Raw genomic sequence first — 72,089 nt, 5'->3', positions numbered from 1 at the left:
TCGTGGAGCATGTGGGAGCCAACATGGGTATCCAGATCCCGCTGTTGGTTATTGACCGGAGAACGTCTCGGTCATGTCTGCATGGTTCCCGAACCCGTAGGGTCTACACACTTAAGGTTCGGTGACGCTAGGGTTATAGAGATATTAGTATGCGGTAACCCGAAAGTTGTTCGGAGTCCCGGATGAGATCCCGAACGTCACGAGGAGTTCCGGAATGGTCCGGAGGTAAAGATTTATATATGGGAAGTCTTTTTTTGGTCGCCGGAAAAGTTTCGCGCATTATCGGTATTGTACCGGGAGTGCCGAAAGGGGTCCGGGGGTCCACCTGCCCCGGGGGGCCACATGGGCTGTAGGGGTGTGCGCCTTGGCCTATATGGGCCAAGGGCACCAGCCCCAAGAGGCCCATGCGCCAAGAGATAAGGGAAGGGAAGAGTCCTAAAAGGGGAAGGCCCTCCTAGGTGCCTTGGGGAGGATGGACTCCTCCCTGGCCGCACCCTTCCTTGGAGGAAGGGCCAAGGCTGCGCCCCCCCTCTCCCTTGGCCCTATATATAGTGGGGGAAGGGAGGGCAGCTAAATCTAAGCCCTGGCGCCTCCCTCTCCCTCCCATGACACATCTCCCTCCTCCCGCAGCGCTTGGCGAAGCCCTGTTGGAATCCCGCTACTTCCACCACCACGCCGTCGTGCTGCTGGATCTCCATCAACCTCTCCTTCCCCCTTTCTGGATCAAGAAGGAGGAGACGTCGCTGCTCCGTACGTGTGTTGAACGCGGAGGTGCCGTCCGTTCGGCGCTAGGATCATCGGTAATTTGGATCACGACGAGTACGACTCCATCAACCCCGTTCTCTTGAACGCTTCCGCGCGCGATCTACAAGGGTATGTAGATCCACTCCTCCCTCGTTGCTATATGACTCCATAGATTGATCTTGGTGACACGTAGGAAAATTTTGAATTATTGCTACGTTCCCCAATAGTGGCATCATGAGCTAGGTCTATGCGTAGTTTCTATGCACGAGTAGAACACAAAGTAGTTGTGGGCATTGATTTTGTTCAATATGCTTACCGTTACTAGTCCAATCTTGATTCGGCGGCATTGTGGGATGAAGCGGCCCGGACCGACCTTACACGTACTCTTACGTGAGACTGGTTCCACCGACTGACATGCACTAGTTGCATAAGGTGGCTAGCGGGTGTCTGTCTCTCCCACTTTAGTCGGATCGGATTCGATGAAAAGGGTCCTTATGAAGGGTAAATAGCAATTGGCATATCACGTTGTGGTTCTTGCGTAGATAAGAAACGTTCTTGCTAGAAACCCATAGCAGCCATGTAAAACATGCAAACAACAATTAGAGGACGTCTAACTTGTTTTTGCAGGGTATGCTATGTGATGTGATATGGCCAAGAAGAATGTGATGAATGATATGTGATGTATGAGATTGATCATGTTCTTGTAATAGGAATCACGACTTGCATGTCGATGAGTATGACAACCGGCAGGAGCCATAGGAGTTGTCTTAATTTATTTATGACCTGCGTGTCAACATAAACGTCATGTAATTACTTTACTTTATTGCTAACCGTTAGTTGTGGAAGTAGAAGTAATAGTTGGCGAGACAACTTCATGAAGACACGATGATGGAGATCATGGTGTCATGCCGGTGACGATGATGATCATGGAGCCCCGAAGATGGAGATCAAAAGGAGCAATATGATATTGGCCATATCATGTCACTATTTGATTGCATGTGATGTTTATCATGTTTATACATCTTATTTGCTTAGAACGACGGTAGTAAATAAGATGATCCCTCATTAAAATTTCAATAAAGTGTTCCCCCTAACGGTGCACCGTTGCGAAAGTTCGTCGTTCTGAAGCACCACGTGATGATCGGGTGTGATAGATTCTTACGTTCACATACAACGGGTGTAAGCCAGATTTACACACGCAAAACACTTAGGTTGACTTGACGAGCCTAGCATGTACAGACATGGCCTCGGAACACAAGAGACCGAAAGGTCGAGCATGAATCGTATGGTAGATGCGATCAACATGAAGATGTTCACCGATGATGACTAGTCCGTCTCACGTGATGACCGGACACGGCCTAGTTGACTCGGATCATGTAATCACTTAGATGACTAGAGGGATGTCTATCTGAGTGGGAGTTCATAAGATGAACTTAATTATCCTGAAAATAGTCAAAAGGTCTTCGCAAATTATGTCGTAGCTCGCGCTTCAGTTCTACTGTTTAGTTATGTTCCTAGAGAAAATTTAGTTGAAAGTTGATAGTAGCAATTATGCGGACTAGGTCTGTAAACTGAGGATTGTCCTCATTGCTTCATAGAAGGCTTATGTCCTTAATGCGCCGCTCAGTGTGCTGAACCTCGAACGTCGTCTGTGGATGTTGCGAACATCTGACATACACGTTTTGATGACTACATGATAGTTCAGTGCGTAATGCTAAATGGTTTGGAATTGAGGCACCAAAGACGTTTTTGAAACATCGCAGAACATATGAGATGTTCCAAGGACTGAAATTGGGATTTCAGGCTCGTGCCCACGTCAAGAGGTATGAGACCTCCGATGATTTTCTTAGCCTGCAAACTAAGGAGAAAAGCTCAATTGTTGAGCTTGTGCTCAGATTATCTGAGTACAACAATCATTTGAATCAAGTGGGAGTTGATCTTCCAAATAAGATAGTGATGTTTCTCCGAAGTCATTACCACCAAGCTGCTAGAGCTTCGTGATGAACTATAATATATCAGGGACATATATGATGATCCTTGAGATATTCGCGATGTTTGACACCACAAAAGTAGAAATCAAGAAGGAGCATCAATTGTTGATGGTTGGTGAAACCACTAGTTTCAAGAAGGGCAAGGGCAAGAAGGGATACTTCATGAAACGGCAAATCAGCTGCTGCTCTAGTGAAGAAACCCAAGGTTGAACCCAAACCCGAGACTAAGTGCTTCCGTAATGAGGGGAACGGTCACTGAAGCAGAACTACCCTAGATACTTGGTAGATGAGAAGGCTGGCAAAGTCGATAGAAGTATATTGGATATACATTGTGTTAATGTGTACTTCACTAGTACTCCTAGTAGCACCAGGGTATTAGATACCGGTTCGGTTGCTAAGTGTTAGTAACTCGAAATAAAAGCTACGGAATAAACGGAGACTAGCTAAAGGTGAGATGACGATATGTGTTGGAAGTATTTCCAAGGTTGATCAAATATCGTACGCTCCCTCTACCATCGAGATTGGTGTTTGCGTTGAGCAAAGACATGATTGGATTATGTCTATCGCAATACGGTTATTCTTTTAAGGAGAATAATGGTTACTCTGTTTATTTGAATAATACCTTCAATGGTCTTACACCTAAAATGAATGGTTTATTGAATCTCGATCGTAGTGATACACATGTTCATGCCAAAAGATAGTAATGATAGTACCACCTACTTGTGGCACTACCACGTAAGTCATATCAGTATAAAACACATGAAGAAGCTCCATGTTGATGGATCTTTGGGCTCACTCGTTTTTGAAAAGTTTGAGGCATGCGAACCATGTCTATTGGTGTATATGCATGAAGAAACTCCATGCAAATGGACCGTTTGGACTCACTTGATTTTGAATCACTTGAGACATGCAAATCATACCACATGGGCAAGATGACTGAAAGCCTCGTTTTCAGTAAAATGGAACTAGAAAGCAACTTGTTGGAAGTAATACATTTTGATGTGTGCAGTCCAATGAGTGCTGAGGCATGTAGTGGATATCGTTATGTTCTTACTTCACAGATGACTTGAGTAGATGTTGAGTATATTTACTTGATGAATCATGAGTCTGAATTATTGAAAGGTTCAAGTAATTTCAGGGTGAAGTTGAAAGATCGTCGTGACAAGAGGATAAAATATCTATGATATGATCATAGAGATGAATATCTGAATTACGAGTTTGGCATAGAATTAAGACATTGTGGAAATTGTTTCACAACTAATACAGCCTAGAACACCATAGTGTGATGGTGTGTCCGAACATCATAACTGCACCCTATTGGATATGATGCATACCATGATGTCTCTTATCGAATTACCACGATAGTTTATGGGTTAGGCATTAGAGACAACCACATTCACTTTGAATAGCGCACCACGTAATTCCGATGAGATGACACTGTATGAACTATGGTTTAGAGAAACCTAAGCTGTCATTTCTTAAAAGTTTGGGGCTGCGACGCTTATGCGAAAAAGTTTCAGGCTGATAAGCTCGAACCCAAAGCGGATAAATGCATCTTCATAGGACACCCAAAATAGTTGGGCATACCTCCTGTCTCAGATCCGAAAGCAATAAGGGATTGTTTCTAGAATCAGGTCCTTTTTCGAGGAAAAGTTTCTCTCGAAAGAATTGAGTGGGAGGATGGTGGAGACTTGATGAGGTTATTGAACCGTCTCTTCAACTAGTGTGTCGCAGGGCACAGGAAGTTGTTCCTGTGGCACCTACACCAATTGAAGTGGAAGCTTATGATAGTGATCATGAAACTTCAGATCAAGTCACTACCAAACCTCGTGGGATGACAAGAATGCGTACTACTTCAGAGTGGTACGTGATCCTGTCTTGGAAGTCATGTTGCTAGACAACAATGAACCTACGAGCCATGGAGAAGCGATGGTGGGCCCGGATTCCGATAAATGGCTCGAGGCCATAAAATCCGAGATAGGATCCATGTATGAAAACAAAGTGTAGACTTTGGAAGAACTACTTGATGGTCGTAAGGCTGTTAGGTACATATGGATTTTAAAAGGAAGACGGACAATGATGGTAAGTATCACCATTAAGAAAGCTCGACTTGTCGTTAAGATTTTTTCCGACAAGTTCAAGGAGTTGACTATGATGAGACTTTCTCACTCGTAGCGATGCTAAGAGTCTGTTGGAATTATATTAGCGATTACTGCATTATTTATGAAATCTTGCAGATAGGATGTCAAAACATTGTTTCCTCGACGATTTTCTTGAGGAAAGGTTGTATGTGATACAACCGGAAGGTTTTGTCAATCCTGAAAGATGCTAATAAGTATGCAAAGCTCCAGCAATCCTTCTAAGGACTGGAGTAAGCATCTCGGAGTTGGAATGTACGCTTTGATGAGATGATCAAAGATTTTGGGTTTATACAAAGTTTATGAGAAACTTGTATTTCCAAAGAAGTGAGTGGGAGCACTATAGAATTTCTGAGAAGTATATGTTGTTGACATATTATGGATCATAAATGATGTAGAATTTCTGGAAAGCATATAGGGTTATCTGGAAAGTGTTTTTCAATGGAAAGCCTGGATTAAGCTACTTGAACATTGAGCATCAAGATCTATAAGGATAGATCAAAACGCTTAATGGTACTTTCAAATGAGCACATACCTTGACATGATCTGGAAGGGGTTCAAGATGGATCAGTCAAAGAAGGAGTACTTCCCTGAGTTGTAAGGTATGAAGTTAAGACTTAAAGCTCGACCACGGCAGAAGAAAGAGAAAGGACGAATGTCGTCCCCTATGCTTTAGTCATAGGCTCTACAGTATGCTATGCTGTGTACTGCACCTGAAGTGTGCCTTGCCATGAGTCAGTCAAGGGGTACAAGAGTGATCCAAGAATGGATCACAGGGCAGCGGTCAAAGTTATCCTTAGTAACTAGTGGAGTAAGGAATTTTCTCGATTATGGAGGTGGTAAAAGAGTTTGTCGTAAAGGGTTACGCCGATGCAAACTTTGACACTAATCCAGATTATTCTGAGTAGTAAACTGGATTCGTATAGTAGAACAGTTATTTGGAATAGCTCCAAATAGAATGTGGTAGCTGCATCTAGGAGATGACAAAGAGATTTGTAAAGCACACATGGATCTGAAAGATTCAGACCCGTTGACTATAACATCTCTCACAAGCATAACATGATCAAACCCAGAACTCATCGAGTGTTAATCACATGGTAATGTGAACTAGATTATTGACTCTAGTAAACTCTTTGGGTGTTAGTCACATGGGGATATGACCTTGAGTGTTAATTACATATCGATGTGAACTGGATTATTGAATCTAGTGCAAGTGGGAGACTGTTGGAAATATGCCCTAGAGGCAATAATAAATTAGTTATTATTATATTTCCTTGTTCATGATAATCGTTTATTATCCATGCTGGAATTGTATTGATAGGAAACTCAGATACATGTGTGGATACATAGACAACACCATGTCCCTAGTAAGCCTCTAGTTGACTAGCTCGTTGATCAATAGATGGTTACGGTTTCCTGACCATGGACATTGGATGTCATTGATAACGGGATCACATCATTAGGGGAATGATGTGATGGACAAAGACCCAATCCTAAGCCTAGCACAAGATCATGTAGTCGTATGCTAAAGCTTTTCTAATGTCAAGTATCATTTCCTTAGACCATGAGATTGTGCAACTCCCGGATACCGTAGGAGTGCTTTGGGTGTGCCAAACGTCACAACGTAACTGGGTGGCTATAAAGGTACACTACAGGTATCTCCGAAAGTGTCTGTTGGGTTGGCACGAATCGAGACTGGGATTTGTCACTCCGTGTAAACGGAGAGGTATCTCTGGGCCCACTCGGTAGGACATCATCATAATGTGCACAATGTGATCAAGGATTTGATCACGGGATGATGTGTTACGGAACGAGTAAAGAGACTTGTCGGTAACGAGATTGAACAAGGTGTCGGGATACCAACGATCGAATCTCGGGCAAGTATCGTACCGATAGACAAAGGGAATTGTATACGGGATTGATTAAGTCCTTGACATCGTGGTTCATCCGATGAGATCATCGTGGAGCATGTGGGAGCCAACATGGGTATCCAGATCCCGCTGTTGGTTATTGACCAGAGAACGTCTCGGTCATGTCTGCATGGTTCCCGAACCCGTAGGGTCTACACACTTAAGGTTCGGTGACGCTAGGGTTATAGAGATATTAGTATGCGGTAACCCGAAAGTTGTTCGGAGTCCCGGATGAGATCCCGGACGTCACGAGGAGTTCCGGAATGGTCCGGAGGTAAAGATTTATATATGGGAAGTCTTTTTTTGGTCGCCGAAAAAGTTTCGCGCATTATCGGTATTGTACCGGGAGTGCCGAAAGGGGTCCGGGGGTCCACCTGCCCCGGGGGGCCACATGGGCTGTAGGGGTGTGCGCCTTGGCCTATATGGGCCAAGGGCACCAGTCCCAAGAGGCCCATGCGCCAAGAGATAAGGGAAGGGAAGAGTCCTAAAAGGGGAAGGCACCTCCTAGGTGCCTTGGGGAGGATGGACTCCTCCCTGGCCGCACCCTTCCTTGGAGGAAGGGCCAAGGCTGCGCCCCCCTCTCCCTACTTCCACCACCACGCCGTCGTGCTGCTGGATCTCCATCAACCTCTCCTTCCCCCTTTCTGGATCAAGAAGGAGGAGACGTCGCTGCTCCATACGTGTGTTGAACGCGGAGGTGCCGTCCGTTCGGCGCTAGGATCATCGGTAATTTGGATCACGACGAGTACGACTCCATCAACCCCGTTCTCTTGAACGCTTCCGCGCGCGATCTACAAGGGTATGTAGATCCACTCCTCCCTCGTTGCTAGATGACTCCATAGATTGATTTTGGTGACACGTAGGAAAATTTTGAATTATTGCTACGTTCCCCAACAGTGGCATCATGAGCTAGGTCTATGCGTAGTTTCTATGCACGAGTAGAACACAAAGTAGTTGTGGGCGTTGATTTTCTTCAATATGCTTACCGTTACTAGTCCAATCTTGATTCGGCGGCATTGTGGGATGAAGCGGCCCGGACCGACCATACACGTACTCTTACGTGAGACTGGTTCCACCGACTGACATGCACTAGTTGCATAAGGTGGCTAGCGGGTGTCTGTCTCTCCCACTTTAGTCGAATCGGATTCGATGAAAAGGGTCCTTATGAAGGGTAAATAGCAATTGGCATATCACGTTGTGGTTCTTGCGTAGGTAAGAAACGTTCTTGCTAGAAACCCATAGCAGCCACATAAAACATGCAAACTACAATTAGAGGACATCTAACTTGTTTTTGCAGGGTATGCTATGTGATGTGATATGGCCAAGAAGAATGTGATGAATGATATGTGATGTATGAGATTGATCATGTTCTTGTAATAGGAATCACGACTTGCATGTCGATGAGTATGACAACCGCAGGAGCCATAGGAGTTGTCTTAATTTATTTATGACCTGCGTGTCAACATAAACGTCATGTAATTACTTTACTTTATTGCTAACCGTTAGTTGTGGAAGTAGAAGTAATAGTTGGCGAGACAACTTCATGAAGACACGATGATGGAGATCATGGTGTCATGCCGGTGACGATGATGATCATGGAGCCCCGGAGATGGAGATCAAAAGGAGCAATATGATATTGGCCATATCATGTCACTATTTGATTGCATGTGATGTTTATCATGTTTATACATCTTATTTGCTTAGAACGACGGTAGTAAATAAGATGATCCCTCATTAAAATTTCAAGAAAGTGTTCCCCCTAACTGTGCACCGTTGCGAAAGTTCGTCGTTTCGAAGCACCACGTGATGATCGGGTGTGATAGATTCTTACGTTCACATACAACGGGTGTAAGCCAGATTTACACACGCAAAACACTTAGGTTGACTTGATGAGCCTAGCATGTACAGACATGGCCTCGGAACACAAGAGACCGAAAGGTTGAGCATGAATCGTATGGTAGATGCGATCAACATGAAGATGTTCACCGATGATGACTAGTCCGTCTCACGTGATGATCGGACACGGCCTAGTTGACTCGGATCATGTAATCACTTAGATGACTAGAGGGATGTCTATCTGAGTGGGAGTTCATAAGATGAACTTAATTATCCTGAACATAGTCAAAACGTCTTCGCAAATTATGTCGTAGCTCGCGCTTCAGTTCTACTGTTTAGTTATGTTCCTAGAGAAAATTTAGTTGAAAGTTGATAGTAGCAATTATGCGGACTAGGTCTGTAAACTGAGGATTGTCCTCATTGCTTCATAGAAGGCTTATGTCCTTAATGCGCCGCTCAGTGTGCTGAACCTCGAACGTCGTCTGTGGATGTTGCGAACATCTGACATACACGTTTTGATGACTACATGATAGTTCAGTGCGTAATGCTAAATGGTTTGGAATTGAGGCACCAAAGACGTTTTTGAAACATCGCAGAACATATGAGATGTTCCAAGGACTGAAATTGGGATTTCAGGCTCGTGCCCACGTCAAGAGGTATGAGACCTCCGACGATTTTCTTAGCCTGCAAACTAAGGAGAAAAGCTCAATTGTTGAGCTTGTGCTCAGATTGTCTGAGTACAACAGTCATTTGAATCAAGTGGGAGTTGATCTTCCAAATAAGATAGTGATGTTTCTCCGAAGTCATTACCACCAAGCTGCTAGAGCTTCGTGATGAACTATAATATATCAGGGACATATATGATGATCCTTGAGATATTCGCGATGTTTGACACCACAAAAGTAGAAATCAAGAAGGAGCATCAATTGTTGATGGTTGGTGAAACCACTAGTTTCAAGAAGGGCAAGGGCAAGAAGGGATACTTCATGAAACGGCAAATCAGCTGCTGCTCTAGTGAAGAAACCCAAGGTTGAACCCAAACCCGAGACTAAGTGCTTCTGTAATGAGGGGAACGGTCACTGAAGCAGAACTACCCTAGATACTTGGTAGATGAGAAGGCTGGCAAAGTCGATAGAAGTATATTGGATATACATTGTGTTAACGTGTACTTTACTAGTACTCCTAGTAGCACCAGGGTATTAGATACCGGTTCGGTTGCTAAGTGTTAGTAACTCGAAATAAAAGCTACGGAATAAACGGAGACTAGCTAAAGGTGAGATGACGATATGTGTTGGAAGTATTTCCAAGGTTGATCAAATATCGTACGCTCCCTCTACCATCGAGATTGGTGTTTGCGTTGAGCAAAGACATGATTGGATTATGTCTATCGCAATACGGTTATTCATTTAAGGAGAATAATGGTTACTCTGTTTATTTGAATAATACCTTCAATGGTCTTACACCTAAAATGAATGGTTTATTGAATCTCGATCGTAGTGATACACATGTTCATGCCAAAAGATAGTAATGATAGTACCACCTACTTGTGGCACTGCCACGTAAGTCATATCGGTATAAAACGCATGAAGAAGCTCCATGTTGATGGATCTTTGGGCTCACTCGTTTTTGAAAAGTTTGAGGCATGCGAACCATGTCTATTGGTGTATATGCATGAAGAAACTCCATGCAAATGGACCGTTTGGACTCACTTGATTTTGAATCACTTGAGACATGCAAATCATACCACATGGGCAAGATGACTGAAAGCCTCGTTTTCAGTAAAATGGAACTAGAAAGCAACTTGTTGGAAGTAATACATTTTGATGTGTGCAGTCAATGAGTGCTGAGGCATGTAGTGGATATCGTTATGTTCTTACTTCACAGATGATTTGAGTAGATGTTGAGTATATTTACTTGATGAATCACGAGTCTGAATTATTGAAAGGTTCAAGTAATTTCAGGGTGAAGTTGAAAGATCGTCGTGACAAGAGGATAAAATATCTATGATATGATCATAGAGATGAATATCTGAATTACGAGTTTGGCATAGAATTAAGACATTGTGGAAATTGTTTCACAACTAATACAGCCTGGAACACCATAGTGTGATGGTGTGTCCGAACATCATAACTGCACCCTATTGGATATGATGCATACCATGATGTCTCTTATTGAATTACCACGATAGTTTATGGGTTAGGCATTAGAGACAACCACATTCACTTTAAATAGCACACCACGTAATTCCGATGAGATGACACCGTATGAACTATGGTTTAGAGAAACCTAAGCTGTCATTTCTTAAAAGTTTGGGGCTGCGACGCTCATGCGAAAAAGTTTCAGGCTCATAAGCTCGAACCCAAAGCGGATAAATGCATCTTCATAGGACACCCAAAACAATTGGGCATACCTCCTGTCTCAGATCCGAAAGCAATAAGGGATTGTTTCTAGAATCAGGTCCTTTTTCGAGGAAAAGTTTCTCTCGAAAGAATTGAGTGGGAGGATGGTGGAGACTTGATGAGGTTATTGAACCATCTCTTCAACTAGTGTGTCACAGGGCACAGGAAGTTGTTCCTATGGCACCTACACCAATTGAAGTGGAAGCTTATGATAGTGATCATGAAAGTTCAGATCAAGTCACTACCAAACCTCGTGGGATGACAAGAATGCGTCCTACTTCAGAGTGGTACGTGATCCTGTCTTGGAAGTCATGTTGCTAGACAACAATGAACCTACGAGCCATGGAGAAGCGATGGTGGGCCCAGATTCCGATAAATGCCTCGAGGCCATAAAATCCGAGATAGGATCCATGTATGAAAACAAAGTGTAGACTTTGGAAGAACTACTTGATGGTCGTAAGGCTGTTAGGTACATATGGATTTTAAAAGGAAGACGGACAATGATGGTAAGTATCACCATTAAGAAAGCTCGACTTGTCGTTAAGATTTTTTCCGACAAGTTCAAGGAGTTGACTATGATGAGACTTTCTCACTCGTAGCGATGCTAAGAGTCTGTTGGAATTATATTAGCGATTACTGCATTATTTATGAAATCTTGCAGATAGGATGTCAAAACATTGTTTCCTCGACGATTTTCTTGAGGAAAGGTTGTATGTGATACAACCGGAAGGTTTTGTCAATCCTGAAAGATGCTAATAAGTATGCAAAGCTCCAGCAATCCTTCTAAGGACTGGAGTAAGCATCTCGGAGTTGGAATGTACGCTTTGATGAGATGATCAAAGATTTTGGGTTTATACAAAGTTTATGAGAAACTTGTATTTCCAAAGAAGTGAGTGGGAGCACTATAGAATTTCTGATATGTATATGTTGCTGACATATTATGGATCAGAAATGATGTAGAATTTCTGGAAAGCATATAGGGTTATCTGGAAAGTGTTTTTCAATAGAAAGCCTGGATTAAGCTACTTGAACATTGAGCATCAAGATCTATAAGGATAGATCAAAACGCTTAATGGTACTTTCAAATGAGCACATACCTTGACATGATCTTGAAGGGGTTCAAGATGGATCAGTCAAAGAAGGAGTACTTGCCTGAGTAGTAAGGTATGAAGTTAAGACTTAAAGCTCGACCACGGCAGAACAAAGAGAAAGGACGAATGTCGTCCCCTATGCTTTAGTCATAGGCTCTACAGTATGCTATGCTGTGTACCGCACCTGAAGTGTGCCTTGCCATGAGTCAGTCAAGGGGTACAAGAGTGATCCAAGAATGGATCACAGGACAACGGTCAAAGTTATCCTTAGTAACTAGTGGACTAAGGAATTTTCTCGATTATGGAGGTGGTAAAAGAGTTCGTCGTAAAGGGTTACGCCGATGCAAACTTTGACACTAATCCAGATTATTCTGAGTAGTAAACTGGATTCGTATAGTAGAACAGTTATTTGGAATAGCTCCAAATAGAATGTGGTAGCTGCATCTAGGAGATGACAAAGAGATTTGTAAAGCACACACGGATCTGAAAGATTCAGACCCGTTGACTATAACATCTCTCACAAGCATAACATGATCAAACCCAGAACTCATCGAGTGTTAATCACATGGTAATGTGAACTAGATTATTGACTCTAGTAAACTCTTTGGGTGTTAGTCACATGGGGATGTGACCTTGAGTGTTAATCACATATCGATGTGAACTGGATTATTGACTCTAGTGCAAGTGGGAGACTATTGGAAATATGCCCTAGAGGCAATAATAAATTAGTTATTATTATATTTCCTTGTTCATGATAATCTTTTATTATCCATGCTAGAATTGTATTGATAGGAAACTCAGATACATGTGTGGATACATAGACAACACCATGTCCCTAGTAAGCCTCTAGTTGACTAGCTCATTGATCAATAGATGGTTACAGTTTCCTGACCATGGACATTGGATGTCATTGATAACGGGATCACATCATTAGGAGAATGATGTGATGGACAAAGACCCAATCCTAAGCCTAGCACAAGATCATGTAGTTCGTATGCTAAAGCTTTTCTAATGTCAAGTATCATTTCCTTAGACCATGAGATTGTGCAACTCCCGGATACCGTAGGAGTGCTTTGGGTGTGCCAAACGTCACAACGTAACTGGGTGGCTATAAAGGTACACTACAGGTATCTCCGAAAGTGTCTGTTGGGTTGGCACGAATCGAGACTGGGATTTGTCACTCCGTGTAAACGGAGAGGTATCTCTGGGCCCACTCGGTAGGACATCATCATAATGTGCACAATGTGATCAAGGAGTTGATCACGGGATGATGTGTTACGGAACGAGTAAAGAGACTTGTCGGTAACGAGATTGAACAAGGTATCGGGATACCAACGATCGAATCTCGGGCAAGTATCGTACCGATAGACAAAGGGAATTGTATACGGGATTGATTAAGTCCTTGACATCGTGGTTCATCCGACGAGATCATCGTGGAGCATGTGGGAGCCAACATGGGTATCCAGATCCCGCTGTTGGTTATTGACCGGAGAACGTCTCGGTCATGTCTGCATGGTTCCCGAACCCGTAGGGTCTACACACTTAAGGTTCGGTGACGCTAGGGTTATAGAGATATTAGTATGCGGTAACCCGAAAGTTGTTCGGAGTCCCGGATGAGATCCCGGACGTCACGAGGAGTTCCGGAATGGTCCGGAGGTAAAGATTTATATATGGGAAGTCTTGTTTTGGTCGCCGGAAAAGTTTCGCGCATTATCGGTATTGTACCGGGAGTGCCGAAAGGGGTCCGGGGGTCCACCAAGGGGGTCCACCTGCCCCGGGGGGCCACATGGGCTGTAGGGGTGTGCGCCTTGGCCTATATGGGCCAAGGGCACCAGCCCCAAGAGGCCCATGCGACAAGAGATAAGGGAAGGGAAGAGTCCTAAAAGGGGAAGGCACCTCCTAGGTGCCTTGGGGAGGATGGACTCCTCCCTGGCCGCACCCTTCCTTGGAGGAAGGGCCAAGGCTGCCCCCCCTCTCCCTTGGCCCTATATATAGTGGGGGAAGGGAGGGCAGCTAAATCTAAGCCCTGGCGCCTCCCTCTCCCTCCCATGACACATCTCCCTCCTCCTGCAGCGCTTGGCGAAGCCCTGTTGGAATCCCGCTACTTCCACCACCACGCCGTCGTGCTGCTGGATCTCCATCAACCTCTCCTTCCCCCTTGCTGGATCAAGAAGGAGGAGACATCGCTGCTCCGTACGTGTGTTGAACGCGGAGGTGCCGTCCGTTCGGCGCTAGGATCATCGGTGATTTGGATCACGACGAGTACGACTCCATCAACCCCGTTCTCTTGAACGCTTCCGCGCGCGATCTACAAGGGTATGTAGATCCACTCCTCCCTCGTTGCTAGATGACTCCATAGATTGATCTTGGTGACACGTAGGAAAATTTTGAATTATTGCTACGTTCCCCAACACCTGGGTCACTAAGGAACTGACACGTGTCCCAACGGTCAGATTTCAAACTCACACGGCAACTTTACTTGGGCTACAAGCAAAGCTGACTTGTCCGACTGTGGACAAGATTCGCTCTCATAGTCTTCACTCGAAGACATAGGTTTTTGGTTTAGGCATCACTTCAGTCATTCTGACTGGTTCTCTTCGACCCCACTTAACAGTACGGTGGTTCCTATGACTCAACACAAAAGAAAAAGAACTACGAAAGATCTAAGTCTTCGAGCTCCATAGGCTTCATATCGTGTCTTCTCTTGTCATAGTCTTCAATGTGAATATCTTCATATACCACCTTTGACTTCAATGTCTTCATAAAGTTTTTGGGGTCATCTCTGGTAGTAAAACCGAATCATGAGGGACTTCTACCTGTGTTATTCTGCAATTCTCACAAACACATTAGTCCCTCAACTAGGTTTGTCGTCAATACTCCAAAACCAACTAGGGGTGGCACTAGATGCACTTACAATCTCCCCCTTTTTGGTGATTGATGACAAACTAGTTGAAGTTTTCAACGGGGAATATAATCTGTGAAACTGTAAAGGATAAGGAATTGTCTTCATAAGTTGCAAGGGCTCCCCCTGAAGATGTGCATATAAGTTGATTTGCTTTTGGAATGCAAATGCACATGGCAGGTGGTACTTGTGGAGATCCACTTCAACTTATGATGACAATCCACTATACATGTGAAAGTATATGAAGATAATGCCATGCATAATGGAAAATGGACGACTGCAGAATGATCTAAGTGCGGAATTTATCGTCGCACATGCGGAATTTATCTTCGCAAAACAAGGTGGCAAATAAGTAGCAGACGACCATCTATTTTAAGTGTTACAACTCATAAGAACCAAATGTAGCAAAAAAACGAGAGTTGTAAGCACGAAGCAAAATAAATATAAGACACCCGCCCATATGAACCCGCTTGAAGACTATCAATCTCATATGCTTCTCCCCCTTATGTCAGTAATGACCAAAAAGGTTTGAAGACATAGAGCCTCTACTCGTTCCCGTGAGGAGTAGGTGAAGTAGCAGGGTTGTTGGTGTTGTTTGGCGATGCAGAAGAGCTTGGAGGTGCTGAAGCAGGTGGCGGTGAAGTAGCATCGTCTTCTTCCTCAATAATTCTGGCAGTGACTGTGGCAGCAGAGGAAGAGAACTCAGAGTCTTCAAGGGATGGAGTTCCTAGCAGCACAGCCCTTCGAGGAGGTGTGGAGTCAAACTTGAATCTCTCAGTGAAGCCATCCTCTTGAAGATCAGCTTCAGAAAGCATCATCGTTAGCCTTTCCATGTGCGGCGATAGGTTTCATGGGCAACGAAAGCATTCTTGGTGGCAAGATTTCGAGTGCGATTAACATCCACCAAGAGGCTTTTCATCTGACGCTTCAGCCAATCATGATGCCTATCTTGTTTCTGATGTAGGGCCACAAGAAGCTCTCGGTCGTTGAGAACACGAGTGCGCTTCTTGGGTCTTGAAGTAGTGGCACTGTCAGTGGCTTCAGTGGAAGCAGGGTGTGGTGCACGTGTGGTGCCAGCCAAAGGATACACCTGAGAAACTGCTTCAACGCCTTCAACGTTCTGTGTAAAACTCCGATGTTCTGCATTCTGAAGACTTAGAGGTTGCTTTGCAGGCTCAGAATATATGGCTTCAGTAGACATGTCCACGTCAGGCAAGAAGATCCGATGGTTGCGGGCTGAGGGCTGATAAGAGATGGCGGAGTGTAGCTTGATCAGCCGCATGACCCAAGGGGCGTAGAACTTCAAACCAAACAGATCCATGCCTGATGCAGCAAGTTGGCGTATGAAGAAGTCCTGTGCATTGAAGCATTTGCCATGAAGTATATAGAAGACCAAAGTCTTCATTGCACCCTGAAGCTTGGCATTTGGAGAGTGCCCTTTGATAGGCCAGAGAGTTCGCCTGATGATGTGATAGATGGTTCTGGGCAGGTACTCAAGGTCTTCAACGAAGAACTCTGTGGGATACGCAGCATCTTGAGACAATGGCTTCATCATGCTGAGCATTTGACTCATATCAGGTTCTGACCGCTGAAAGATGCTCTCAATAGCTTCAGCATGCAGCTGACAGCCTTGCTCGAAGAGATCGCCAGGAGTGGGCAGGCCAGTGAGCTCAATGATGTCAAATGCATTGGCTTCGTGATGAACGTTGCCAGTCATCCACTCCAGGACCCAAGTCTTCGGATCTCTGCCATACCCTTTGATATGAAGTGTGGCATAGAATTGTAGCAGCAGATCTTCATTCCAATGCTCTTCATCAGTAACAAACTGCAGCAGACCCACTTGCTTGAAGCAATCCAACGCTTCTTCTAGACAGGGCAGACCAGCTATAGCTTCAACGTCAAGGCGCTTGTGTGGGAAGATGCGACCTTGGTTGTAAAGAATGCAAGAGTAATAGCTTCGCTGAGGATAGCTCCAGAACCAATTAGATGATATCCTTTCCCTTGAGTAGGGGTTCCTGGAGCTATCGAAGAACGTGTTGTCTGCCCTGAAGCCATTGATGTTGAAGGAGCCAGGTGCTGATGCAGGACCTGGAAACCTTGGCAGTCTTGGGATTGGCTTCTGGACCTGAGGCCTGTGCTCAACATGATAGTTGAATTGGGGACCGGCAGCAGACTCAGGAACAGAAGTGGCGGGATCAGTGGCTTCGCTGTCTTCTGAAGCTTTTGCTGGGGAGGGCTCCACATTAGCTTCGTTGTTGGTTGTGGCAGCCTCAAGATTTTCATCCTCCACTTGACTAGCTGGAGGGTCGGTCACAGGCACGTTCTCCTGGAGAACTGCTTCTTGGTGGAGCAGGGGAGTGGGATCTTGTGGTACTACTTCTTCTGCGGCTGATGCAGCCGGAATGTCTTCAGCAGAGACTTGAGGCCTTGGACCTTTGCGAAGCCTGCGGAACGCAGACGACGCCTGTGGAGTTGGAGTAGGCTGGGCCTCATAGTCTTCTTCCTCTTGTGGGCGATCCGCCCATGAAGCATCCTATGCAATTGGCGTCAGTGGACGACCAATGCTGATGAGTTTGCTGTTTTCTAACTGAGGAAGGACTGCATCATCTTCTACATTATCATGATGACCAATGTCTTCAGCAGCGATGGGATCAGCTGCTGGAATGTCTTCAGCTTCAGGAGCCTCTGTGGAAGCAGGCTCATGAACTGTCAGTTGACGTTCTGCGTCAGGATGAACCATAGAAATGGGTTCAACTATCAAGGGCTCTGTGGGAGCAGCCCGAGCTTTCTTGGTCTTTTTCTTTTTCTTGGTGGGGGCAGTAGGAGAGGCTTCAGAGTGTTTCCTCTTCCTGGCTTCAGCCTCAGCAGTTCTTGTCTTCTTGAGCTTTGAATCTGTTGACCGACTCTTTGGCTTCGAGCCAGTCATTCTTGTTGGGAAGACAATCGGAACTGCTTCTTGCCTTGGTGCATCAGATTCAGTCGTAGCAGGCTTCTTCTTCTTCTTTGCGGCCATCCTGGGGTCGATGCCAGGACGCCCAAGTGCCTTGCGCTTCTCAGCCTCATTATAGGCTTGCACACATCTGTCAGCCAGAGTCTTCATGCGCTCACGCGAACCTTGAGCTTTTGCACGCTTCTTCACAAAGGCTTCCTTGAGCTCGTGCATCATTGTCTTGAAGTTCTTCACTTCTTGCACGCTGAGCTTGGCCATATGCTTCTTGAACTGAGCCTTTTCATAGTCAATCTTCTGCTTCAGCTCAACAATGCGCTGGGCAATAGCAAGTTCTGAAGCAATGGCGCCTTGGAAGGCAACACTGAGGCCAATAGGTAGCTGCAGATCTTCAAAGCTGATGTTTGGCATGTCAAACCACTCGTCAATGAAGTTGTGGATGATGGTGACATCAAAGAGAGGCAGATTATTGAAGATTTCTGCTTCTTCTTTGCTCTTGATGAGTTGCTCAAGAGTGTCATCTGCAAGATCTTCATCACTTGACAGATCAATGTCGTCATTGCGCAGGATGGCAGCAGCTGTTAGCTCTTTACCAGTGTTAGACAGAGGCATCTTGGCCTTCTGGGGCTTGGAGACGCGTGATAAATCTTCAGACTGCACACTGTCTTCAGGAGGTGCAGTTGCCAATGGCTTCGCCCTTGAGATTTTTGGTGAAGGGGCTGGCTTTGAAGCTTTTGGCTTCTTCAACTGCTTTGGCTTCGGCACTGCAGGCGCGTCATCAGACTCAGTGTCAGCCGCAGGCTCATTCACTGCAGCCCCTTGAACCAAGATGTAGGTGATGAGGCCTTCAAGGTTGGCATACGGACCGATGACATTGGGTTCTGCTTCTCGTGTGCCATCTGCCCTTGGTGCTAAGGGACCAGGGTTGAAGTCTAACCCAAATTTCTTCTTGTTCTGCTTCGCTGAGTTTTGGGCAAACTGGAAGTTGCGCTTGAACAGATTGTCGTCACGACACCAGAGTAGTGACGACGGATGTGCATCATCAGGCTGTGGCCCATGGACCATGCATGGATAGAAGCTTTGGGCAATAGCTTCATCTCTGGACCTGGGTAGAAGGTTCTTGTATAAGATGTCTCCCCACGGTCTTTTGATGGCACTTTTCTCAGCATACTCTTGGGTTGTGAAGCGGTATTTGAACCATTGTTCTACCCAATAGCGTCGAATCCATTGGATTCGGGTCTTGCGCTGACTATAATCCTCTTCAGGATCTGCCTTATACATTTCTGCGAGTTCATCAGGCAGATCTCTGGATGTTCCGCCACGATGTTATCTGCCCCCCTTCCTTGCTGCTTTCTCTGAAGCCATAAACTTTAACTTGAAAGGCTTCAAGACGTTCAAAGGCTTCAAAGGCTTTCTCTTGCTGGACCAACAGGAACTGGCTTCAGGAGAATTTATGTGATGCTGTAAGAATTCTGCAAATGAATGCAGACTATGAGAACCAAAGGATTCTCCCACGGACATGTACCTGTGACAGCATTAAGGTGCGAGGGAAGGGGAAGAGGTCATATGCATTCTCGGAAGATTTTGAAGATAAATCAATTTAGAAGACATTGACCTCATCGTGCGAAGACATTCACTCATAGATAAGAAGTTGGTTCCAGATTTGTACGAATCCACAGATCAGTACAAGTGAGGAATCTAACTACTTTGTGAAGCACAAGTGAATATACTAGGCATGTTATGAGATGCAGTATGAGAGAGATCTAGCTTGTGTGAACAGAAACTGCTTGTGGTAGAAAGTGACAGATCAATAGGATCAACGGTGCTGTAAAAAGGGAGTTTTATTTACCACATTGAGAACTGCTAGACGGAGTGGGAGATGAGGCCGAGCAGTTCACTCTTCCATGCCCTAACTTGGCGACGGAGGACACCTACGGCGACGGCGGAGAGGACGATGTCCGCGGTCGGCGTGAAGACGGCGTCGGAGAGGTTGCGGCAGCGAAGCGCTTCGTCGCCGGCGTCGTCGAGAGCTAGCGGTGGCTCTAGGGTTCGTGCGAGGGTGGAAGAAGAGATAATTACCGCTGTGAGTGTGTATTTATAGGCACAGGGGCGGCACTGTGCTATTACACAGGTGCCCCTGGCGATTCGCATCTGAGGAACACATGGCCAGTATGCGGAATTTTGGGGTTTGTTCCACGCACGCCTGGATTGTCGGGTGGTCGTTCCTACTTCTTCGGATTTCATGTGGAGGAATGAGCATTGAAAACGAACTTAATGGTTGTCTCTGTATCTTCTACTGACAAGGACACAGAGAAGACATTCGACAGTTTCAATAGAATGCATATGACTTGGAGAGATAGAGTTTGAGATAGAAAGCATAGAGAGGTTGGGGTCCGATCACATTCACTTAGTTCAAAAGATTCAACACGAAGACATAGCTATAAGTGAATGCTGTAGAGGACAGAACACTAGCATATATATATATATATATATATATAATCAACATAGTGAAGATAATCATGAAAATATGTTGAGATCGAAGCCAAACCAAATGTGAAGACATTGCAAGGTAATGCCATGAGTGAAACACTTCAAAATAGAACGTTTGGTGGTGGCGTTACCCACCGTATAGGAAGTATTAGACCCAGACACGGCGCACAATTATCGTGGCGCTCTGAAGTCAAATTCCACATTAATGTATTCACACTTAGAATGTATGTCTTCATTGATTGAAGATATACTTCACTTCGTGTGTTGCACATCTAAGTCATCAATATGCATAAGGGTTAGGATGTGTGCCTGATCACAGGACATTTGTGGATTCCAGGATATTTAGCTCACACCGTAACTTGCAAAACCTCTTCTCATCCAAGGGCTTGGTGAAGATATCTGCCAATTGCTCTTCAGTGTTGACGTGTATGATATCAATGTCTTCCTTCACAACATGATCTCTGAGAAAGTGATGACGAATTTCAATGTGCTTTGTCTTCGAGTGCTGAACTGGGTTGTTGGCAATCTTGATGGCGCTTTCGTTGTCGCAGTAAAGTGGGACTTGCTTCAGATGAATGCCATAGTCCTTGAGTGTTTGCTTCATCCACAGAAGCTGAGCACAGCAAGATCCAGCAGCAATGTATTCAGATTCAGCAGTGGAGAGAGATACACAGTTCTGCTTCTTTGAAGACCAACATACAAGTGATCGTCCCAGAAAGTGACATGTGCCTGATGTAGACTTGCGATCAACTTTGTCACCAGCATAATCAGCATCCGAGAATCCAACCAGATCAAACTCTGAGCCCTTTGGATACCATAATCCTAGAGTTGGGGTGTGAGCCAAATATCGAAGAATTCGCTTCACAGCTAAGTGATGCGACTCCTTTGGTGCCGCTTGAAATCGAGCACACATGCAAACACTAAGCATAATATCTGGCCTAGATGCAGATAGATAAAGTAGAGAACCAATCATGGAGCGGTATACCTTTTGATCAAACTCTTTACCATTGTCGTCAGGACCCAGATGATGTTTGGCTGGCATTGGTGTTGTGAAGCCTTTGCAGTCTTGCATACCGAACTTCTTCAGGCAATCTTTGAGATACTTCTCTTGAGATATGAAGATGCCATTTCGTTGTTGTCGTATTTGAAGACCAAGGAAGAACTTCAGCTCCCCCATCATGGACATCTGATATTGCTCTTGCATCATATATCCAAACTCTTCACTGTACTTCTGATTGGTGCAGCCGAAGATAATGTCATCCACATATATTTGGCACACAAACAGTTCACCATCATATGTCTTCGTGAAAAGAGTGGGATCTAGGGAACCAGGTATGAAGCCTTTGCTCTTCAGGAAGTATTTGAGTGTGTCATACCAGGCCCGAGGGGCTTGTTTGAGGCCATACAGTGCCTTGTTGAGCTTGTATACCATGTCAGGATGTTTTGGATTTTCAAAGCCAGGTGGTTGTGCAACATACACTTCTTCTTCAATCTTGCCATTGAGAAAGGCACTCTTCACATCCATTTGATATAAAAGTATGTTATGATGATTTGCATAGGCCAGCAGTATGCGTATGGCTTCAAGTCTAGCCACAGGAGCAAATGTTTCATTGAAGTCAATGCCTTCCACTTGAGTATATCCTTGAGCAACGAGACGAGCTTTGTTTCTGACAACTTGACCATGCTCATCTTGCTTGTTGCGGTATATCCATTTGGTGCCTATTATATTGTGCTTCCGTGGATCAGGACGCTTAACCAGTTCCCATACATTATTCAGCTCAAACTGTTGAAGCTCTTCTTGCATAGCTTGAATCCATTCAGGTTCCATGAAGGCTTCTTCAACTTTCTTGGGTTCTGATATTGAGACGAATACGAAGTGCCCACAGAAATTTGCTAGTTGAGTTGCCCTTGAACGAGTGAGTGGACCAAGTGCATTGATGCTATCAATTATTCTTTCAATCTGCACTTCATTGGCAACGCGAGGATGTACAGGGCGAAGACTTTGCTCTTGCTGTTCATTGTCGTTGTTGGAAGGAATGTCTTCAGGCTGAGCATTGTCTTCATGTTGATCAGGTGCTGAAATGATAAGTTCTTCTTCAGGATGAGCTTCAGAAGGTATAATTTCTCCAGTTCCCATTAGCTTGATTGATTCACTGGATGGAACTTTATCTATCACACTTGGCAGCTGCTCTCTTTGTGAGCCGTCGGTCTCATCGAACCGCACATCCACTGTTTCAACCACTTTGTAATGAAAGAGATTGAAGACTCTGTAGGAGTGCGAATCCTTTCCATATCCAAGCATAAAACCCTCATGTGCTTTTGGAGCAAATTTTGAGGTGTGATGTGGGTCCTTGATCCAGCACCTTGCGCCAAATACTCTGAAGTAACTGACATTTGGCTTTTTGTCAGTAAGGAGCTCAGAAGATGTCTTGTTCAGTAGCTTGTGAAGATAAACACAATTGATTGTATGGCATGCAGTATCAATGGCTTCGGGCCAGAATTTTCTTGGGGTCTTGTATTCATCTAGCATTGTTTTGGCCATCTCAATTAGTGTTCTGTTCTTGCGTTCGACGACGCAATTCTGCTGTGGCGTGTACGGGGCTGAGAATTCATGTGTGATGCCCAAGGTATCAAGATATGTATCAAGGCCAGTGTTCTTGAATTCAGTGCCATTGTCACTTCTGATGTGCTTTATCTTGGCGCCAAAATTGTTCATAGCTCGATTGGCGAAGAGTCTGAAGACATCCTGCACTTCAGTCTTGTAAATGATTATGTGCACCCAAGTATATCGAGAATAATCATCAACAATAACGAAGCCATAGAGGCAAGCAGTAGTAGTTAGAGTTGAGTAATGAGTGGGACCGAAAAGATCCATGTGAAGCAGTTCAAAGGGTGGAGTAGTAGTCATGATTGTCTTCGAGGGATGTTTGGCCCTCATCATCTTCCCTGCTTCACAGGCACCGCATAAGTGGTCTTTCTTGAACTTGACGCCCTCAATGCCTATGACATGCTTCTTCTTCGCAAGGGTGTGGAGGTTCCTCATGCCAGCATGTCCAAGCCTCAGATGCCAGAGCCAGCATTCTGAAGCCTTTGCTAGAAGACATACTGCAAGCTGTGGCCCTGCTGAGAAATCTACCACGTACAAATCATCTTTTCGATACCCTTCAAACACTAGAGACTTGTCAGATTCCATTAGTACAAGGCAATGATATTTTCCAAACATTACGATCATGTTCAAATCGAAAAGCATTGAGATAGACATTAAGTTGAAGCCAAGGGATTCAACAAGCATGACTTTATCCATGTGTTGATCCCTTAAGATTGCAACTCTACCTAGACCCAATACCTTACTTTTACCAGTGTCAGCAAATGTGATGTGGCTCTTGTCGGATGGACGTAAGGTTGAGTCCATAAGAAGACTTCTTTTGCCAGTCATGTGATTTGTACACCCACTGTCAATAATCCATTCTGAAGACGCTGGTGTCGTACCCTACAGTGCAGTTAGGGGGATAGGCTTCACCAAGAGCATTGTGAAGCAAAAACATTTGATGAACCAGTGGGTTATGAAAGCTTAGATCCAGGTTAGGACTAATAGGGAGAGTAGCAAGCGATTCAGGTACGAAGTACATAGTAAGACCATTTGGGCATTTGATCTTGCGCCCTACAAGATGTTTAAGGTCCCCAGCAATAGCGTCAGACGATTTTGGTTTTCTGCTGGAGACCTTCCCCTGCAAAAGAGAGTTAAGCCTTCTTAACCACCCACATCTTCAAGGGTGGCTTAGAAGCAATAAGTCTAAGTGCAGCATCTAAGAATTTTGGCTTTGAAGCCTTAGCAAACAGTCTTGCAGGCGGACAATAGTACTCATAAGAATAAGCAGAAAAGTTCTTGGTCTTATGAACATGGCGGTTTGATGAACCGCTCTCATATTCATATGCCTGAGTATGGTTTCCCTACAAAACATTTGCGTTAGTGCGACTCAGGTGAGTCCTCTGTTTGTATGAAGCCTTTGGACTGTATGAAGCCTTTGGTCTGAGGTTTGTCTTCTTCAAGTGAGGTGTCATGAAGACATTCACAGGAAGATTTTCCATACACCTTTTCGGAACCCAGATCTTCTTCATAGGCGGTCCATTCCTGCAGTTAGTACCAATGTACCTGGCAAACACTTCACCATTCTGATTCTTAAATAGTATATAGTTTGCATCAAAGGATTCATCAATGATAATGGGGTTAGCACAAGTGAAGCCAGATAGATTGGATGGATCTGCTGAAGGTTCCTTTGTAGCAACCCACATGGTTTTGGGGTACTGCTCAGGTTTCCAATAAGAGCCATCTGCATTCATTTTCCTTACGAACCCTACACCCTCTTTCCTAGGGTTTCGGTTCAGAATCTTCTTTTTCAGGACATCACATAGCATCTGATGCCCTTTAAGACTTTTGTACATCCCTGTTTCAAGCAATGTCTTCAACCTAGCATTCTCATCAGCAATAGCGGTGGTATCCTCAGCAGAGGGGTTAGTTATCGCATCAACAGTTGAAGATATTGCAACAGCAGTAGCAGTAGAACATTCAGTAACAGAAGTAGCATTATCACGCTCAATGCATTTAAGACATGGTGGTTCAAATCCTTCCTGAGCGGGACTGATCTGTTTGGTGCGAAGTGACTCGTTTTCCGTTTGAAGATCTTCATGAACCGCTCTCAATTTCTCAAGATCTTGCTTCCTTTGAAGATAATCATAGGAAAGCTTTTCATGAGTTGTTGAGAGAGTTTCATGATGACTTTCAAGTTCCTGATACTTAACGTGAAGATTTTTTATGTCTTCAATTAAGGATTCAGATCGAGTCATTTCAGCACCTAACAGATCATCGCTTCTGTCTAACAGTTTTTGAATATGTTCCATAGCTTTCTGTTGTTCAGTTGCAATTTTAGCAAGTGTTTTGTAGCTAGGTTTTGAACCAAATCAGAGTCATCGTCACTAGATGTTTGATAGTGAGTAGTGCGTGTGTTTACCTTGGCACCGCGTGCCATGAAGCAGTAGGTAGAAGCGGAGTAGTCCTTGTCATTTGCATCGATGTCGGTGATGAAGTCATTGTCTTCAGTGTTGAAGATGGACTTGGCAACGTATGCTGTAGCCAGACTTGCGACGCCTGAGTCGGATTCCTCCTCAGACTCCACCTCCGCCTCCTCAGAAGCAGACTCCTCCTCTGAATCCATTTCCTTGCCAACAAACGCACGTGCCTTGCCAGATGAGCTCTTCTTGTGTGATGAAGACTTTGAGGAAGACTTGGAAGAAGACTTTGAGTATTTCTTCTTCTTCTTCTTGTCGTCAGAGTCATATTCCTTGCTCTTCTTCTTCTTCTTGTTCTCATTGTCCCACTGTGGACACTCAGAGATGAAGTGGCCAAGTTTCTTGCACTTGTGACATGTTTTCTTCTTGTAGTCATGAGCAGGAGCTTCATCATTCCTTGAATTTGATCGGGAAGACTTTCTGAAGCCTTTCTTCTTGGTGAATTTTTGGAACTTCTTGACAAGCATAGCAAGTTCCCTTCCAATGTCTTCAGGGTCATCAGAACTGATGTCAGATTCTTCTTCAGATGGGGAGACAGCTTTTGCCTTCAAGGCACGAGTTCGCCCATAGTTTGGACCGTAGATATCTCTTTTCTCCGAAAGCTGAAACTCATGTGTGTTGAGCCTCTCAAGTATGTCAGACGGATCGAGTGTCTTGAAATCAGGACGTTCTTGAATCATCAGGGCCAGGATGTCAAACAAACTATCAAGTGATCTCAGCAGCGTCTTGACGACTTCGTGTTTGGTAATCTCAGTGGCGCCAAGGGCTTGAAGCTCATTTGTGATGTCAGTGAGTTGGTCAAATGTGTGCTGGACATTCTCATTGTCATTTCGCTTGAAGCGGTTGAAGAGGTTGCGAAGGACACTGATTCTCTGATCTCTCTGGGTTGAGATGCCTTCATTGACCTTGGAGAGCCAGTCCCAGACCAGCTTGGATGTCTTCAAAGCACTCACACGGCCATACTGTCCTTTGGTCAGATGACCACAGATGATATTCTTGGCAGTAGAGTCCAGTTGAACGAATTTCTTGACATCAGCAGCAGTGACACCTTCTCCAGCCTTGGGAAGGCCGTTCTCGACGACATACCATAGGTCGACGTCAATGGCTTCAAGATGCATGCGCATCTTATTCTTCCAGTAGGGATATTCAGTTCCATCAAAGACGGGGCACGCAGCGGAGACTTTAATTATCCCTGTAGTCGACATAGCTAAAACTCCAGGTGGTTAAACCGAATCACACAGAACAAGGGAGCACCTTGCTCTGATACCAATTGAAAGTGCGTTATATCGACTAGAGGGGGGGTGAATAGGCAATTTTTATGAAAGTCTTCAGAACATGGGAGTTTTGAAGACAAACGATAAAAATCAAACCTATTACCATGCAGCGGAAGGTAGACTACACTAGGCAAACCATAGTCAAGTATTCAATGAAGTGGAAGCACAAAGACTAATAGCAGCTAGGTAGTAAGGATCAGGTTGGAAGATATTGTGAAGCCAAACAGAACACACAGTCACTCAGTGAAGACAAATGATAGAGCAAACATACAATGACTTCACAAGTAGGAACAGTAAGTAAAGTGAAGTGAAGATGAAACCAATGACTCGTTGAAGACAATGATTTGTTGGACCAGTTCCAGTTGCTGTGACAACTGTACGTCTGGTTGGAGCGGCTAGGTATTTAAACCTTAGGACACACAGTCCCGGACACCCAGTCCTGAACACGCAGCTCAGGACACCCAGTCCTCACCGTATTCTCCTTGAGCTAAGGTCACATAGACCTCGCCCAATCACTCTGGTAAGTCTTCAAGGTAGACTCCCAAACCTTCACAGACTTCGTTCACCGGCAATCCACAATGTCTCTTGGATGCTCAGAACACGACGCCTAACCGTCCGGAGGATGCACAGTCCTCAAGTGTAATAAGTCTTCAGATCACACAGACAAGAAGACTTAAGTGATGCCCAATTCTCTCTGGCTCTGGTGGTTAGGGCTTTTATCCTCACAAGGAATTCTCTCTCAAAGGCTTCGAGGTGGGTTGCTCTCAAACGACAAAAGCCATACTCTCAATCTGAGCAGCCAACCGTTTATGGTTGTTGGGGGTGGGCTATTTATAGCCACTTGGCAACCCGACCTGATTTGTCCGAAATGACCCTGGATCACTAAGGAACTGACACGTGTCCCAACGGTCAGATTTCAAAATCACACGACAACTTTACTTGGGCTACAAGCAAAGCTGACTTGTCCGACTCTGGACAATATTCGCTCTCATAGTCTTCACTCGAAGACATAGGTTTTTGGTTTAGGCATCACTTCAGTCATTCTGATTGGTTCTCTTCGACCCCACTTAACAGTACGGTGGTTCCTATGACTCAACACAAAAGAAAAATAACTACGAAAGATCTAAGTCTTCGAGCTCCATAGGCTTCATATCGTGTCTTCTCTTGTCATAGTCTTCAATGTGAATATCTTCATATACCACCTTTGACTTTAATGTCTTCATAAAGTTTTAGGGGTCATCTCTAGTAGTAAAACCGAATCATGAGGGACTTCTACCTGTGTTATTCTGCAATTCTCACAAACACATTAGTCCCTCAACTAGGTTTGTCGTCAATACTCCAAAACCAACTAGGGGTGGCACTAGATGCACTTACAAAAATCCAGGCTAATCTCTTCACAGCGCAGTTCGGATGCCTGGGAGACTGGAACAAGGCGATATTTGAAGGCCCATGGTTGTTCAGAGATCAGGCTATGATATTGGAGGAGTATGACGGTTTTAAAAACCTAGAATCGTTTAGACTGGACAAGCTAGCTGTTTGGGCACAAATCCATGGCCTGCTTGATAAGTTCTTGATCGAGCCAGCTGTCAAAGGCTTGGCAACCAGGATTGGGGAGGTGCAAGAGGTGCAGTTGAAGCTACCAGCAGGCTTTTTTGGCGAGTTTGTCGGGGTTAGGGTGAAGGTTGACATTAACGCAAAGATCAAGAGGTTTGTCATAGGGAAGAAGGGAGAAGAAAGGGTCCGGTACAAGGTCAAATATGAAAAGCTACCTGTCTTCTGCTTTAACTGCGGCGAATTTGGGCATTGGCACGAGGAGTGTGGAGAGGGAGAGCATGATGAATCAAAGTTTGAGTGGGGAGATTTCCTGTATGCGGATTCTACACGGTTCAGGACTGCAGGACGGGGGAACTCTACCCCACAACACGGGAGGGGAGGAGCAAGATCAAGTGGACGTGGAAGGGGTCGTGAAGCCTACAACCCAAATCAGAGTTGGCGTTTCAACGCACGTCAGCAACATCCAGAGACAGATGGGTCGGCTGCAGTGGACAGAGCAAGAGATGATGTAGATGTCGCAAGCAAAATCCCTTTGGAGGAGGGGGCTGAGCCAGATCATGCCCAGCTTTCACACAAAAGGTTATCTGTTGAAAATGGAGCTAGCTCGTCGGAGGTAGATGGGGCTGATGGAAGTCAGTCGAGGGAACTGGTAGTCACGCAGGCAATAGTCCCTCCCCTCCCCCTGTATATGTCTCGCCCAGGAAAGAGAGCAAGAGGCCAAAGAAAGCTAGGGCTGAGGATGATCCGGAGACGATGGCAGGGACAAGCAATGACAAGAGTGGTGCAGTTGAAGCAACAACATCCAATGCAACATCGGCGGGCTCCCCCGAGGAGTACCACCGGGCACAATGAGTATCTTAAGCTGGAACTGTCATGGGGCGGGCAAGGCCGCGACAGTTTGAGAACTAAGCGATTTAGCGTGTAACTTTGCGCCTACCTTTCTTTGTATTGTTGAGACTCAAATAGGTAGAACAAGGGTAGAAAATCTAGCTGGATCTATCAGCTATGACAATGGCTATGCTGTAAGTAGCCAGGGTAGAAGTGGTGGTTTAGGGATTTTTTTGGAATAACCCAATAAATATTGAAATTCTTGGTTATTCTATTTATCACATTGACTGTTCTGTTGACGAACCAGATAGGGAAAAGTGGAGCTTGACACTGTTTTATGGTGAAGCTCAAACAAGCCTAAGGCATAGGACTTGGGACACAATGAAGGGAATCATCATTTTATCGGATCTTCCATGGGTTTGCATAGGAGATTTTAATGAAGTTTTGCGTCCGGATGAACAAGTGGGCATTGGAGAGAGGAGCAATGCGCAGATACAGGGCTTCAGGGACACGACTGACGTGTGCATGCTGATGGATGTGGGATACCAGGGGCCGTTTTGGACGTTCGAGAAGAAGGTTACTGGTGGCAGGTACACCAGGGTTCGTTTCGATCGGGCCTTAGCCACGGTGGAGTGGAACGAGCTGTTTCCAGAAGCTCAACTCAAGCATCCGACATCAGCAACTTCAGACCACTGCCCCATCATCTTGAACTATCAAGGGACTCGCCCACCCAACAGAAGGAGAGAGTTCAAGTATGAGGTCATGTGGGAAGCTCATGAAACATGGTCAGAAACTATTCTGGCACGATGGACAGAGGGAGGTCAAGCAGCGGCGATGGCAGGGCTCAGGGCTAAGCTGGGAGGTGGAATAAGACCACTTTTGGGTCGGTCAAGAATGAAATCCGAAAGCTTAAAATTGAGCTCGAACGTCTACGAAGTGACTCGGCGAGGATTGCACCATCTCGCATTGAGCTTAAGATCAACGAAAACTTGGTTGAATTGTACCACAGAGAGGAGCTTATGTGGAGATAACGGTCGAGGTTGGAGTGGCTCTCGGCGGGGGACAGAAACACACGGTTCTTCCATCTTCGTGTTAGCCAATGAAGAAAGAAGAACATGATTAAGGCACTAATGAACTCTTTGGGCGTGCCAACAGAGGATCAAGCGGAGCTCAGAAACATGGTTACAGAGTTTTATAAAAACCTCTATACTTCAGAAGGGGTGTCAGGTGTGGAACATGTGCTGTCACAAGTGCCCAGAAAGGTCTCGGATGAGATGAATGCTACTCTCCTAGCACCTTACACAACTGAGGAGGTAAAAACAACATTGTTCCAGATGATGCCAACAAAGGCCCCGGGCCCGGATGGTTTCCCCACACATTTTTATCAAAGGCACTGGGATATATGTGGAGAGGAAGTGACAAAGGCAGTTTTGAGAATAGTGAAAGGGGAGGAGGAGGTAGCATGCATCAATGACACTGTCCTGGTACTCATCCCAAAGGTTCTTAATCCAACTCAACTCTCTCAGTTTCGGCCTATAAGTTTGTGCAACGTAATCTACAAAATTGCCTCCAAAGTGGTGTCAAACAGGCTAAAAGTGATTCTCCCTGACATCATATCGGAGGAGCAGTCGGCGTTTGTCCCCGGTAGGCTAATAACAGATAATATCATATGTGCCTACGAATGTCTTCATTTTATGAAGAGAAGCAGAGCCAGATCTAATAGCTTTTGTGCTTTGAAGCTGGATATGATGAAAGCCTACGATAGGCTAGAGTGGCCTTATTGCGTGCAATGATGGAGAAACTGGGCTTTGCACAACCTTGGGTGCAGACAGTCATGGGTATGGTTCAGTCAGTCTCTTTCTCAGTTCTTTTTAATGGAGAAAAGTTAGAAGAGTTTATTTCAAGCAGAGATATTAGACAGGGAGATCCTATCTCTTCTTACCTTTTCTTGATTGCAGCAGAGGGCCTTTCGTGCCTTTTAAAGACAAGTTCTCATTCGTCCGTATTTGAGGGGATTAAGGTGGCAGCTTCCGCAGCACCGATTAATCATCTTATGTTTGCTGACGACAGCCTGCTGCTTTTCAAGGCAAGTGATCAAGGTGCGAATAGGGTTTCAAACCTTCTGGAAACTTACTGCAATGCTTATGGTTAGAGAATCAATCACGCAAAATCGTCTATATTTTTTAGCAAGGGGTGCCCTCAAGCTCTATGAGATAACATCAAGCAAAACTTGAATGTTCATAATGAATCTCTAAGTGACCGTTACTTGGGTATGCCCACAGATGTTGGACAGTCCAAGATGGGAACGTTTAAATATCTGCGCGACAGAGTTTGGGAAAAAATCAGAGGGTGGATGGAGAAGCTTCTATCTGCAGCAGGGAAGGAAGTGCTAATAAAATCGGTAGCACAAGCAATACCGGTGTACTCTATGGCATGTTTCAGACTACCATGAGGTTTGTGTGACAACATCAACGCTATCATCCGCCAATTTTGCTGGGGCGGTAAGAGGGGAAAGAGAAAGCCTGCGTTGATCTCGTGGGATGTTATGACAAAGCCGAAATATCTGGGAGGAATGGGTTTCAGAGATATCAAGATTTTTAACTTATCTTTGCTGGCTCGGCAAGCGTGGAGGTTGCTCGTGGAACCACTATCTCTTAGTGCAAGATTGCTTAAAGCGGCCTACCACCCAAACACATCATTCATGGAAGCAGAACTGGGTAACAATCCTTCACAGATTTGGCGTTCGGTTTTGGATGGAAGAGAGATTTTGAAGCAGGGAGTAATCAGGAGAATAGGGAATGGGGCAACCACACACATTTGGAATACTAACTGGCTTCCCAGGATGGGGCCGATGCGGCCGATCACCTCGTTAACTGACAACCCACCTACTATGGTCGCAGAACTTATTGACAACACCACGGCTACTTGGCGAGAAGATGTTATTCGGGCGAACTTCCTGCCCTTTGACGTTGACACAATCCTTGTGCTTCCCCTTTGCACGAGGGCAGTTGAGGATTTCTGGGCCTGGATCGGGGAATGCAATGGTAGGTTCACGGTCAAGTCAGCCTATCACTTATTGCTAAACAAAAAGGAGCATAGGGAGAACTGGATGGAAGAGAATGCAGGAGCTTCTGATCTTCGAGATAATAGCAGGGCATGGTCTAAATTGTGGCATACAAAGGTGCCATCTAAACTGAAGGTTTTTCTTTGGCGTTTAGCAAGGCACTCGACGCCACAATGGATCTCCTCCATCATCGAAATATGTCCACAACAAGAACATGTGCCCTGTGCGGGCAAGATGATTCTTGGAGACACGCTCTCCTTGAATGTACAAACTCAAGATGCATATGGGCACTATCTGACCAATCGCTGGTAGAGCATATAAGCATGAATGCTGAGAACAACGCAAGGAACTGGCTCTTTAACCTGCATGATGTACTGAGCCAGGAGGAGTACACTGTCTTAGTGGTGACCTTATGGGCCATTTGGCGAGCAAGTCGCAAGGCGATTTATGAGGATGTATTTCAGAGCTCTCAGTCCATAGATCAGTTCATCAAGTCTTACTTGAGAGATCTTAAAACCATAGCAGAACTAGGGCCGGAGAGGAGGCAGCAAACTACCGTTCGGCCAACCAGCTGGATCACTCCGTCGAGTGGTTGCAGTAATATAAATGTCAATGCCGCCGTGGCTCGAGGCAGAGGGGTGGCGGCTGCCATATGTCGCGACCACAATGGTGGTTTCCTGGGTGCATCAGCGATTGTGATCAGGGGCATGAGCGACCCTCCAACGTTGGAATCTCTTGCGATAAGGGAAGGGCTAGCACTTGCTGATGATCTGAATGTGCAGTACATTCACCTTGCTTTTGATTGTAAGGTTGTAGTTGAAGATCTCAAGCGAAGGAACCCCACTAGTTATGGAGCCATTCTACATGAAATCTTGGAGCACAGTGTTTCTTTTGCAGTTTGCAACTTTGGACATGAATTTAGGAGCTCGAATTTCGAAGCTCACAATCTAGCGAAGCATGTTTTGAAGCTAGGGGTGGGCCGCCATGTTTGGTTAGGACACCCCGGCAATCTATCTTTTATCTCTGTAAACATTGTTGCAGTTTAATAAAGCTTCACGAGATTGCCTCAAAAAAAACTACACTCCCGAGAAACTCCTCGCCTAGGGCGGAGCTGGAGCTAATGTTAACCTGATGCATCACTTCACCAATCACCATGGTGTATAATTTTCAAGTAACAATGTATTGAATAAAGGTATGTTCACAACTAGTAACACGAATAACCAAACATAATAGAAGTCGATGTATAAAAATAAAATGCAACAGTCAAAATGCTTAATATAATAATAAAGTAGAGAACAAAATTACTTGAAAAGTACGTCTTGCATTTCCAAATTCCAAAACACATCATCACACATCAAGGTTCAATAACCTACAAGATAAAAAATATAATTGAATTTTCAAGTACATAATAAAATTCCCAAATCAAAGTACTTAAATTTGTAAAATTTTGAAAATTACCTTTAGTATATTCTCTTCCTCCGAGCAATGAAATACTCAACCACTTGGTCATTGCATTGGTGACCTTTTAACAAATAACATTGTCACTCAAGTTGTCATCATTAAGGCGATTGCACATGTATGTATTGATCAGTTTCATACATGAAAAGCATCTCTCAATGGTAGCAAGAGGGTGGGGAGCGGTGGGGGCTTACGGAGATGACTCTCAGGTGTTGTGGGATCGCGTTGATCGAGGTGAGGAATCTCTGCGACTTATGGTTCATGGCGGTGTGGCATGACGTATGCAAGCATGTCTTGTTCGACAACTTCCACCCCACACAAAGGCCACACAAGATCATTATCGAGAACATGTGGGACACCTACGACCCTAGACGGAGTTTCTCGACATCAATTGAGAGCCATGGTTCGACGGACATACACAATACATATATATAGGGTGGGTCTATTATGATAACACCCCTTAAGACCTTATTCTGCACACCAAAACGCCTTATTCTTCACACCACCAAGATCGCGCCGCCGCCCCTCCCCTCCCGGCCTTCTACCGCGGTAGCGGCCTGGGCGAGCCGCCGCCCCTCCCCTCCCGGCCTTCTTCTGCGGCGGCGGCCTGGGAGCGACGCCGCCCCTCCCCTCCCCGCTTTCTCCCGCGGCGGCGGCCTGGGAGCGACGCCGCCCCTCCCCTCCCGGCCTTCTTCCGCGACGGCGGCCAGGCAGCGACGCCGCCCGTCGCCTCTCGGCCTTCTTCTGCGGCAGGCACCGAGCAACACCAGCCTATCGGCCTTCTTCCACGGCAGCAGCTCGGTAGCGCCGCCACCGAACTCCTCCGGGCCTGCAATTAGCTGTACTTCATCAGATGTGGATTGGTGCCGCCTCGACATCAAACCAATTCGAGCAAGGAGGAGTGTGCGCAAGGTTGCTTCATCCATGGTAGCTTCTTGGAATAAGTCTGCCCCGTTCACCTTGAGCAACGTCCAGACCGCCCATGAACTTCTGAAGGGCAAGTGGACTGCACGGGCGAACGTGAAAGTTGTGCAGGCGGACGAGAAGGGAACTTCCTCCTGTAAACGCAAGGAATCACTACATCACAAGGTAAGCAGTACACTTCCTCAACCATATCAGTGTAGTTATCATAGACAAAGTAGTACAAGCAGTACAGCGCGCGATTATGCAGTACAAAACCTATGCAGTGCGGTTGCTTCAGTTTGTTGTGGAGGAAAATGCAGTACGCTTGTATAGGTTCATTACAGATAATGATGCAGTGCGGTTGCTTCAGTTCACCTTGCGGGGTGATGCAGTCACCATGCAATGCTTCGGCAGTACCATTTTGAACACATTGCAGTTCGCATGATTCAGTTCATTTAACCTGACAATGCGGCTCGGTCATTTTGTGTGCAGGAGATGACGTTCAGCAGATACAAAATGCCGCGCATAATTGACAGCACCGAGAACAACAACTTTCAGAAGAGTGGATATTCTTCTGAAAGAGATACTGGCTGGGTTACCCCTGAGATTCCTCGTGGATTCTTCACGATGACAAATAGGGTGCAGTACTCTCCACAAGAAGATTTTTCACATGACGAAGATGTAGTTGAAGATGACGATGATGTCACATTCGTCTGGGAAGGCACTCACCAACGCGATGATGAAGACGATGACGATGAAGATGAGCCGATAACAGTTCTCAAACCAGAGTATAAGCACGAGTTCACTATGTTTGGACAGCATGTCCGAACAGACAATGATGACGCAGTTGAACACGATGTTGCAGCAGATGATGATTATGTCTATGATGATGTGCCACTGCTCCAAAATTTTCAAACCAATCCACCGAGACATCGTCACAACACTGGATTACCACCACGTCCACCTGCCGCACCCCAAAACAGAGCTCAGCGTCCACCTGCTGCACTGAAAAACAGAGCTCCAACCAGACCTGCTGCATCAACTTCGATGCTGCGGCCACCAACGGTGCCTCGGTCAAAAGTAAACAGCAGGTACAAATCCTCCTCACTATTACCGCCACGAGATCCTGAACTACACACGTCTGCTATAACCCCGCCATGTCCAATACAACCCGGCGAGCTGCAAACACCATCAGGCGAACGACTCTACACACATGTAAGTTTATGGTCTGAAAAAATAAATAGTTGCAGTCCATTCAGATAACATTGCAGTGCACACTGATATTTCTTGTGAGCTTTGGTTAGGAACATTGCAAATGCTTTATTAAACTCGTATGCACTCCTCGTATTCAAAAAACAGAACAGAACAAATTTTCTCATATAGCATTTCAATTAATGCAGGATAAAAACATGCCGCTGAACCTCATACCTGCTGCTGGAATGAAATTCACCACGTACGACAAGGCATGGGACTTTTACAACAATTATGCAAGATGTGCAGGGTTTGGTATACGCAAGAGGGCAAAACACAGGACAAATGCCTACATTGTCTGCTCAAGAGAAGGGGTCCACAAGCAGGTTGTGTCAGATTATCACCGGGTACGTCAGAAGACATCAAAAAGGATTGGCTGCAATGCAAAGATTAGAGTCAAAAAAGGAAGGATGGCAAATTTGTGATAGAAATGGTTCAACTCAACCACAATCACAAGATGCTGGAAAGCCCCGGGATGCTTTTGCACATGCGATCGCACAAAAAAGACGATCCTTTGATAGACCAGTTAGTGAAAGACATGCAACTGGACAACCGCACACATGCTCAGATGATGTCGACGCTATCGCGTATGTCCGGTGGTCTGCAGTACATGGGACATACTAGCCGCGACTGGGTACACAGGTAAGCACATAACAGAGCATATCTCTTGAGCATTCTGTTTGTAATTATTCCCTGTTTGGTGAGATAAGTTTGCATTGTCTCTGAAAATGCAGGAAACAGAAGTTTGCCAGAGAAGAGTCTGAAGATGATGTCAAGAAACTTCTGAATTTCTTCGAGAAAATGCAAAAGATAAACCCAGAGTTCTTCTATGATTATGACGTTGATGCAGATAACCGTGTAAGAAACGTCTTTTGGGCGAACGCAAGTTGCAGAGGATCGTATGAAGATTTTGGAGACTGCGTTACATTTGACACGACGTATAAAACTAACAAATTCCACATGCCGCTGGGAGTGTTTGTGGGGGTGAACCATCATCTACAGAGCACCATATTTGCTGTTGCACTCGTGCGAGATGAAACAATACCATCATTTGAGTGGGTTTTCAAAACCTTTCTGAGGTGTATGAACAACAAGCCGTCAATCTGCATGCTCACAGGTACAAAAAATAAAAAACACCTGCATACTTACGTTTTGTTTTGTTTTGTGCACTTATATTTCTTTCATCTATCTTGCAAACACACAAACAACTTAATAAAAAAACATTGTTTGTCTCTTCTCAGACTAGTGTTCTTCGATGAAGGCAGCATTAAAAACTATCCTCCCACAAACTCTGCATAAGCTGTGTCGGTGGCGTATCATGAAGAAGTACAAGGACCACCTCGCCTTGCTGTATAAGGCGCACGAGAAGCTCAAGGACGAACTCAATGCAGTGCTGAACCACCCACTAATGCCGTCAGAATTTGAACGAGCATGGAAGAACCTCATTCAGAGGTACAACTTGCAAGACGACGAAGTGATGAATTCACTATGGGATGACAGGCACGAGTGGATCTCAGCTTACTACAAGGAAATTTTCTGTGCTCGGATGACTTCCACACAGAGAAGCGAGAGCATGAACCGCATACTGAAGAAAAATTTTGTTAGGGAGAAGCATGATCTCCATCTGTTTGCTCAGCAGGTGGACAAGTGCATTCAGACCAGGAAGGCCGTCGAGCACGCAGAGACAGTAGCAAATGAGGTAAACAAAATGTCAATCAAAACTGCTTAAAAATATGACTACAAAAACAAACAATTTTTTCATTTCTCTGGATCGTAACAGTGCATTTGTGATCATGCAGTCAGAGGTAAAAACAACAACAAAGTTTGGCTTCGAAGTTCAGCTATCAAAAGTGTATACAAGGGCAGTGTTTGCAAATTTCAAAGAAACACTCTACCGTAGCACTGCATTCAGAGCAGAACGGTGCCCTGAGAACCCGACAAAGTATCTCGTACACCATTACAACAGATCGGATGCATTTGACTGGCCAAGGCATAATTTCCAAGTGGTCGCCGATGAAGAGAAAGGTGTCTACGAATGTGAGTGCAAACTCTAGACACACACAGGTGAGACTCCTAGCAAAAAAAATTCTAGATTCTCATAGTCATGCACGAAAGCTAACTTACTGAACTTTAAAAGTACATATACATGTGTAATTCACAAAACTAAATGAAGTTCACTTCTTTAAAAAATGAACAAATAATGAAAAAAATATATGTTTACTAATTTCATGCAGTTCACTTACAGAACAAAAAAATAATCATGTGTTTGTCTGCAGGCCTCTTCTGCGTCCATGTCTTATGCATGCTTTCTCATTTGAGAGTACTCAACATTCCTGAGGTGTACATCATGAAAAGATACACCCGTAACGCAAGATCAGATGCAACGTTTGACAGAAGAGACTACGAACAAACAGCACCAGATGGAACCTCGCTTTTTTGCCGTAGAAAATTGCTGATAGAAATAGCAATGGACCTTACAAACAGAGCGACAAGGTCCGAAGCTGGGTGCCACAGAGTGTTGTCTGGTATGAGGGCACTGATAGACGAAGTTGACGTGCTCAATGAAGAAGAAGAAGAAGAAGCAAAACTAAAGCAAGCAGAGAAATCCCAGCATGACAATAATGCCGAGCAAGTAGAAAATACTGAACACATCGGAACTGGTGCTATCAAAAAAGAAACAATTCTTCCACCTCCTGTTTCAAACACAAGAGGAAGGAAGAAAGGGGGAGATGCAACCCAGAAAAAGGTGGCATGCAAGGAGAAAAATGATGACAAAAACAGTAAGCCACAGCCTGAGCTGGACAGTGATGGTCACCCACTGGGAATAAGAAGGTGCAAGACATGTAATGAAATCAGCGGCCACAATTCCAGGACGTGTACAAAAAGAAATGAACAAGAAAAACGAGGACATGGAGATGCACAACAAAACAGAAATTCCACTCACAACACTAAGAAATGGACGAAACCGAGACGTTGTAGCATCTGCAAAAAGAGGAAGAGACACAATTCAAGAACCTGCCCCAAAAGAAAAAGAAAAAGATCAGAAAATGAGGAAGACAAAGAAGGTGAGATCAAAGAAGAAGATGATGACAGAACTGAAGAAGAAATGGCTTATGAAGAAGCAGATGGAGAAGAGGAGGAAGAAGAAGAGAGTGAAGAGGACGAAGAACGTGAAGAAACTGAAGAAACAGTGGCGTATGAAGAAACAGATGATGAAGATGATGAAGAGGAAGAAGAGAGTGAAGAGACTGAAGAGAGTGAAGAGGATGAAGAACATGAAGAAACAGTGTCAATAAGACCACCACAAGGAAATGCTGTTGTACAGAAAAAACCGAGAACAACACCACTTTCAAAAAACAAGGTAGGAGCAAAGAAGGATGCAGTTCACAGCACTGGAAAACGAAAACCACCATCAACCAGCACGCGGGGATCAAAGAAGGATGCAGTTCACAGCACTTGAAAACCAAAGCAGCCATCAACCAGCACGCGGGGAGCAAAGAAGGATGCAGTCCACAGCGCTGGAAAACCAAAGCAGCCATCAACCAGCACGCGGGGGGGCTACAAACACAAAGGTGCAGAGACAAGAACCAGCAACACCGCCATGGAAAACAAAAGAAAGTGCGACGTTAGACACGCTCCAGTCACCGCGCAGAAGCAGCAGGTTAACGACCAAATAGATGAACAGACAATAAATTATTCGTATGCATAGCAGTTTGCTTATCTCTATGACTTATGTATCAGTTTAAATTTTGTGTAAACACAAACTTCTCGTTGACTATGAGTTATTCAACTAAACCATGTAAAAGAGAAAATGGTATATAGAGTATACCATATATATAGCAGTCTTGAGTAAAACATTGACACATTTTGATTCAAAAACCATGTAAAAAATGCTGTTAGCTCGCTGCAGTCCAACGAGTAGTACATATAAAACGCATTTCAATATGCAGTATGGAACTTGCAAATATGCAGTACGCTTCGAACTATCATGCAATACTATAGACTAACTACATGTAGTACACACCATACAAATTGGGAAAAAATGTGGAAACATGTAGTGCTCAGCTAACATATAAGCAGTTCACATATTGTAACCATGTAAACACAAATTTCCCACTGAATAATAATTGAAGTGGTTCAGATCACAAAAGTGCTTGTTACAAAACACATCAAAAAAGATGAAGCGTTCAACACGCAAAAGTACTTATTACAAATCAACCTCATAACCTTAGCCAATCACGTCAAACGTGATTCTAACCGTACGATCCTCGAGTTCAAAGAAGTTGAGGACAACAACTTGCTCAGACTTCAGGCCACTATCATTGACAAATTCCTTCCACCCTTTGTGCAGACACAGCCGCCCGTCAATGCCTACAGTGTACTTGGCTGGTTGAAGGTATCCATTACCAAGAACAACTTGAAGAATTCCTTTCTTCTTGAGCCGGACATACCTAACAGCTCGTTTAGGAATTTTCTGTAAAAAATAATAAAACTGTTTGAGAACGAAACTAGCAGTACAATTCTCATACTGTGAAAGAGATAGATGAAGTGCACAACAGTCCAACAAGTAGTACATATAAAATGCATTTCAATATGCAGTATGGAACTTGCAAATATGCAGTACGCTTCGAACTATCATGCAGTACTATAGACTAGCTACATGTAGTACACACCAAAAAAATTGGGAAAAATGTGGAAATATGTAGTGCTCAGCTAATATATAAGAAGTTCACATATTGTAACCATGTAAACTAAAACATAAGCTACATGCACACAAGCATAAAAATAAAAACAAGAAATAAGAACACATTGCAGTACACTTCAAAAAACAAAGAAAAAAGTGCGTTCCTAAAATACTGCAAGTTCAGAATGCAATGGAATTATACAAAAAAACACAAAGAAAAAAATCATATCTAATGAATCATACCATCTTGTAGTCAGTCTCCACATCTATTGGCGTAAGCTGATGGACAAAAGGACTCGTGCAGCCAAGGCCACGCCGAATCAAGGCAGAATAGAACGCAGAAACATTGATCTGGCCCATATCCAATCCTTCCGTGAATACTGTACCATATGCAAGCTGCTCGGCTCGCCCAGTTCGGCACAACACCTTCCCACCACGACGAGCACGACGGGCCTGCGAGCAAGTTGAACAATTGCAGTGCGTCGGCACACCACAACCATGGCCGCAGTAGAAGAGATACGCACAGGGGCCTGGAGCCATCGCAAGAAAAATCTAGAAAAGCAAAAAAATAATAATAGGCTGGAGAAAGGAGAGAACTTGCGGCTAGCGCAGAAATGAAATGCAAAGGAAGGGTATAAGTTAGCCTTCATTTATATAAGAGGAATGCAAAAAGGTCAAAACTGAAAATTAAAGGGGACTTAATGGAAATTATGTTCCCAAGAATAAAGGACAATCAATAAAGGCTTATGTTACCAAAGAAAAAGGAATGAAAAAAGAAGGTGTACTTTGACTGCAGCAATTCCCACGAACAAAACCGCAGATCATTAAAAAATAATACTCTGAAAAATTATAATCCACACACCATTTTATGTGTGCAGTTCTCCAAATTCATACCAGGAAGTTCACTATATGTGTGGATGAAGTGCAGTACATGATAAAAAAAAGCAAAAGAGAAGCACTTTCGCAGCATTAGCATAGCCAGTCACAACTTTTTGGCAAAAGGAGGATGCACGCAGTGCAAAATGTGTACACCTGCAGCACAGAACTATGACGAATGCAGTGCGCATAGGAGCACAAAAGCAGTGCACACCCGTACACTAAGAAAAAAAGGATACGAAAGAGGAAAAACAATAAAGAAAAATGATACCGATGCAGTGCACAAAAATGTAGCCCAGAAAATGTGCAGTACGGTATGCGTGCACATGCAGTACTGAAACTAAATCAATGCAGTGCACACATGATTTACTAAAAAAAGCAGTGCACGCCCCAACGTTGAAAAAGTAACAAAGGAAAAAAATTGACCACCCAGGTGCTACCGGCCCCAGCCAGTCTCGTAATAGGTCTGCACCCACAGAAGGGGAGTCGTTCTGAGCCACGGTGAATGGGGCCGGTTGCACATGGGCCCACAGGTCATAGAGCATATAGCTAAGAGCGCCGTGTATAAGCGCCCAGATAAGTATACGGAGGAGTTCGACCAGTATGCCTCGCCAGCGCTTATAAACAGGTCGGGCGCGCCTTCCGCGGGCGAGGTGGGACTAAACATTAGGACGCACACACAGCGAAACGGGAACCAAGCCGTGCTCACAGGCCGACTTGGACCCAAGTACGTCTCTAAACTAGCCGAACACAGGCCCAACAAGGCCGACAAAGAAAAAACAATAAGTTAAAAAAAATGGGGGCCCCCCACCCCCCCTTTCCCTACCCGTCCCGTACCAGCGATTGTAGTAGGTACAAGCAAAAACAAGATGCAGTACGTAGCTGTAAACAATGCAGTGCATTACGTTACACGATGCAGTGAGGTATGGCAATCCAGTTCCCGATTACCCCTACACGAATAAATAAACTCAAAAAACAGTGAAGTACGCACATGTATACACAAGTGCAGTACTGAATTCTAGAAGATGCAGTGCAGGACTATATACTAATGCAGTTCATTATCGCACAGGATGCATGTATAAAACGTAACAAAATGCCCGTTCGCATAGAAAAAAATGGTGGTTAAAAAAAATGTGCTGATCAAAAATAAAACAAACCCACCTTAAAAAAACCACACGTTCGCATACAACCACCCGATCGAAGAAGTTCCATCGCCACAAGCCCACGATCACAGATGCAAAAACCAACCCACGATCCGCACAACCGCATCATCAGCACGATCGTGCAGTTCATCCGACGAGGCCATCCCACCCCGCGCCCTCCCCTTAAATTCAGACCCCTGCCAAAGGCCTTCTCATCCACAAACAACACAAGTATCCATTGCGCTCCCACCAAAAGCACCAAGCCCTGCCACCGGCGATGACGTTCACCGACGAGTACAAGGGCGACAACGCCGTGGAGGCGCACGACAACACCAAGTTGCACGTCATCCACACCAACGACAGGAAGCAGATGGCGATCACCCTCGTGCAGTACGAGCGCCACCTCAGCCTCCAGCGCCACAAGATCGTCGGCATTGATCTCGAGTACGACAACGACCCTGAAGCGACGCAGAAACCCGCCCTCTGCCAGCTCTCCATCGGCAAGAATCACCCGGTGCTGCTCTTCTAAATGAGCGACAGTGAAAGGTGCACCGTCTTCGACAACTTCCTCGCCGACCCCAGGTACACCTTTGCAGGCTTCTCCATCGACGGCGACAAAACCAGGCTGGAGCGTGTCAAACTGGAGGTCGCCAACTTCGTCGACATCCAGAAGGAGTGGAGGGTGCCTGAGGCAACCAAGCCGTTGGACTCCCTCGAAGACGTCTCCGGCGTGCTCATCAACGACTACTACAACAACATGAAGAGGAAGATCACCGACGACGAGCACCAGCGTTGGGCCATCCTGCCTCTGTCCAGGAGGCACATCGAGTACGCGGCAAAGGACGCCTACGCAGCGTATGAGATATGGAACCGCATCACCCTCACCCAGGACGGCCTTCGCCGTGCAAAGCTGGAGAAGGAGGAGCCCCCCAAGAAGCGCGCCAGGAGCAGCTGGGGATGGGGAGAGCCTGACTGGTGAAGAAGAAGATGGTGCCGGCCAGGAGCCAACAATGCCAGCGTTCTTTTAGAATTATCATCAAATTTGCTTTCTGTTGTTTGCTTATGTATCGTTAGTTTGCTTGTGTGCTGAACCTAGTTTGCTTACCATGCACAATCGCTTTGTAATGATGAACTCTGATTATGTTAGTTTGCTTTCTGTTCAACTTAGCTTGCTGGTGATGAAATTGTCGTACAGAATATCTGTGATAATTTGTTTTCTGTTGTCTACTAATGTATCATTAGATTCGAGCAGTGCAGAAAACGAAAAAAGAGTTGCAGTGTGCAAACAGGACGCATGCAGTGCAAGTTGTGTACGAATGCAGTACAGAATCTGTCCAATGAAGTCTTAACATACCCAACAAAGCGGTGCACGAACCTAAATTTGAAAAAGAATACATAAGAGCAAAACCAGAAAATGAAAAACGCAAACACGTAAATAATCAATGAAGTACAGAAAATATATGAACGTGCAGTACAGAACCATAATCAACGCATTACGCATATGATTTACTAAGCAGTGCACTCCCATACATTGGGAAAAAGATTACATAATAGCAAAAAGACGGAAACAAAAAAATGGCAACTGTACATGCAGTACGTAATGCGTACACATGCAGTACAGAACCCTGATCAATGCAGTGCAAGCTCCCGACATTGAAAAAAACACCTAAGAAAGAAAAATAAAAAGAAAAAAATGACCACCCAGGTGGCACCGGCCCCAGCCAGTCTCGTAATAGGTCTGCGCCCACAGAAGGCGAGTCGTTCTGAGTCACAGTGCATGGGGCCGGCCACACATGGGCCCACAGGTCAGAGAGCATACAACTGCGAGCGTCGTGTTTAAGCGCCCAAATAAGTAACAAGAGGAATTTGACACAGATGCCTCGCCACCGCTTATAAACATGTCGGCCACGCCTTCCGCGGGCGAGGTGGGACTAAACATTAGACCGCACACAGCGCACCGGGAACCAGTCGTGTGCTCACAGGCCGACCTGGGCCCAATTGCGTCTTCACTACCAGAACACAGGGCCAACAAAAAAAGAGAGAGGCCACTGAAAATAAAAAAATGCTACATACCATACACAAACACAGGCCCAACCACACGTTCGTAGTTCACCGTGATATGACAATGCAGTTCGCTATTTTCAAGTAAGCAGTCATGTTGCTTCTTAAATGCATTCGTGTTCACTGAATCACACCCAATCCACCACCTAACGCCAACCACACCATTTATTACTTCCATTGCTCGATTGGTTGCATAAAAACTTATCCATTCGTGCTACAGACTAACAGAACTCCTCCCCCCGTTCCTCATTTTCCTCAAAACGTAGATCTAGGGTTCATCCCATCCACAACTCTTCTTTGGAATTCCACTGAACCCGCCATGGACTGTAAGTGTGGGTGCTTGGCAAGGATGGCTCCGGTAGTGGACACATGCATCTACGCAGAAGGCCTACAGCTCACCAACACCGAGTGGCGCAGCATGCTCGGCTGCCTGATGATACCCAACAGGGGGTTTCGTGCGCCATTCTTCATCGCCTCACAACCGCAGATCTATAGGAAAGTTGGGTATGTTTTTCCACTCACAATTTTTGCACATAATCTAGACTGCAAATACACATCTGAATATATAGTTCAATCAATTTGTTCAGTAATATCAACAAAAATACAAAACAGAATTTGTATTCTTGTTCAGATCTGTTAGCTATTAAGACTAGATGCTTCCACCTATCTTTCTTCAGTACCACACCATGTATCGACATATGTACAAAAAAAGGGTCAGTAGATAAGTTGCAGTTATCTTAACATGCTGGAGAAGTACACTGTTACTGACATTGCAGTGCACACATGTTGCAGTATAATATATATCCCAGTAAAACTAGGAGTCAATTGCGTATATAAGTTTGTTCATACATTGCAACTACTTTACAAAATACAATCATACGTATGTAACTATTTAAGTAAACATAAACAAATCATATTAAGTATAAAACAAAAACATTTGCTGTTTACTTACAAATTCTTTTTCCACCCATTACAATATGCAGAAACTGCCATCCACAATAAAATTTCATGCTCCGAGTTCAGGGAAGCTTACTTTGGAGACAGAACACAAGAATGGCTATGGACACATGGAAGCTGACTACCACATCGACTCTCAAGACTGCATCAACATAACTACTGGTTGGAAAGATTTTGTCTCCCAGAATGGCTTTGAGGCCGGAGAAGTGGCCATGGTCTTTTTCTACAAAGAAGAAGACTCCATCAAGTTTACAATATTTGCACTCCACGTTGTCTAATATGAAGCAACCAATATTTCTAATGCTTTGCTTATGCTGTATGCTTTTAAAATTATGTCCAACAGACAATTTGAACGATGCTTATTTAAAGTATGCAACCTCAACTACGTCATTTTATCATCCTTTTTAGACAAAGTTGCTGTTGGCAGTAATGCAATTCTCTCGAACACATAGTGTGGTACTAATAATAACAAAAAGCAGCCATCTGAAACAGTAACAAGGAAATGCAAATGGTAGAAACTTTGCACTTAACATACGATGTTCAAAAACAATTATCATAGTATGCAGTTCAAAAAAATCGTATAATAACTATTCAGCTAACACAAGCGTATCATGGACCATCCATTCTAATAGCAGAATAGAAAATTAACAACACTGCTAATGTAGTACAGAAATGCATATTATGCAGTCATCTAGAACACGGAATGTAGTTTAAGAAGAAGAGAAATCTCATAAACAGCCATAACCACTGTAATACAGCTACAACGAAGTACGCTACCAAAGAAAATGCAGTGCACTATAACGTATGCCGCGACTACAACAAATAAAATTAAAGCACTGAAACTACAGACAATGTGATAGACTGATAGAGGTGTCAATTTCACTCGCACTTCCATAACTCGCCTAAAAATTGTACAACCACTAAACTATCGAAAAATACACCCGCAAAAATTTACATGGAAGACATGGCAACTTGACGAACAACATCACCTTTCATTTAAAAACCGCGATTCCAAAAATGACAATTATACCCGCAATACAATGAATTCAAACCTACAGCAACAATAATTACAATATTCAAACACGCGTGAATGGGCAAAAATCAAAAAAATCAACAAGAACAGAGGAGCGGACGAAGCTCACCCGCCCGCACAACCAAAATAGCAAGAAATTGAAAACTAACTCCTAAAAATTAACAAATTATAGAGTGAACGGACCGATTAAAACGAACGCAATCAAACAATTCCTACTAAATAACAACATCCGAGCACAAAAAAAATCGCATCTGACGCGAACACGAACGAACAGAGAAAGCTCGTCCGCCAAATCCCTCGATTTGCAAGCACTCTAGTATATTTTCCTGTAAATTAGAAAGAATAAAGCTAAAATGAGATGCAGACACAAACTGAATCATCCCGCGACACCCGATTCCACATAGAACACGCGGGCGGAAACACCGGAAAATGAAGCAGTTCTCCCGTGAAGCATTGCAGTGCCCAACGTAAAGAAGATGCAGTGCACTTGCGTTCAGCGTGCAGTGCAGAATAGTTATTCTGCTAATATTAGCAGAATAGACCGTCTGTGTGTGTGTGTGTGTATATATATATATATATATAGGGTCGCGCTATTCGTCACCTTGGGTGAGGAATAGTTATGCTTCATCCCCCTCTATTTTACCATCAATGCATCGTAATTTTACGTTCCGTAAGTTTTGTCTTATTTCTGACGCAGAAAGGACCGTAAGAATATATATATATAATCGCCGTAAAAAAATTTATATTATGTAAAATTACAAACGTAAAAACATAGTCTAAATTATACATAAACTGACAATTTTCTTGTCTTATGACCTATATTTTTATTTTCTTATGTTAAATTTTACCTAGTGAATCAATAGGAATGTAACTATTTTAATTCCAAACGTAATTTAATTATGAAATGATTGTAAGATTACCTCGGGTGAAGAATAACTTATGCTGCACCCTGGGTGATGAATAGTAACACACTATATATATATGACAAATTTTATTTACAAGCAATGGTAGTTACCCCTAGCTGTTTGCTCGCCACGTGTCTCTTCTTATCTCTAAACTAAACGGGTTGGTGGATGCGAAAGAATCCAATAGCCGGCAGGTAACTAAACGTCTAATTAAATAATTAAATAAATGGTGTGAGTTAGTTCAACAACCTGCTATTTCCCTGGCCGGCCGAATGCATCACCACGAACGGATAAGATATTTATAAGCTGAACGTGCTGGACCAAACATCTCTTATTTTACTTTTGAGGAATCTGTTGTATACTTCTGACTCGAGTATGTAGAACTACATACTAGTTTGGAAAATAGTACATAGTATATTGTTTGGAAAATAGTACGTAGTATATTGTTTGGAAAATAGTATATTTTGGAGCGATGAGTATATAGTATGTAGCATGGAGTTGAAAGGAGTATATAGTATGGAGTACATAGTGTGGAATTGAAAGGAGTATATGGTATGTGCTGAGGAGTATATGTAGTTTGGAAAAGGTATATTCTTGGGTATATGTATACTTCCAGTCGCGTATGTTCATTTAATATATACTTCCAGTGGCATAGATACTCCATTTTTACAGTATAGAATCACGTGAACACTAGTTGTATACACATGCTTCTTTTCCATTTAAGTGGTATACACATAGTATGGAGTATGCACATTTAACTAGAGACTGGAGTATGGAGTATATGTTTTTTTTTGCGGGTGAGTATGGAGTATATGCTTATCTTGGTAATATGAAATCCCGGTTAGTAGACAAGTGCTAGAGTAGATCATTCTTACTTTTGAGTATAATTAAGTTATCAAGTACGTGCTCAAACAAAAATCAGATTCTAAATGGCTTTCGTCACCAAAATTTACCGAAAAGGCTTCGTGTATACTGCATACTTCATCCTCTAACATACTCCATATGGCCGTCTTCAACGGCCTTATTAAAGATTGTATAAGAGAGGATTATATTCATCTACACTATAGAGAGTATATTCATCCAAGAATGAGTATATTAAAAGGTAGTATTTGGTATAATGAAGGAGAACGTATGAACCCCGCAAAAAAGAGAAGAAAATATGCAGTGTACAAGAATTTATAGTGTACAACAGTACAAGTAGTTTGACTATCGTTTCACCGATTCCTGAAGCTTAGATTTGAACGGTCATACAAAACTTCTTTCAAACCATGATGTGACCATGTCCTCACACGTACATCGTCGCCGCCAACGACATCATTCGTCCACGCGCAGCCACATGTATTCTTCGTCGACGCCGTACCGGAACGTTGTCGTGTTGCCGCTGTCGCCGCAACCGCTTGCCGTAGTCGCACATCAAGGCCATGCTGGGTCAGTCTTTGCACACGGGATCATCATATTGGACCCCTCCCCGCTGATAATCCTCTTCACCCATCCGTGATACTAAAGAGATCAGACGAAGCAACACCAATTAGCATTTAACTGGGACTTCTACCTCCAATAAATACCTTCCAATTAGTTTAGATACACCCAGCCCAGGAAAATCAACCGCGTGTGCACTAAAATCAAGAAACAAGGAAGAATCAATTGCCTCACGCATGCATGGATCCACCGACTTGATGTCGTCTACCTTTTTGCGGATCTAGTCTTCTCACGCAGATTTGAATTTGAAGAGAGAGAGAGAGAGAGAGAGAGATAGGGAGATCTAACCGGATTGTGTCATCCTGATTCAGCGTGTATCCATGAATGAAATATTAAACGGCAAGAGAAAAGGTTGGGCGCCCCACAAAATTAGGAAGCTCAGTCCAACAAACAGATCGGGCATAAAAAAAATCTGATTTTATGGTGCCCATGACCCGTTAAGAAAGGCACATATCTTGATGCAATCGAATGGCAGTGGGGATGGTGGTAACTACCACTAGGTGGTAGAATCTATTTTCCATATATATATATATATATATATATATATATATATATATATATATATATATATATATATATATATATATATATCGGCACTTCTCCAAATCCAGAAGACAGACGGAATTCTAGGATTATCCTTTTGGGCAAAGACTTTTATGCAGACTTCTTCTGGATTATCTATACCATATTGTATTATCGTAAGATGATACACGCTAGCTAAAGATCCACCGGGTGCTACATCATAAGCACATTGGGAGCAAATATGCCCGTGCGTTGCAACGGAAGATAAAAAATTATGGCTCACCAAATAAATATGACTTAATATCCTGATGTATGAGCATACTCTATTTTAACATAGTGTCTCACCATGTTGCCATTTATTTTATTTTTCTCACCCTAGCCGATGATGGTCGCGATGTCCACGTGATCACAATGCATTCCGCGGTAAATCACAAGGCTATGAAATTTCCAGTGCATGCCACACTTATCATTATGTTGCGTAAGGGAACGTCTAAACTTTAAAAACAAATCTCATTGACCACGAACTACTCCCAACGCCAAGATATATAAAGACTTTCGAAAAACTAATCAAATCCTAGACATAAAATACTTTTGAATCAGTGAACACTTTTCGAATCGACAATTTTGTTTTGAAATTTTTGATTTTCTCAAAAAAATCATGAACATTAGTTTTTTTACAATTTTTTTAAATGTATGAACCGGTTTCGAATTCATTAACATTTTTTGACTCAACAAACATTTTTCCAATCGACGAACTTTTTAGAAAAAATTGGGGAACACATTTTTATTTTTATTTTTGTGAATGGATATTTTTTTTCAGATTCCCGAATAAGTTTTGATTACACGATCATTTTTTCAAAATCATGAACATGATTTTATTTCCCGACCATTTTTTCCAAAAATTGTGATTTTTTATAATTTTATGAACAGTTTTGCAAAAACACCAACATTTTTTGAATCTGCAAAACTTTTATGATTTTCTAACATTTTTGAATTCACATATATTTTTATGATTTCTCAAACATTTTTTGAAAAGTTGCAACTTTTAGAATATTAAAATCCCGAATTAATTTAAATAAGAAATCATGAACATTAGTTTTGTTTACATTTTTTTAAATGTATGAACCAGTTTCGAATTCATTAACATTTTTGAAAATTTTATTTTGAATTCACATATATTTTTATGATTTCTCAAACATTTTTTTTGAAAACTTGCAACTTTTAGATTATTAAAATCCCGAAATAATTTAAATAACAAATAAGAAAAAAACAAAATGAGAAAAGAAAAGATAAAAATAAAAAATAGAAAAACAGGGGAGTAAAGCCCTGCGTGAGAAAGGAAAGATAAATATTGTGAAATCATTTTTTGACTCAACAAACATTTTTCCAATCGACGAACATTTTAAAAAAATCAGGGAACACATTTTTATTTTTATTTTTGTGAATGGATATTTTTTTTCAGATTCCCGAATAAGTTTTGATTACACGATCATTTTTTCAAAATCATGAACATGATTTTATTTCCCGACCATTTTTTCCAAAAATTGTGATTTTTTATAATTTTATGAACAGTTTTGCAAAAACACCAACATTTTTTGAATCTGCAAAACTTTTATGATTTTCTAACATTTTTGAATTCACATATATTTTTATGATTTCTCAAACATTTTTTGAAAAGTTGCAACTTTTAGAATATTAAAATCCCGAATTAATTTAAATAAGAAATCATGAACATTAGTTTTGTTTACATTTTTTTAAATGTATGAACCAGTTTCGAATTCATTAACATTTTTGAAAATTTTATTTTGAATTCACATATATTTTTATGATTTCTCAAACATTTTTTTTGAAAACTTGCAACTTTTAGATTATTAAAATCCCGAAATAATTTAAATAACAAATAAGAAAAAAACAAAATGAGAAAAGAAAAGATAAAAATAAAAAATAGAAAAACAGGGGAGTAAAGCCCTGCGTGAGAAAGGAAAGATAAATATTGTGAAATCATTTTTTGACTCAACAAACATTTTTCCAATCGACGAACATTTTAAAAAAATCAGGGAACACATTTTTATTTTTATTTTTGTGAATGCATATTTTTTTCAGATTCCCGAATATGTTTTGATTATACGATCATTTTTTCAAAATCATGAACATGATTTTATTTCCCGACCATTCAGAAATTGTGATTTTTTATAATTTTATGAACAGTTTTGCAAAAACACCAACATTTTTTGAATCTGCAAAACTTTTATGATTTTCTAACATTTTTGAATTCACATATATTTTTATGATTTCTCAAACATTTTTTGAAAAGTTGCAACTTTTAGAATATTAAAATCCCGAATTAATTTAAATAAGAAATAAGAAATCATGAACATTAGTTTTGTTTACATTTTTTTAAATGTATGAACCAGTTTCGAATTCATTAACATTTTTTGACTCAACAAACATTTGTTCAATCGACGAACTTTTTAAAACCATTGGGGAACAAATTTTTATTTTTATTTTTGTGAATGGACATTTTTTCAGATTCCCGAATATGTTTTGAATACATGATCATTTTTTCAAAATCATGCACATGGTTTTGCAAAAACACCAACATTTTTTGAATCTGCAAAACTTTTATGATTTTCTAACATTTTTGAATTCACATATATTTTTATGATTTCTCAAACATTTTTTGAAAAGTTGCAACTTTTAGAATATTAAAATCCCGAATTAATTTAAATAAGAAATAAGAAATCATGAACATTAGTTTTGTTTACATTTTTTTAAATGTATGAACCAGTTTCGAATTCATTAACATTTTTTGACTCAACAAACATTTGTTCAATCGACGAACTTTTTAAAAAAAATTGGGGAACAAATTTTTATTTTTATTTTTGTGAATGGACATTTTTTCAGATTCCCGAATATGTTTTGAATACATGATCATTTTTTCAAAATCATGAACATGGTTTTATTTCCCGACCAGGGGAGTAAAGCCCTGCGTGAGAAAGGTAAGATAAATATTGTGAAAGCTGGGATTGGGGAACAAATTTTTATTTTTATTTTTGTGAATGGACATTTTTTCAGATTCCCGAATATGTTTTGAATACATGATCATTTTTTCAAAATCATGAACATGGTTTTATTTCCCGACCAGGGGAGTAAAGCCCTATAGGAGCGATCAGCCAACCACTCTACCTCTTATCGTTTCATGAATTTTTCTCGTCGCGCAGCTATATGACAACAAAGGAGACGGTGATTTTTGGTCCGAAAAGTTGAATCATTTTCCCACTTATGGGTGGCATTGGTGGGTAATTTTTATCAACTTAGAGGGTAATTTTAATGACGGACGACCAGAAGCGATAGCCGCTTTATTAGTAGGTAAAGATATATATATATATATACATGTCAAGAGATTTTTCTTTTACTTTTTGAGATCCACTTTGTTTGACACGAAAAATAATAACAAACATCGATGGTTATAGTGTTATTATCTTTCTACGCGCCAGGGGAAATAAAAAATTGCGGGCGTGCCAGTGTACTGAGTACACAAAGAAAACATAGGGAAACTTGTACTTTATTAATCTCTCGTGGGAGAAAACAAATTACATGATCCCTTTACATAAGCACTCAATGGCCTGCTAGCTCGGCCAATATGACTTCGGCGATTGTGAGGTTCTGGTTCACGGGGTCTCGGAAGGCTCCCGATTAATTACGTCCGTGAGCCGGAGCCACGGACCACCTCCGATTAAGCTGCTGCAATGGTCTTCGTCTTCAAGTCTCGTCTTCTTCAATTGCTCGGTGTAGATGATGGTGATGATGCGATGGAATAGAAGAGTGGAGCGGTACGTCCGTCGCTCCGGCGATGCTTAGTCACATCCCTCGGGCTTGTCGATGTCCAATGATGAAGATGTCTGGCCTCGTCAGCTCAGACAGATGGTCGGCCTTCGCCTCGTCGGTGCCCGGCCTGGTGGTGTCCGCCTCGTCGGTGTCAGACACGGTGTGTCTTGCCTTTGCCTCGTCGGTGCCCGGCAAGACATGGATAGCTTCATCGGAAGAAGACATGTCGGTGAAGTGGCTTCGCCTCGTCGGAGCTTGGACGGGATTTGGGGAGTGTGTTGATGTAGAAGTCAGAGTAGATTCAAGTGTCGCCCCATGGCGGCGTTGCTTGAAGATGACGACAATGCGAGCTCGTCGATGTAGACCTCAGTCCGTCATGCCTCGTCGGTCTTGGCAGCGTTGGAGTATTTGTTGTCAGGGTGGCATGGGTCGCGCTCGGCTTAGACTTCTTGACGACCAATAACTTCGTCGAGGTATGCAAGGGGGCTACGCCTTGCGGGAGTAATAGTTTGGACAGACCGGCGTCAGTATAAAAACTGACGTGCACTCACATTGGCGTGGCCGTGGTGGTTGGCACCTTGTCTCGGCTAGACGCCGAGTATTCGGCGGTCCGCCAAGACAAAGGAGGCCGCCTCACGAGGCCGTATAAAGGTAGCGTTGTAGGGGCCGCGTCGCCTTGGGCTGGTGCTACGCCGAAGGGTGAACCTCTCGCCATGCTGGGTGAACCTCTCGAAGGAGGGACCGGTCTGGTACTACGTCGCTGCAAACTCCGGCACAATGAAGGATCTGTATGCCATTGACCTGTTCGTCGGGGACGCGTGTCTCGTGAAGGAGGAACCGGTCTTAGATATGTCGTTGCGGATATTGGTTCCACCAAGGACCTGTACGTCATGATGGGAAAGGCGAGTCTCGGGCTACGCCGTCAGCGAGCTTCGGCTCCGCCGCACCGTCCCCTCCAAGAGTGTGACACAAAACCTGTACACCGGTGTCTCCTTCGCCATAAACCTGTCCACTGTGGCCTTGTTCCTCGCAATCTGTGCGTCTTGAAGGGAAAGGCGAGTCTCGGGCTGCGTCGTCAGCGAGCTCCGGTTCCGCCATGCCGTCTCTTCCAAGAGCGTGATGCAAAATTTGTATGTCTGTATATCCTTTGTCATGAACCCGTTCATCGTGGCCCTGTTCGTCGCAATCTGTGCGTCGCGACCTGTATACCATGGGCTATTCGCCGAGCGCCATGAAGGCCGCAATGGTAGAGCGCCGGGGCTAGCAGTTGGGCTGCGTCGTTGAAAAGCTCCGGCAGCTCCCGAGTAATCTCCAGCCAAGAACATGACACCTGAAAATGAAAGGCATCCGGGAACGTGAGCCTCCCCTCCATGTCATGACCGGCTAGTTCCTCCTGGCGCTTGTACAAGGCGGTCGCCGGCATTGGTGTTGCTTGCGTGGTGACTGGATGTGCGAGGCTCCGAGGACTCCCTTGCCGCTGTGCGTCTCCGCGAGATGCGATCTCACGATGGCCTTTGGGCCTCTGGTTGCTGCGTTCCTTCCCGCGATGGATGTGAAGGGCGGTGGCCTTACGGCGTCCATGGGTGCCTGTGTCTCCCGTGCGTCCATGCTGCGTGTTCTTCATCTCGCCGGCCGCCTGCCCGTCGTTGGCAACGTACTCCCGCCGCCGCCGTCGCCGCGGATGCATTCTTCTTCCCTGCTGCTCTGACCCGGTGCCGCTTATGTCGCCGCCAGTAGCATCTCCTCTTGGTCCTCTCCCTTCCCCGGGGCGCACTCTCCATCGTCGCTCCTCACTGAAACGGGAGATGAAAAGAGAGAAAAGGTGAGAAGATTAATTATACATGTCGTTGACAAAGAAGGATGCTGGGGTTGATTGTTGATGTAGCGTGTGGCCAGAAGGCTTCGCTGGGCTCGCCGGCGGACGTCCATCGTCATCGCGGACACCGGCCCATCGTCTGCGGCCTACAAGTGCACCGAGGCGCAGCACATGATCTGTCGCCGGGGTACCCGCGGCCTTCGTCGGCGCGTGTAGTCGCTGCCTCTGTGTGACCGCTTCCCTCTGGGTGCTCTTCTCTTCCGGATAGCCTGTGTACACATGCACAGCCACGCATGTATACACGCTTCACCAATCTTCATCCGTAGGCCATCTGCAAGCTAGAAGATAGTAACACAATATAAACAATGGGAGGGTGCAGATGCATGGCACGCTCTTCGTCGGTACACGTGTTGCCGCCGCCGGATGCGTGCGAGGGCGCTGATGCCACCGCGCTGCCACACGGATGGGTTCATCCGCGGCTTCCTCCTCCTTAGGGCACGCACAGCCACGGGACCGGGTTGCCCGGCGAGCGTATCTCCAGGACGCTGCTGCCGTGGGCGCGTCTTCACCTCCATGACGCTGCCGCCGTACGGCCTCGGGTGCGTGAGTTATGGACCGATGGGGTGCTGCGTGTCATCCACCCCCCCTGGTTAATCAATCCGTTCTCGTATTTATAGGCAGAGGCTAGCGCCGGCTAGATGATTGTTACCGATTTTTTTGAAACAGATAAGTACTCGTATGCGTGTGGATCATAGTCATCTGCTCCTTGGTACTTATCCATCTGGTTATTGGGTTGTTGTGACGCGCATGTATGCGACTAAGCATGCGGCGCACCACGACCTGATCGATCGGCCGGGCATGCATGAACGTGTGGTCATTTGCTTCTTACACACATAATATTCTTCATTCTTCATAGGGTACGTGAGCCATGCATGGCTCATTGCATGCATAGCTAGCTAATCAAGCTGATTAGATCAACGTACAGGTAGGCATAAATAATGCTCTCCACTGGTTGGTTACGATATTACTCTTCAAAGAAAATCAACATCTTTGTCACTTCCACGTACAGGCTTGTACATGCCTATTGGTACCATATTTTCATAAAATTGCGACAAAAACGCGTCGAACACACTTATGCATCATGCAAGTGATTGGTGAGTCGGTGGGCTAGTCCCAGAAAACACGGTGAAATAGAGGGAAATTGTCCTCTACTCCTTCGAGCATATATTTATTCCCGCTCCTCATATGCCACATACGCATATGTCATACTTCTTTATTACTCTGAACATGCTCCATTCATAATTACTCGTAGTTGAATCGCATTGAAAAAGAATATTCGAGTCTGAATTTTACCTAATCTGTGTGCATACTTCGTTTATGTGTATACAAATTTTACCGTAAAAACTATTGCCCAGGTGATAATTTTTCATAATATTGGCGTGAGAGTGAATTTTCCGAGGGCCCTGCATCAAGATATACGATTCGTGATCTCAAACAAATAAGATACTATACGATTCGCTTCATTGAAACTTCTACTTTTACTGTTTCCCCCAAACAACACGACATATAAATTCGAAACTTTATTTTTTGCGGGAAATATAAATTTGAAACATTGCTGTTTGATAACACACTGGAACTAAATTATGTAGACATGTTTTCGTATTTGAAACAATGGGGTTTACTCTGACTGGGGGTGCACAGAGATTGAAGGTGAACTACATGACAGGAAGCATGCATCATGCATGGTACATGTCGATCACACCTGCACATCGATCACAGTGTTGGCTTTTTTGATTCGATTCGATTTGGTTGTGCAGGTGATCCAGATGACAAACAAAAAACCATGTACCCGGCCGGATGGATGACAGGGCACAGTGTATGACGTGAGTGACCTATCATCTACATCTACGTATGTGACATAGTACGTACACTGCTAGCTAGCTAGACTCGCCTGGATGGATGGACGCATGACTGATGAGAGTCCAGCCGTGTGAGAACAAATGTGCCCCCGCTTTAAATCCGAGTGCACATCATTTTGGATTCCACCATCACTTATCATGATAGCTACTCCTTCTATTGACCAAAATCAGTCTATATCAACTCAGGTAAGCCAAGCTATTTTTACTCACCGAACAACATCGCCGCGTTCATTGCCTAGTCCAGTCGTGTGAATACGCCCCGACATTTTTCTCCTTCCTGCTTCTCTGATTCGCTTAACTCACCGACACCCCTGAACTTAGGGGTGTCGGTTTCATTCGATGCCGACTAGCCCATGCGATCGGGGTGCCATCGACCAGCCCGGTCAATCTCCCCTCTTCATTGTACTACTACATCACTCTCCCCCTCCACTCTTTCTCTCTCTCAAATGTACGTCAAGGAATTATTCACTCCCTAAGACTAGAAAGCGAACAGTCACACTTTTGATAACTCATGTTTCTGTGGAAATTATCAAAGTGATTCTTCAAGAAAATCCTATTGAACCCGCTCCAGCCTCCAAACCTTCCATTTGCCTTTTAAAAGAGAGATCACACTTGTCCTTTCTTTCCTCCAAAAAGGACCACACATTTTTTCTTTTCATTTTGGCGGACAAGGATCATACACATATTATACATTTATTTGCTTGCAGCTGGAATACATGGCCATGCACGTGAGAAACTCCTGCAAGCAACTCTGTTTTAATCTGCAAGGCAAATTAGGCGGATAGGATGGTGAAAACTAACTAAAGTTGCTCCTTCAATTCCACCAATTCATTAAAGCATAAATTTGCTAGCAAAAGAGAAAGGGAAAGAGACCTCGATATTGCATTTGCACCCTGGAAAGGCACACAAACAAATGTAGGATATCCTCAAAGCAATGCACTTGGATTTGCCGAAAAGAGGAGCCAAGTCACTTTGGCCAAATTATTCCGCTGATAGTGGGGAGTGATGGTGAGCCCATTATTTGCCGCCTTTGCTTGGTTATCATCCAACAGACGCATACACACATTCTTTACCCTTCCCTTTTTCTTCTCCAAAACAGAGGTATTCTCTTTCTTTCTTTTTGGTCGCACCAGAGTTTCTTGTGGGCTACAAGTTTGTATCATCATCATCATCATCATCTTTGTTAATGTTGCTTTCAGGAGGCACTTAATTTGATAACTGCCTCATCTTTATTTGATATCTTAGCAGTAGTATAAGAGCAACTCCAACAGACCGACCCAAATGGACGGCACTTTTGTCCGCTTTTTGTCCACTTGGATCGGCCCGGCGGACACAAACGTCCGGCGCTGTGTTTGGGTCGGCGCGAGCGCCCAACGCTGGCCCAATCCATTTCATCGGCGCGCCAAAAAAAGTATTGCAAGCATTTTGAAAATAAATACATGCATTTAATTAAACATAAAAGCCGGCCACGAAGGCCGGCGAAAGTCCACATTACATTAATTAAAATACTAAAAACTAGACGACGCGCTGCCCTAGGCGTCCTCGTCGGCGGCGGCGTCTGCGTCGGGACCGGTGAGGTCGATCAACGTCGGCGCAGGGCTGGCCCAGGGGAACCCCGTGTTCCAGACGGCGGTGATGTCGGGCTTTGCTGCCGCTGCCTGGGCTTGGCGCGCCTCCTCTTCGGCCTCGCGCTCGAGCATCTGCAGGCGCTGGCCCTCCCAGCGGTCCTCGACAAGCCGAACGCGGCGCCAGTGGTCGAGGTAGGCCGCCTCCTGCTTCTTCGTCGCTCCGAGCCAGATCGGCGGAGCGCTGACCCACTCGTGGACTACTCCGGTCCAGGAGTAGCGCTCGATGTAGGCCGGCTCCTCCGGCTCGGCTTTGGGCGGGGACGGCGGGGCCACCGGCGGTACGACGCAGTCGCCCGCCGCGGAGAGGGCCATGGCCTCCGCCGCGGCAGCCTCGAAAGCCGCCTCGTCCGCCTCCCTCCACCGCTCCTCCTCCTCGCTCTCCTTGATGGCCGCCTGGTAGGCGGCCTCGGCCTCCTGGTCCTCGTCGCGGACGACCAGCACGGGCGGCGGCAGGCTGTGGTCGACGCCGCGGACGCCGCGTCACCGCCTCCTCGTGCTCGATGGCGAACCATCGAGCCCAGTTGAGCGAGTCGATGGTGAAGTGCGGGTCGGCGCGCTGCTCCTCGCTCAGCAACGCTCGCGGCGCCGCACCTCCTCTGCATGGGCCCTGGCCGTCCGCGGCGCCGCCGGTACTGGGATCCTCTCCGGATCCAAATGCCAGTCGTGCGGCAGCGTCACGTCCGGATACGACAGAGGCACGCGGTGGTGCCAGTGCCACTCGGCCTGGTGCACCGGCACGCTGATGCGCTGCCTCTGCCGGGGAGCGCGCGCCGGCGCGGGGAGGGCGGGGAGGGAGGGGGAATGGCGGGTGGGGGCTTTGCTCTTGCGGCTGCTGCCGACGCCGGAGAAGAAACCCATGCTGGCGGTGGCTAGGGTTGTCGCTTTCGTGGGGGCAGGGGTGGCCAGATGGGGACGGGGGGGGGGGGGGGGAGTGGTAGTGGATGAGGACGGCCCCGCCGCACGCCCGGCTTAAAAAAGGACGACCGCCGTCGCTGACGCGTGGGCCCAAGGTGGGCGGTCGTCATAAATTATGTTGACCATAGCGGTTGGACAGCCGCCAGGTGGGGATGCGGCGGACGGCGAGGAGACGCGCGGCGCGTCCGCTTCGTGTCCACGTCGACGCATTCTAGGCGCAATTTTGGGCCGGAAATGGGTCGGAGTGGACGCGGGGCAGACACGATTTGAGTTTGAGTCGACGCTTTTGTCCACGCCAAACCAAACAGACGTGGGCGGACGAAATAGGTCGTCCCATTGAAGTTGCTCTAACGGATTCATAATCTAAAGTCTTTAAAACATACACATAAGAGCAAAGCTAGCCAGCACACATGATTAGCATGCGTTTCCCCTGAATTTGTTGCACGTATCACGCATGCTTCTGTTAGCTTGTCTACTATGCATGCATGTACACTTGGCCAAGCAGCTCGTAGGTGTCGACCAGTGCATGCTATGCGTGTGAGTGAGAGTCAGGTGGCAGATCGATCATGCATGTGACCGTCCTTGTAGCCAGTACTAGGATCCACACCACTTGAGAGATGAGATCCCTCCATCCATCCATCATGCGTGTGAATCTGATGCTCTGAATCATGTCACTCACCACTGTCAACTTAATTTGCACCCGGAACTATATATAGTGTACAGTAGTTATTTATCTAACATGACCTTATCTAGGATATGATTTATAATTATAAGGGAATCCATGGAATAAACTTGAGCTTTGATCACAAATTGCACATTTTAGAACTCTGCATCCTGACTGGCTTTGCCATGTCCATGTCCATGGATCCTACTACTACTACCTTTGCTGCCCACTAACTATGGCAGCAACAGATCGGGGTAATCTCGATCCACTTTGTAATCGTTCATTCATGTAGGAATCCAACCATTAGCACTAACTACACCAGTGCTCTCATCTTATCATCATCGTTGATTGTCGCTGCTTTTAGCCAGGGCCGGCCCTGGGGCATGGCGAGGAGTGCGGCCGCCTAGGGCCCAGCCCAAGCAGAGCCCATCCGTTCGCATGTCTCTAGTAGATATATAAGCATATTAGGAAGAAGAAAAGATAGAGAAGGTAAAAAGACCAGCTAAGAGACAACCATTCAGCCAGTCACCTACTCCCGCTGCGCGACCAAGCTAGGAATTAACTCTGCGGCGAAAATTTTGGCCATGAAATCAGCCAATCTGCTAATATCCTTGATTATCGATCTCAATTAATGCCGGATCTATGCAGTGTGAGATGTGTATCCATTCCATGCAGCCAAAAATCCCATTTAGTTTGGCAAGTATGAGTCGCAGCATGCAATACTCCTTCCCACAAAATTAAAAAGCATGCAACACTCCTTTAATTAGGCCCCATGCATCATGCAATACTCCGATTCAAACTAAAAAAAGCATGCAATACTCCACTAATTAGGCATCATGCAATCAATGATTTTTCTCGTTGGATGAATCTCGTTGTCGGTTCTTCCGACGGGTCGCAGCCACTACACACCTGCCACAACATTATTGGTGATAGTCGTGGCAGTCAGAGTCGTGCCAAGGCAAGGGCCCATGGCCGGTGGAGTTCAGAAGTTCGCACAAGGGCCTCTAAGATGCTAGGGCCGGCCCTGCTTTTAGCAGGCATATGGTTTGATAACTGCCTTCTTTTCTTCAGTGACACCACACCTTCAACTATGTTGTAACGGACCCACACACACACACACACAAGCAAAGTTAGCCAGTACGCATGATCGGCATGCAGTTAGCTTCCCTGAATTTGTTGCACATATGATGCTACCGTTATCAGATGCAGATATGCTGTACATACCATGCATGTAGATGCACATATCAAGATTCAGCCTTATCTAGGACAGGTTTGATTAGGGGATTCCATGGAATAAACCTACTTTTTTTTGCGATGAATGGAATGAACCTAGTTGATCTTGATCCCCAATCGTACATCCTAGAATTCCTACTTTTTTTTTGCGATGATGAATGGAATGAACCTACTTGATCTTGATCCTCAATAGTACATTCTAGAATTCATTCTCTCTTGTTAACTACTCCCTCCGTTCCTAAATATAAGTCTTTTTAGAAATTTCACTACAAACTACATACAAATGTATATAGACATGTTTTAGAGTGTGGGTTCACTCATTTTGCTTTGTATGTAGTTCATAGTGGAATCTCTAGAAAGACTTATACTCCATCCGTTTCTAAATATAAGTCTTTTTAGACATTTCAAATGGACTACAACATACGGATGCATGTAGACATATTTTACAGTGTAGAATCACTTATTTTGCTTCGTATATAGTCACTTGTTGGAATCTCTAGAAAGACTTATATTTGGGAACGGAGGGAGTATTTAGGAACGGAGGAAGTAGTAAGGTACACGTGCATTGCACACATGAGATTTGGCAACCAAATTATGAATAAATATCACATTATAGCATGTAAGCTTTGAGTCATATATGCATGATGTAGATGTTTGTTTAATTCTTATAGTTCATTCAAAATCAATTAGTTTTTTAATAAAAAAAGCTAATCTATTTTAAGATCCATGAAATTGTGCGTTGTAAGGCATAAAGTAAAAACAAATAATGGCAATTCATCTAAAAAAAATGGGCAATTAAGATATGGAAGATTCTAGAACAAAAGAGAAGTGCTTGTGTTTTGAGATTTGTGCATTATGCTTAAGTTCAACCATGGAGTCTTCTAGATTGTACATGTGGCAAAATCTGATGGAATGTAGATGATATCCAACGGCCAGTAGTGCTCGGATTTGCCATCTATGCACCATCGGATTGGCTTCATCCAACGACCATCTTTCAAAGGTATTCGCACACTATAAAGGGGTATAGATTACTGTGTTGCCAATTTCCATGTATCTTAGTAAGTACCATCTTTGTTGTTCAATGATGGAGTGTGCCTGCCTTTCCATTCCACTAGCTATGATACCAACAGATCGGGGTAATCTTCATCCACTTCACCACTTGGTAATCATGGATGCAGGAATCCATTAGCACTAAGTACATCAGTTGTGTATGTTAATCTTCTTATCTAGTCCCGATTAATTAAGTCGACGCCAAATCTAGCTTATCCTTCCTGTTTTTCACATGCCCTCGTGTCATCCACCTATCCCACCCGTATCTATTAGGGTCAGTCGATGCCACTTTTTTTTTCTTCCAAAAAGTAGGATAATCCCTGATCTCTGGATTCATAGGTGCACAAAGCCATATACTCTTTATTATTCAGTCTACTATGTTTCATATAGAAAATGTGATTAATACAACCTAAAAATGTATTCATCACGTTGTGAACATTTGTTCATCCTGTGAAAATGGTATTTTAAAACTTGGTTGGTCGCTGATAATTTCTAGGTCTACTTTATAAATTTCTCCATACATATGTGTAGTAAACATGTTCAACATGTTAGTAACAATTTCGTCCAGCTGGCGACAAAAGATGTAGAGTAATATTTATTCTTGTTTTAGAACGACGTTATATTTATTCTAACACTACAAAACACTACTCAAATCTTATACAGATCACAAAATTAACTCCTGCAAATTTACGAACCATATCTATTTTGAATTGAAAGATGGTCTTGATATTTATTGCTGAATCACAGAGTATAAATATGGATTACTAACAAATTTCTCCCCAAATCAACCACATGCACAAAGTTGCTAGTACAATTTTTTCACATGCCTCCGTGTCATCCACCTAGTTGCTCCACAGCTATTCGTGCTACGTAGTAAATAAATTGCTGGTATGGCATTTATTTGGGAATGCCAAATTTGGAGTCGGTTTGGATCAGCATATCTCTTTTTGTATGCCTGATCAAAACGGGCGTCACCATATCTCTATCTCCTTGCATTGCATCACTTCTTCGGCCTTCTCCCCGAAGCAAACCCATTGTGCTCTGCTCACACTGAGCACGGGCTGGGCAGGCATTCTCCCATGGATCCACCGTCACCACCACATGATCACGGGCGGCATGAGCAAGAGCATCATCAGGATGGGTGCCCGGCGGCCAGGGAGAAGAGGCCCTGGGGGTGGGCGCGCGCGGTGGTCGGCGAGGCGCGGGCGCAGCGGGGCATCGCGCTGCCGCTCATCGGCATGAACCTCACCTGGTTCGCCAAGCAGGCCGTCACCACCGCCTTCCTCGGCCGCCTCGGCGACCTCCAGCTCGCCGCCGGCACGCTCGGCTTCAGCTTCGCCAACGCCACGGGCTTCGCGGTGCTCACGGGCCTATGCGGCGCCATGGACCCCATCTGCGGCCAGGCGCACGGGGCCGGGAACGCGGCCCTGCTCCGCCGCACGCTGCTCATGGCCACCGCCATGCTGCTCGCCGCCTCCCTGCCCATCGCGCTCCTCTGGCTCCGGGTCGACACCGTGCTCCTCCGCGTCTTCGGCCAGCAGCCCGACATCGCAGTGGTGGCGCGGCGGTACGTGCTGTGCCTCCTCCCCGACCTCGCCGTCACCTCCTTCCTCGCCCCGCTCAAGTCGTACCTCAGCTCCCAGGAGGTGACGCTCCCCACGCTCTTCGCCTCCGCCGTGGGCCTCGCCGTCCACGTCCCGCTCACCGCGTGGCTTGCGCGGACCAGGGCCGTCGAGGGCGTCGCCGCCGCCGTCTGGCTCAGCGACCTCGTCGTCGCGGTCCTCCTCTCCGCCTACGTGCTCGCTTCCGACGTGCTCCTCGCGAGAAAGAGCGCCAAGACGACGGCGGCCACAGCGGCGCCGTGCGCGCGGTGGTGGTGGCCGGAGGAGACCAAGACTGCCGCGGCCGACTGGCTCCGGCTGATCCGTCTCGCCGTGCCGTGCTGCCTCAACACGTGCCTCGAGTGGTGGTGCTACGAGATCCTGATCCTGCTCACGGGTCGCCTGCCGGACGCCCGGCGCGCGGTGGCGGTGATCGCGATCACCCTCAACTTCGACTACCTCCTCTTCGCCGGCATGCTCTCCCTCTCCGTGAGCGCGTCCGTGCGCGTGTCCAACTCACTGGGCGCGGGCGACGCCGTGGGGGCGCGCAGGGCCGGCGCCGTCTCGATCCTCGGTGGCGTGCTCGCCGGTGCCTTGGGCGGGCTGCTGATGCTGGCGTCGCGGCGGCAGTGGCCTCGCCTCTACACGCGCGGCGCGGAGGTGCGGGACGGCGTGGGGAAGGCGATGAAGGTGATGGCGGCGCTGGAGGTGGTCAACTTCCCGCTGAACGTGTGCGGCGGCATCGTGCGCGGCACGGCGAGACCGGCCGTGGGCATGTACGCCGTGCTGGGCGGGTTCTACCTGGTGGCGCTGCCGGTGGGCGTGGCGCTGGGGTTCAGGGCTCGGCTGGGCATCACCGGGCTGCTGGCCGGGTTCATCATCGGCGCCGCGGCCAGCCTGATGGTGTTGCTCGTGGTGATCGCGCGCATGGACTGGGGCGTCGAGGCCGAGAAGGCGCGGCTGCGGGCCGGCGCCGGCGGCGATGATGATCGGAATGCTGAGCCCAAGGAGGCGTCGCAAAATGCTGCTGACGTTTGACCGTAACTTCAGTCATTAAGTAGTCTGAATTAATCGGAGTGCAATGTACATACTACATGAAGATGAAACTCCCATGGAGATTTTGTTTTGAAATCGGCAGAACCAATTGCCACAAGGGAGGTGAGGCGATGAATGGAGCCTTCGAATGCTTTCTCCGACATTGTTTCACTCACTCACTCTCCAGTGCTCTAATCTAATCGAGTCAACTATACATATGTAAAGATGAAACTTTTGTGTTTTGGAAACAGTAAATTTATAATTGTGTCCAAGAAGATTAGCAAGGTGATGAGTGGACTCGTCGAACATTTTCCTCTCCGAGTGAGCACTTTATTTTGAATAGTTCGAGAATCACATTTTCAAGTTCCAAAATTTTCAAATAATCTACATGTTCACATGGATGTATATTACACATGTTCAAAAAATATATATCATGATTTTAGGTCACCTGTTTGCTTATTTCATCACACAAGTTTGCACATGTATAGTGTACATCCTTTTTTGAGATCTTCTTTTTTTTCTGCACATGTATAGTGTGCAAAATATGGTGTCAGCTGGAGCACGTTCAACAAAGTGAATATTTTGCTACCATGCCACCATAATTTCACTAGGTACATGAACAGATGTTGGCACGGCAAAGACAAGACAAGAAAGCAAAAAGAAAATTGAGCAAGAGAGGCCCTGCCTGCTAAGACAGTAGTACTACAGCTATTTGTTCTAGCTAGAACCACAAGAACAAAGCAGGTCCTCGGGATAATCACTCGCAAAGGGCCAATTATGCAGAATAGCCAAAAAAAAAGCGTTATGCCTTGCGGGCCGTCAGAATGATTCTGCCTAATATGGGCTTGTTCACTAGGCCAGGCAGATTGACGTTTACTAGACTCGCTGATTGCGCTCAATAGCACCACAACGCACATGGGCGCTCCATAGAGCAACTCACGTTCCAGTGTAGCGACGCTATTTACTGCAGCATCCGGTGTTTAGTCAGTTCTTTTTAGTTTCGAACAATTTTTTAAATTTTTTTAAAAGAGATCATTTTTTGAAAACATTAAAAAAATTTGTACGTAAGTGCTAGTCATTTTTATAAAAACGTGTTTTTTTGAATATTTGATCAGTTTTTGCAAAAACGTTTTTTTAAAATACGAACATTTTTGGAAATTCCGAACAATTTAATGGAAACTCAAAATGCTGCAATCATAAAATTTGACGAACGTGATTACGTGAACTGTTATAGGGCACCGATGATTCTAGAGAAAATTTCTTATATAACACTGTTTTAAATTTTGTTTTCCTATTTGACACTCAATTTTTTTTTCTTCCCTATGTAACATCGTGTCTAAATTTTTATGCCCTTTATGACACTTTCGTCCACTTTTAGCCTTAGTGGCGTTAAATGCCACTTGAAAAGACCTATTTTTTACCCCTCATGTGGTATGTGATAGTTTAGCTTCAGTGTATGCGACTCTGTCTGGATGGCAAGCCTGGTAGATCTACCATTTTATATTCTTAACCCCATAATATACTAGAGTGCCGAGTAAGTACGTGAAGTTTTGCCATCAATTGATCTAAGTGCTCCATTGAACCGACTTTAAGTCAGGCTGCCATTCAAAAGGCTGGACGCACATGTTGCATACAGCCTCCCTTGGATGCTCCCCGGCGAGCTCCCATACACCTGACAAATCCATTTACAGCCGTACACACCTTGTTGTTTTGCAATTCAGTATAATTTTTTCGGACCAATGTTTCTTGATGTCAGTATAAATTTGTTTAGATCATGAATAGCTACAAAAAATGCTAGGTGTAACGTAGTGTATATATGTATGTACCCAGCCCCTTTATAACAACCCTGAGTTGAGATTGAAAGAAAGACCGTGTGGCCATCATCAATCGCCTCGTGTGTTCGTGTTACGGTGTTAGCTAGCTTCCTCCAATACATATAGCTGGTTAGCTAGCCAGCCAAAGTAGAATCATCAAGCGAGATAACGGCTGCTAGCTAGCTTCCTCTGGTACGTACATAAGTATACGTCCAACTAGAATCGATCCACCTGCCCGCCTACTTGTTTATTGTGTACGTGCTAGCTTCGTACGGAACCCATTAGCTCGGAAAGTACTATGAATGTACGTCGGAAAGCACACTGCTACAACGCCGTCGAGGTCAGGACCAAGGCCAACACAAAACAAGTTGGCCCGATACACACATGCACGTAAATTCTTGGTCACATATCACATTAGGAGCAAATACGTCTTTTCAGGTGACATTTAACACCACTAAGGCTAAAAATGGACGAAAGTGTCATAAAAGACATAAAATTTAGACTCAGTGTCAAATAAGGAAGAAAACGTTTTCTGGTGTTAAATAAGGCAACAAATCTTAAAACAGTGTTAAATAAGGAATTCTCTCATGATTCTAAGGCTGCTGACGTTTGACCATAACTACAACCATAAAATACTCTGAATTAAACGAGTCAAATGTACATATATGGGGATGAAACTTTGGAGGTTTTGTTTCGAAATCGGTAAATTAATTTCCATAAGGAAAACGAGGTGACAAATGCAGCCATACAATTCTAGAAAGTACAAGAAAATTGAGCAACATATGCCCTACTATATATGACAAGAGCTATTTGTTCTTCAGCTAGCAAGCAGTAGCACCACTAGAACAAGGCAGATCCTCCCCTCCCCTCGGGATAATCACACACGAACAACTGCTAATATAAGCTTGAAAATGCTGCTGCATTACATCATTCGTGGCGTACTAACATTTTTTCATTGCAGCCGCGACGTGGCTCCTATCACATCCGACGAGTGTGGATTCAGCTGAACCGGTTGCTATAAAAAATGGCTTGCTTCTCGCTGTCCAAATTGGATGCACCAACCTGCACATTGAGTCCTGATTGCAGCTTCGCAGTAGATTCCGTTGAGGGGTTCCATTATTACAATGGGTCGAGATGTTGCTACTATGCCTGGGCTGAAGGAGATAGCAAAGAATTTTGCAAAAGTTACATACACCCATAGCTTTCACCGAGCAAATTCAACAGTAGCTCATACTTTAGCCAGAAACTGCTACAGTACTACATCTTCTTGCTTTTGAGACAATTTTATTTCTTGGTGCCTTGTAAACGATTTATCATCATCCGAGGAATAAAGTCTTAGTATTGTTTTAAGAAAAAACATGTTTTTACATAAAAGGTAAGTTTTTTTAACAGCAAACACACACACACACACACACACACACACACACACACACACACAAAGAATCATTGTGCAGTGGACCTTTATAGAATAATCATGTATAACCATGGGCTTGTTCAATAGCCCAGATAGACACATGTATCTGCATCCCGAAATACTATGTCTGAGCCTATCATGAGTTGGGCTATTCCATTTTGACAGTACACTTTACACCGTTGTCATTCATCCAAGCTTATTTGATGAGAGTTCTAGCACAGAATAATGGAGCAAATGTGGCCACAAGTTATGGTCGGCTGGCCCAACACCATAATTTTTCAACGTATGCGGTTTCTAAAGAATCTTCATGATTTTTTTAAATCCCAAATTTTGAAAACATGTTCGTATATTGTAAAAAATATTTGCATGTTTTTTTAAAATCATGAATTTAGTAAATTATCATGAATTATTGGATTTTTTCGTTATTAGCGATTGAGGTGTTCTTTGCTCAGGATTGGAACTATCAGAAGGCGACAAATGAACCACTAAGTTATTTGAATTAACACACACATAAGCCATGTATGGATGAATTGTAATTAAGATCAATTAACATTTTTAGAATAATTATGACTTTGTAAAAAAAAATCAGTTATTCTTGTAAAACTACACCTAGCACAATACATTACAACTGTTTGATTGATTATGCACAATACACTTATCCTGTAAAACGATAAACCGTAAACTCACTCATTTGGATTTCCATGCAAATTAAATTCCTTGGATATACCTATTTTATCCTATAGAATGATTCAACATAAAATCAAACATTTGGAATTACAAACAAATTAAATTCCTTGTATATACCCACTTTATCCCGTAGATCGATGCACCATAAAATCTCTCATTTATATTTTAATGCAAATTAAATTTCTTATATGTTTATACTAAACATTTCCACTTATCATGGTTAATCTTTTCATTAAAAATATGCCGGTTTTATTGATAATTTCAGTATATTATTTTAAATAATATTTTCAAATATAACTAAGAGAACTAACAATGTAACCACGTTTGTGTATAAGGTGCATATTGTCATATATTTCTAATATTATTCATTAAGTATACAATTGTTTGTGCAAAATCAAAACTATAATTGTTGATTTTAAGCTAGTTTTGACCTGTTTAAGGAAAATATTTTCGCAATAAAATGATTTTGGGTTCATGCTAAGGGTCACATACTTTGAAACGAGTTGATCTCCATTATTGTGTTGAAGTGTGCATTTATATGTGCACTTGTACGCTGTTTCACTGACATGTATAGAAAATGATAGTGTTTTAGAATCTTGAAGTTGATTCTAGAGTATAATAGCATCAAGTTTAAATATAGTTAAATCATGATTCAAAAGTGTATGAAGTATCAACATAAGTACCAATATGTTTGCAATTGCGTAAATCGGCTCTTGCTTGGTTGGTTGCAAATGATCTAGAATACATATGCTTGCTAGCAACTCTACTTTTTGTCAGAAACACGAGCAATCAAAACGATGGCAAATATATTAGCTAGGTTTTTTTGGAAAGAGAGAGAGGGGGGGGGGGGGGGGGGGGCTTGGGATTAAACCGAAGACATGCTTCATTGCCCGCAAACACTTTGAGGTGGGATTCATGCATCCAAACTGGCAACCTAGTGGTGAAGTACTCATCATCAAGCTACAATCCTCGGGCCTAGAGCTATATGAATTCATTGGTGGCTTGTTTTTTCTATCATCTTGTCATGGATATAAGGTCAGTTTGGTTCCCATCTGGGACGTTTGGCGCCTGGCCTAGGGCCTCCCTGGGAGCTGCCTAGCTCTCGTTTGGCTGGCGTCCTAGTGATGAGGGAGTTGGCCTGGCTGGAGAACATGGGGAATTAGTTAGCCTGGCTTGCGAAACAAGAAAGTTTGATTAGCATGGCCTAGGCAATCAATTTTGGATGCCTAGGCTTGTCTATCCAGTCGCCTGGATCGCTAATCACATGGCTCAAGAAACGAGACGATTGGAAAGGACTTGAACAAATATTTCTGAACAACAGCGACGGGTTAGCACTTACCAGGCCAGGTCGTGAACATCAGGTTCTTCTTTGATAGCTAGTTAATATATCTGGATTTTGTAAAATTGTTTGAAAGATTCATCTGTTGGTCACGAGTTCTTATGGGTTTCACCTCTATCCTACCCCAATTTGTTTGGGACTAAAGGCTTTGTTGTTGTTGTTTGAAAGATTTATCTGTAGCGTGGAGTACTGAACATGACCTTTTTTAGGAATTTCAATCCCAAGGATGGCCCCAGGGGTAAACCCATAAGCAAAGATGAGGCCATGAAAGTGCTCATTGAAGTTGTATATGTAACATCTCAATCTTGTTTCTATAGTGCGCAGTGGGAGGGTAAATTACTCAAGTCATATCAACATGTTGTATTGTAATACCTGTTGGCAGGTGACCAAGACAAAGCCAGACAACTTCAGTCCTCGTGTGGTGGAGAAAGGAGACGACTATGTTCGAGTTGAATACGAGAGCCCTATATTCGGGAGCACCTTGTTACTCTTGTAATCCACATGCTCAAGCAAGGCACGGTAGATAAGGAGGTGCACCTAAGCCTATGCTCTACAAAATAGTTTTCCTCACGCAAGTGTATATTGCCACATTACTCATTGATGATGACAGTATGTTTCTCCGCCATGCAGTTTACAGATGACGTCGAGTTCTAGTTTCCTTCGGGCAAGAAAACAGTCGTCCAATATCGATCAGCATCTCGGTCAGGATTCATTAACTTTCTATACCTACTAATACTAGTAAGTTATACGTGCTATGAGCTCATATAGTCAAACTACAACCAAAGATAGACATATTGTTACTGTAAAATATATTGTGCCTGTTTTATCTAGGTATCCTTTTTGGCTAGTTATGCCGGCAAATGAAATTGTGAGGCATATGCATGAAGTATAACATACAAAAATCACGTAAAATATACTGAGCGTGTTTTATCTAGGTATCTTTTTTGGCTATCTCAAAGCTAATGTTCTACAGTATCTGTAAAGATAAATATGATTTATGAAGGTACATAGACTTGAATACGAAGTAAAATAAATGATAGTTTCGATAGAAAAAGAAGTTAGGAGAGTCTGAGTATGGAAGAGTCTAGAATAAAGTATAAGTGTGCTTTAAATTTTGTGCAAAATGTCCATATGGCTTTAGCCCAACCATAGAATCTTCTAGATAGTACACGTGGAAGAATCCAGTGAAGTAATGAGAAGATCCAACGGTCAATAACACTCGGATTTGCCACGTCTTCACCGTTAGATCGGCTTCATCCAATGATTGTTATTCAAAGTTATTCGCACACTATATAGTGGTATAGAAAAGAAATATGTATTCTTAGTCCGTTTTGATATTTTATAGAAAACCCCCTAATGTTTCTGACATTAAACTCGCAGTACATATCAAATGTTTTTTAAAATACTTATATCTTCTACACCGTAACTCTAAATTTAACATGTTATATAATGAAATTTGATTAGAAGAATATGTAGAATCTGAATATGATATTATTTTACCTGTTAACAATTTAAAAATAATATCTAGGCTGCAATGTTAATCAATAATGCATTATTCGTAATTTTTTAATACCGGTACTGATTTAGATTGGGGATGAACACCCCGGCAAAAACAGGATTGGACATGAAATTGAAGATAA

General features: G+C 44.2%; 2 protein-coding genes and 1 pseudogene across 2 annotated transcripts; all 3 read left to right on the top strand.

Annotated features, from left to right (window-relative positions):
* The first annotated feature begins 35,112 nt into the window (after window positions 1–35,112).
* LOC147977399 (uncharacterized) lies at window positions 35,113–36,272 on the top strand. Its single transcript, XM_087521155.1, has 2 exons — window positions 35,113–35,811; window positions 35,997–36,272. The coding sequence occupies exons 1-2, from the start codon at window positions 35,113–35,115 to the stop codon at window positions 36,270–36,272; spliced, it is 975 nt and encodes a 324-aa protein (XP_087377281.1).
* Window positions 36,273–42,826: 6,554 nt separating this feature from the next.
* On the top strand, window positions 42,827–43,528 carry LOC147977398 (uncharacterized; annotated as a pseudogene).
* A 19,950-nt stretch (window positions 43,529–63,478) lies between these two features.
* On the top strand, window positions 63,479–65,358 carry LOC125553266 (MATE efflux family protein). Its single transcript, XM_048717075.2, has one exon. It carries the CDS (start codon window positions 63,639–63,641, stop codon window positions 65,196–65,198), a length of 1,560 nt encoding a protein of 519 aa, XP_048573032.2. The 5' UTR covers window positions 63,479–63,638; the 3' UTR covers window positions 65,199–65,358.
* The last annotated feature ends 6,731 nt before the right edge of the window (window positions 65,359–72,089 follow it).

Source organism: Triticum urartu, chromosome 4A (genome assembly GCF_056163025.1).
Source record: "Triticum urartu cultivar PI428250 chromosome 4A, HENAU_Tu73, whole genome shotgun sequence".
In the NCBI taxonomy this organism is placed as follows: Eukaryota; Viridiplantae; Streptophyta; class Magnoliopsida; order Poales; family Poaceae; genus Triticum; species Triticum urartu.
This window is presented reverse-complemented; position numbering and strand designations above follow the sequence as displayed.

Coding starts and splice junctions, on each gene's coding strand:
- LOC147977399 (XM_087521155.1), top strand. CDS start 35,113: ATGCCGCGCATAATTGACAGCACCGAGAACAACAACTTTCAGAAGAGT. Junction 35,812..35,996: donor GCGAACGACTCTACACACAT/GTAAGTTTATGG, acceptor CAATTAATGCAG/GATAAAAACATGCCGCTGAA.
- LOC125553266 (XM_048717075.2), top strand. CDS start 63,639: ATGGATCCACCGTCACCACCACATGATCACGGGCGGCATGAGCAAGAG.